Source organism: Pollicipes pollicipes, unplaced genomic scaffold (genome assembly GCF_011947565.3).
Source record: "Pollicipes pollicipes isolate AB1234 unplaced genomic scaffold, Ppol_2.1 Scaffold_2975;HRSCAF=3490_pilon_pilon_pilon, whole genome shotgun sequence".
NCBI classification, from domain to species: Eukaryota; Metazoa; Arthropoda; class Thecostraca; order Pollicipedomorpha; family Pollicipedidae; genus Pollicipes; species Pollicipes pollicipes.
Genome location: NW_023596200.1, coordinates 11,872 through 81,581, shown reverse-complemented (window position 1 = coordinate 81,581; position 69,710 = coordinate 11,872). Strand labels below are relative to the sequence as shown.

Here is a 69,710-nt window from a genome sequence, read left to right as displayed (position 1 = left end):
ACGGCCGGGGCGCCCAGAGCGGCGCGGGCCCGAGCCGGCTGGTCGCGCCGACTCGGGACACGAAGCTTATCACTGGACCCCCGCCTGTAACTTTGTTGATGTGTTCGAGCGTTGAGGTTTCGTTTGTTGTGGATAGGACTGTGTCGGATGGCTAATCGCCGCGTGATCAAAACCAAATGGCGCGTGACTACTAGCATTGGAGAAGCCGCATGGTGCTGCCCGCTTCGCCGAGAGATGGCGCGGCATTGTATTGTTTCGGCGCTCGTTGTTGCTCGCTGTGCATGTAACTGGGCCTGTGATTTTAGTTGCAGTAGAGCTTATGTTGTCGGTGGAATAGTTCAAGAAGCAGATCACGCTGACGGTAATGCTGCATAGACGTCCGAGGTCTCCACTTCCAGATGTATCGCGTCTTCAACACGGCTTGCAAGTTATCCTATGTCTGTTGTAAGCGACGGGCCGGTGTCGGAGCAGTTTATGCATCCTGTCCTCCCTATGCTGTCACGCATTATCATCTGTCGAAACACGTGGTTCTTACGATTAAAGGTGTTCTCATGGTGATGTCATGGCGTTTGGCAACGATGAGACGCGCAGGTCATCAGGCAACAAACAGGCTTCACTACGTGGTCCTTACAGTGCGGACTAGATGCGTGCACAGGCCCGCCAAAGGTTTGCCTAGCTACGGATGGCTTACATCTGGCACGTTTTCAGCGTGTGAACGGAATTCGCAGGCATGAGGACAACGCAACAACGCAGAGGTCTAATGCCTGAGATCCATCCCCGAACCAGTAGAACTTGGCGTCTAAAAACGCTAAATTACGCTCGGCACCGCGATATGACTGCGATCCCACCCTACCTGATGCAACAGTTAGGACCCCGGGCTTTCTGGTTTAACGACTACGATCCCGGACTATCTTATGCAACGACTTAACGAGCCTACTACGGTACCGGACTATCTCATGCAACTACGGTACCAGACCATCTGTTGCAACGCCTACGGCACCCGCGCTATCTGATGCAACGACTACGATCCCGGAGTATCTTATGCAATGACTTAACGAGCTACTACGGCACCGGGCTTTCATGCAACTACGATACCAGACCATCTGTTGCAACGCCTACGACATCGCGCTATCTGATGCAACGACCACAATCCCGGAGTATCTAATAAGCCAATTGATGGATTCTGATGCACTCCCGCTGGCTATGCCAGAAAAAAAAACAGTGGAGAAGCCGCTTTGACTTGCATGAAAAAGTCGCATTGGCTTCTCGAGTTCACAGCAGACTACAGCTAAACCCTGAAACTGACCACTCACCGTTGTGCGAACACGTGATATTTTTCACATGTTTCGCACGTCCAGCCATGTGATATTGTTCGCATTTTCACAAACGTCCAGTCATGTGATCTTGTTCACCGTTCGCACACCCAACCATGGGTGATATCATTCACATGTCTTTGCAACGTCCAGCTACGTGATATTGTTCGCATGGGCTCGCACGTCCAGGCCATATTATATTGTTTACACACGTGCCACACGTCCAACCATGTGATATTGCCGCCATCCTATCCATAAGGCACGAACCTGAAAGGCCGCCTTCCAACAGAAGGTCACGTATCGCACGACCACACCGCGACAGTGCTAAAAAGCGGTCGCTTGCGCGGAGACTGCTGCGAAGGCAATGTCCTACGGTGACCTGTAGTCTCCACACCATGCATCAATATTCCCCTCATGCCGAAACATGTGTTAACCTTCGATGTTATGTTCGTTTGTACAGTTGCGTTCAAAACCCAACAGTTCAGCTTAAAAAATACTTAAATAATCAAACACTACATTGCAGTATAGCATCGCTATACTTTGTTCGTCCCAGCTGTTTTTCAATCACAATTGTACAATTGCATCACATTTCACCATTTGTAGCAAGAAGAACATCACCACTGTGCCAGTGAGCACTGCCCGTCCAGCGCAGTCCACAACCTGTAGTATCCACGGCATGCAAAAACCCCAGCTGCCTACCTGATCTCACAAATGCCCTCCATCCAGTCCGGTGTCACATCTTGCGGGCCCATGCGGACATCCGCACCGGCAGACCCGGTCCCCACAGGCCCGACACCGACTCGTCCGGTGCTGATGGCGCCGCTGCGTCCCCTGGTTTGAAGCACTCGCCGCCGGACGGCGTAAGACAGGAGTCGCCACGCTGATTTGCGCGGAATGGAATAACGTCACCGCCGCATACCAGACCGGTGCGATGGCACAACTGTCCCGCTCGGCGTCAGCTGACAACCGTCTCCTCAGGGTTCGTCCCATCACTGCTCGTCCATCGCGCCTGCTGACGGCCTCAGCCGCGCGGCGGCCGCTCAGAATACAGTCGTTGACGCTGACCGGCCGTCGAACGCGGCGGCCCGGCCAGCAGCAGCGGGCCAGCCGAGGCGGGCCGACAGCTGCGCGCACCTCCTGCAACCAGGGCGCGGTGTCCGACGCGGTACTGCGGGATGCAGCGCTCCTGCAGCTGCACGCAGAGCCGGCTGGGCCGGGCCGTGACGCCGAGCGAGCGTCGCACCTCGTGTAGCGCGGCGTCCAGCAGCCGCTGCCGGCTCGGCCGGACGCCGTAGTACCCGCTCCATCTCGGCTCCGCCCGACATAACCGTCAGCAACGGTCTTGTCGCCCTGCGGGAAGCTGCACGTGTCGAAAATGACGCCCAGCACGCGAACCGTCGGCCGGCTCGCACGACGGGATCAGGTAAGCCAAAGCCGGGCTTCGCCGCAGCAGCTGGCCCTCGTACTCGAGCGTGATCACGGCCACCGTCACTGACTCGATCTGCGCCAGCAGCGCCGCCAGCGACCGTCCGGCACGAGCGGTGCCAGCGCGTGCGCCGGCAGCGCCGAGATGACCTGGGCGGCGTGGTGGCTGCCGGCCGGCGAGTGGACCGTGGCGCCGTCCGGTGACAGCTCCAGCCGCGTGGGCCGGGCGCATCCGGCAGCACGGCGACGCCATCGGCGGCCAGCCGCGCCGCCATGGCCTCCGGCAGCGTCTGCAGACCACCCTCCAGGCTCCAGACGCTCCAGCGCTCGGCTTGCGCGCGGCGCGCCAGCTCGCTGCCGCCGGGGTCGGGCGCGGCGGCACGGCCGCGCTCCTTCCACATGCCCCAGAGCACGCTGCCGTAGCGCTGCTCGTGTTCGAACAGCGTGTCCATCAGGAAACGCACGCTGATTTGGCGTGCGTCGCCGGCGCAAACGCCGCGCACCAGCGGGTCAACGGCGAACTGCGCCACGTCGCTGCCGAACCGGCGCGCCACGAACGCGTACAGGCTGTCGTCGGCCAGGCCGCGACGTGCTGGCGCTGCCAAGTCGCGCAACGCCGCTAGCGCCAGCGGCCGCCGGAACGGCTTCAGCCAGCGCAGCGTGCTCCACAGGCTGGTCGGCAGTTTGTGCAGCTCGCCGTCGGTCATGATCATCCGGTTAAGGGTCGCTGGGTGTCCTTGAGGGATTATCTTCAGCCTGGGGAGGGGCTGGGCATTATTTTTGGGGTTTACAAATTTACTCTTATTTGGTCTTCTCGATACACATGTGCTTAAATTCAATAGACACACAATGCTGGAAGTATTTGTGTGATAATATGTTGCTCGCTTATACTGGATGCAGTTATTTCTACCACATTGCAGGAAGCAAAAAGCTGTGAGCCAATAGTTATCTGTTGTCCGCTAAAATCGGTGATTTATCCATGTTTACGAGTTATTTTGTGTCTGGTAGCACTTGTAAGCCATCAACGGCCTGGTATTGACCTGTGACCTATCACCCAGTCACAGTGGACCAGTACCTCTCAGTCAGCTGCAGCTGCTCCACCAGCTGCAGGGTGTTGACGCCCTGCTGGCCAGCCGGCCGCACCGTGCGCCGGCCCGTGCTCCCAGAGACCGCCGTCCTTGTGGCGCGTGGTGCGGACCCAGCCGCCGACGGCCGGCGACCGCCTCCAGCACGGTGATGGGCAGTGTGGGCCGCAGCTGGCGCAGGTAGTGGGCGGCTGCCAGACGGTCACGCCGCCGCCCAGCACCAGCACAGCCATGCTCGGACTGCTTGCGCCTCACTCCGCCTCAACAGTTCATCTGACCACCCCCACCAGATTGTTGGCTGGGTGCCAACTCCCTTGTGAGAAAGCAGAACAGTGCCAGCCATGGGCAGAAGAGATACTGTGCATAAACCTGCATACCAGTACATTACATGGAAAAGAAACACTGAGCAATAACCATCTTGCAAAAATGTGATAGCATGAACATGGAGAAAACAAATTATGGAGAACAGCTGCTCACACTACAAATGTGGCTACCCATGACATGAAATGTGAAGGGGCATTTATACAGTTATAAGAACTCACATACTCACCTTTAGCATTAAGTGTCAGCATGCAAGAAACTGAATAATTGTAAAGGTTACAATTGTTGTGTGGAAAGTACCAATAGTGATAATTGTTGGGGTCATTTCAAGCAAACAGTGAGGTAAAAATAAACAAATGCAATGTAGGCAAGCCATTTGTTAATAAAGGCATTCATACTTTAGTAACCAGCTCATAAAGATCCTACATTACTTGCCCACTGTGCAGCATGCAACATGCTATTATCCTAGCTTGTGCTATTTTAAATGAAATTCCCATCATGCTCAATGTGTTTTTGCACTTACTAGATTCAAACAATGCAAATCAATGTTGTTTTTTTTTAGTAAAGCCAGCCATGGAAACATACTTCACCACAGAGAAGCCCATTATATAACTTATGATAGCTGCAATTTTTTCTACAGCATGGCACACACTGACAGGTGCTGTGCCAGCAGGGGCACAGGATGATGTGCCTCCCATGACCTTGATTTTGACATTATACAGCTGAAACTCCATGGGAAGAGCAAACCTAACACAACACCTGCCAACCCAATCTCCCAATGGCATGAGCTATGTTACACTTGCAGACCCTTGCCCTTTCAGCAAAATGCAGAATGAGACAAGATTAGGGTGTATGGGTGCAAGCAAGTGTACAAAAAAAACTAGCTATATAAGCATCCACCCTTTAGAAGGCCATGACATGCCCAGGGGGTGCACATTAGATTAGTCTAAAAACCACAATTCCACTTTCTGCACTTTGTTATTCTTGATGGTGTCACATTTTTGTAAGCTGGGAATTTTATACTGTTGGGACTTGAAAGGTAGGTTTATTATAATATTGGTAATGCCAACCTCAACCTACATACCCTGTACATGGTGCACCTAAGGTCATCAAGTACGCTGTTGATAGATACAGAGCTGAGGCACAGATTACACACTGTGAGGTGGATACCTCGCACATTCCCAAAGTTCAGTAAAAACAGTTCAACAGGAGAGTGGAAAGTACTCTCCACAGCTCGCAGAAGTGACATCTGCAATGCCACCCACCCACGCTTTCACAGTTACAAGCCAAGTACATTCATCGGCTCACCGCATCAGCTGTCGCCGCACTCCGTTTGTGGCAAGCAATCAATCGCACACGTAATCATGTGTTGCGGCGGCATTACGTAATGACAACCAAGAACATGCACAGTTTTAAAACACCTCAAATTACCCACGACTTGAAACGCGTGCCCGCCTAGCGCGTACCACACATGAACCACAAACGTACTATAAGCGTCATTTAACATTAGAATAATCAGTAATGTTCCACGTAGCAATGTGAGCAGGATGCGCGTTTTTTTAACGAATCAGTAGCCAAATAATCTGCGCCTGCGATACTTTCTTAGTTTGTATTGGTTTGGGGTGCAAAGCAACAGTGTGCGACCAGAATCTTGAACAGGCTAATGGTTGATTTTGTTTGACTTTTCCAGACAACACGTATCTTCCTCCTTGCATTCAGCAATGTCCGTTTGTGGAGCCGCTTGTGTTGTTTTCGCGATACCTGACCGGAATAGGCTCTCGAACTAGCACAAAAGAATTCAGAGGCTATCTGGCATTTAAAACACAAAAGATTACTAATGTCGCATGTGTTACCAGGGCAAATACTACGGTTGCCAATATTGGCAAGATACGCGAGGGAGACCTATTCCAGAATGGTCGGAGACCTCCGCCATATCAGATGCCTTATGCATTTGCCCAGTACTCCATTGATGTGCACATATTCAGTGTCAAGTGAGAGCTCAAGGCATACAGAAATATTCCCATGCCAGAGCCTGTATGTGCAACGTCGGTTCAAATCAAAGAGGTCCCGCAGGGCAGTGTAAGTGTACGTACCTTTGCAGATTTCCATGGATTACCATGGAATTTTAACCATTTAGGATGACAGCCATGCATGGAGCCACATTCACCAAGATGTGATGCATTATTTTGTTTGTAGATATGGGTAGGGATACTTTGTACTTTTAATATACTGTACTTTGAACAGTTGTTTCTCAGATATTAAACAGGAAACAGTTGGGTGGATCTTGCCCATGCCATGTCTGATACAATGGTCCTTGGTAATGGTTCCAAAGTGTAAGTTACCATGCTTGGGAGTTATTACTATTGGCTATCACATGGATGGCTATCTAGTTGACTTATTGGGTTTCTCTTCAGGCTGGTAGTGAGTCTGAAGAATCTGATGATGAGGAAGAGGAAAAATCCAAGGACTTCCAGGTCTTAAAAGGCCATGCCAACTCTACCAGAATAGATGCTGTGCTTAAATTTGGTCTGGGAATGTCTAGAAAGTAGGGTGCAACTTAAATGTTCTGTCAAATTGCAATGTTGGAGACATTTGCACTGTTACATGTTAACTTGAGTGATATGCATGTGTATGTATATATCCAGCATATGACAATTACTATCTGTCATTCTTAATTACCAATAGCTCAGCTCATTCTGTTTATGCACATATGCTTGAGTCAGTTTTAACTGTACATGTTGATTTCTTTCAGCAAAGTGGACAATGCATTTTATAGCAGCAGCATCTACCTCAATGGAGAGAAGCTGATCAAGAAGAGCCATCCTGTAAGCACTTGGGCCAGACCTAATTTGCAGGGCTGTAATTTGGTATTCAGGAGGCCTTCAGCCTCCCCCCCCCCCCCCCCCCAATTTGGGATTTGGTTCCCCTTCCAACTTAGTGAAGACTGTGAACAAATCTGGTGGATACCTGTTTGTTGGCATATTTTGGGGCAGGTTGGGTAATTTTTCACCATTCAGCCCTGCCCCTTCCCTAAATCATTTTGTGAAACTATGCCTCTGACAGCAGGATATGCCTTTCCTATTCACAAGCTGAGATGAGCTTATGAAATTATATTGCTGAAAAAATGCCAGTTAAATGTTACATAGTAAGTGGGGGCAGTCCTATTATGGACATGATGATATTTGTTTCATGAGATTTGTTTTCACCAACCTTTCAAGTGTTCAATTATGCACTGGCTGTGTGTACTGGCAGACTGAAACAGTCATTTGGACAGGATGTTGTGAATGAACAACCAAGTTGTGTTAAAGTGTTTAACTATATCCAACATGTTTTTGTCAAAAATGCCCATCCATGATTGTGTGTGTGGTTCAGTCATGTGATTTTGTTGGCCTACATCATGGGGATGACAACTGTTCGGCAGCTGACGGTGGATGACGAAGTGGACGTGGTGCGCGGCGAGAACGCGCTGAACACGTCGTTCCTGGACGTCTCGCGGGTGCAGGTCCTCGACATCCACCGTTCGCGGTCCGACCCGGACAAGCTGACTCTGAAGGTGCGGCGCTTTAAACAGCTCACCGTCGAAAACTACTCGTCGCCGTGGAAACCAATTGCGTCGGAGTAAATGATCTGCACGTGCGCTGTAGTCGAATGATCATTGTCCAATGGTGATACAGAGCTTGACGTGGCGACCGCGTATGACACATGCGCGTCCATGATAGCCCATTTACCTCTGCTGATTGAGTACGGCAAGGCGGCGGCCCTGCTGTACTCCATCAGCAGAGATGGTATGCACGCTCTGTTTTGTCATCACTTTCAGCCTGCGCTGTAGTCTGGGTAACAATGTATATAATACACCGGTGTACATGATTTCTGAAAGCGACTGTGATCTCTCAGCGCACCTGGCCGAAAGACCATTGTCCAATGCTTCAGTATTTCCCACTTGACTTTGTCATCCATTTAAGAGCAACTCGCATTCTAAGTACACAGCTGTCTAATGTTACATTAGCACACGTAAGTAATGTCAATGGCTGTTTCCACACGTTAGAGGCTACAAGTGAACTATCTGAATGAAATATTGAACTGAATGAATGAATGAACAAATGCACTATTTGTGTTGACACTGGTCGAAATTGGTCAGCAGGCGGAGGTCGACATAAGACAGAAAGTCTGCTTGCGCTGCGGCGAATACGCTGCTGCATCGCCGTTCAGTTTGGAACGTTACTTCACCCATTAAGCCATTTCCAGAACAATGTTGCTTCTATGATGTTTGCCACCTCGAACAACCTGTTTCTGGACCTAAGTTTTTATGAAAATTTCAATCCTTTCAAAGAAGTAATGAGTATGACCCTCACGCTGGATGCGTGACCGTGGCAATGCCCCGAACAAACTCACCCGCAGCGTGACATCGGTTTATTGCACGTCTTCGGCCCAACCAGATGATGTGATATTAGTTAGCGATACAGTATGACGCGCAACATTACTTATTTTATTACAACATCGTCACTTTGTTAAGCACCAGCTATTCGCAGTCGCCACTCGCGCTTAGTACATAATAGGTGACCTTACTGCCGGTAGGCCACATATTGATATGCTCCAAAACCCATCACCCTTAGACGACTTAACTTGGGTGGACAACGACAAACATCTTCCAGACATAAAAATCTCCCAGACAAGCCATGAGCGCTGACACTGAGGCGTTGCCGTAAGCCTACGGTGAACGCGCAGGTTCGGCTTATTACCGGGAATGCTAGTCGATGTCGCTCTGCCCGCCCGGCCGCGGGCCGGCAGCTTACGGCCAGTGTCTTGAACACCACTCGGGCAAGACGGGCGCGTTGGAGGACAGTCCGTGGGGATGATAATAGGGGTTATGTCACAATATGCAGAGCTCTGCTATAAATGAGTGCGCACTCTAGCGCATGATCAGTGCTCCTTCGGTGGTCAAATAGCAGTAGCCGCCTCGTAATCTCACTCCACTGCTTTTTAAATAAAGCTGACGTGCGCACAAACGGTTGCTGATAAGTGGAAGTACAATCAATGCTAGCGCGCACATGATATGGATCATTACTCATCCCGGTATACGATTTGTGGCTCCGCTAGGACTGTGTGCTTAATAATATTGGGCTGGAGCCAGGCTCCGGCAGTGGCCCCGCTAGGCAGTTCCGGGAGCCAGGCTCCGGCAGCCGATAAGCGCAGTCGGTGGCGCGGCACTGCGGTCTCCGTGTCCTGCCCGGCGACACCAGCTGGCTGGCGCCGCCTCCACAGAACCCGCTGGTCCCACCCCGAGGGCTGGCCACGCCTCAGCCGCCCGAGGCCACCGCCGCCCCAGCGCAACCCACAGCACGGCAGTCAGGCTAGCCCTCTCCCCTGGCAGCGCCGCTGCGGCTAGTCTAGCGGTCATGTCGTGTGAATGGCGACGATGGCGTGTGCATCGTAGGTCGGACGATTGTGCAGCGTAGGTCGGACGATTGTGCAGCGTAGGTCGGACGATTGTGTAGCGTAGGTCGGACGATTGTGCAGCGTAGGTCGGACGATTGTGTAGCGTAGGTCGGACGTCCGCCAGGGGCTGTGGTGAAGTGTCTGTTTTGTTTGTTCCGATATCATGGGTCTTGTCTGGTCCGGTCCCAGGCGCTGGTCTATTCCTCCGCTGCGAAAAGGGGACGCGTGACGTCATAGTGCGGTACCCGGTCTTGGATGCTTCTCGAGTCTGCCTGTTTCATTTGAACCTCTTCCAACGTGAAACAATCCTGCTTTTCTTAAATGCAGCGTTGGGAATTTTGGTGGTGTGCGTCACCCTGTGCTAAGTTAAATGCATATAGGTGGCGCCAGCGAAATGTTTCTGTGATACACGAAAAGAGGCCGACCGTTGACCCGAGTGTTGTGTTCGCTGATCCGCCTATGCTTCCGATCCGGTCTCCTTTTTCCTGCCCCCTCCCCCTGTTGTGCCGGAAAAGGAGCGCCTTTCTTCTCCATGCCAACACCATCCGGCCGTGCTCCACCAGCTGGGTGACATGCTCTACCCACGCGTTCCAATGGCGGGAGGCGTGAAGTGCTTCTTCAGCGTCTGCCAGCACTTGTAGTAGTCTGGATTGGTCTTCATGCAGGTCCGGTGGCCCCAGGACGTCATGGCCAGGCCCAGAGAGCTCTCAAACATGAAAGCCTGCGGAACACCAACGATGGCGTTACAGTCAGATCGCGTGCATATCCCGGCCACCAAGTAGAGCCGTCGGAACGGTTCCCTCGCTATCCCCACGAGCGACTTCCGCCCGGTCCGTCCGGCGGGACGCAGCCACACAGCGTCTCTGCTTGTAGCGTGCGGCCGGAGCGGCCGGGTCTCCCGGCGCGAGCGCACCTGCGTGCCGCCAGCGATGTGGACGGGCTTCAGCTCGCCGTTGCTCGCCGCCTCGAAGCACTTGGCGTCCGGACCGTGCGGTGTCATCATGGAGTGCAGCGTGGCGCCGCCCGGCTGCAGGCCCTCCTCCTTGGCCTCGTAGTTGCCGTAGATGAGCCCCATGAACTCGGACATGCAGTTCCCTGGCGGCGGGAGGTGGACGAAGCGGTGCACGGCTGGCGAGCTCCGCTCCCGTGAGCTTAGCATCGATCGGCGAGTGACGGGCGTGCGGGTAGTAACGGAAGCGGAGTTTTGGTCCATTGCGGATACCAGAGCTGTGTGGCGTATCAACCAGGGGGGGGGGGGGGGCGTCTGACGCCCCCAGCGTTGGGATAATAACTTATCCTAGACGGACATATCGAAGTGAACCATCAGCCACCATGCCTCGGAAACAAGAAGCAAGGACCATGAGGCAGGCAGAACTAAAGAGCATGGTGAGAAAAACGTGCTCGTCGATGGCATACCGCTTGAAGTTGAGCTCAAAGTCACGCCCGAGTGGTGCGTTTTCTGGGCCATATACTCCCGGCACAATCCAGCGCGCTCGCTGGAAGAGCGTGATTGAATGCCGCGAGTTTTAGGCTGCGGCAGCAGGACCTGGGAAATCTGCACAGCGTAGCGCAGTCAGGCGGGAGTTGGGAGCAGTAGCATGTAGCCGGGGGGGGAGAAAAATGCGCTCTTCACGGAGCCCGCGGGAAGTCCCTAGTGTGCGCTGACTGTGGTAGTAGGGCGGCCTGAAGGTGTGCTCCTGGACGGCCCAGCGCGGCGGGAAGATGACGAAGTCCGCGATCGCCACACCAGGCTGCGTCGACTGGCACGTGAGCACCGTGAAGATGGACGGGTCCTGGCGACGGTCACCGGGTCACCGTTCGCTCACGGCAACGTGAAGTCATGACATCGATGCAATCTGCTTAGTTATGACATCACAGAAAAGCAGCACGCCCCACATGAGTGGCGTACTCAAAATGCGGCGAACATCGTACGGTGGTTGCGGTCAGTATTATAATATGATTATGGGCTCTTCGTCCCAAACAAGACATATAACAAGATGGCTTTGATGTCTTACGGCTTTAAGGTTTAGAACTTTTCCCCTCGCAACACCGGGAGCATTGTACACGTACTTAAAAGCGCGGTTAAAGCATTTCACACGCACTAAACAAACCTCCGTGAGGTTAGCGGTTTATTCAGCGATTTTTTTTCAGCGACGAGTTTCGATTTCCCTGAAAGATGTCTCAATGCCTATTGTGGCATGAAAACACCAAAAATGACACTTATTTTGCAATATCATGTGACCTCCAAGGTCAAAAGCTGGGTCAAATGACGGGGAACTCGATATCACCCAAAAACTGCCGTTTTGAAAACCGTAAGCATCAAAATATTCAGAACCGAAAGAGCTAGCGCACAATCGCAAGCTCTGACCTCTCAAGGTCACCTTTCAAGGCCAGACACCGGCTCAAAGGACGGGGAACTCCAAATCACCCAAACATTACCGGCCTATTTTAAACTTCTAATAATCAGAATATTTCCCAAAGAAGGAACTGTCGCCCGTCAAAAATCCTGACCTCTCAAGGTTACCCTTCAAGGTCAAACGCAGGCTTAAACGACGGGGAACAACATATAACCCAAAAATTAACGATCGATTTTAAACTTGCGAACATCAGAATACTCGCCACCGAAAGAACTAGCGTCCGTCAAAACCTCCTGACCTCTCAAGGTCACTCTTCAAGGTCAGACGCGGGCTCAAGGACGGGGACTCCATATTACCCAAAAATTACCGGCCGATTTTTAACTTGCAACCATCAGAATATTCATCACAAAAAGAGCTAGCGTTCGACAAAAAGTCCGAACCTCTCAAGGTCACCCTTAAAGGTGCCGGCTGCAGACGCTTCGATGGCAAATTCCAGGCCGCCTCCCCGCCAAACACAAGCCACCAATCGCACGCGTTCTCCGCCAATCAACAGCCAGAACTAGTGCGGGGCCCGATGCAACCCGCAAATCACATCCCGCAAATTTGAGTCGCCCGCGAACTGGCACCTCCAATCCGCAGTGAGCATCGCTGCCATAGTTTTGCTTTGAATGGTTATCTCGACACCCAAATGCCCTAGGGTGCGTAGTGCAAGCGCGGGCTCAGAGGACGGGGAATTCCACAGAAAGAACTAGCGTCCGTCAAAAAGTCTGGATCTCTAGAAGTCACCATTCAAGGTCAAAGGCGGACTCAAAAGACGGGGAACTTCATGTCACCCAAAAGTTACCGACCGATTTTTAACTTACAAGCATCAGAATGTTCACCGCAGAAAAACTACTATCCGTCAAAAACTTCTGACCTCTCAAGGTCCCCTTCAAGGTCAAACGCGGGCTCAAAGGACGGGGAACTCTAAATCACAAATACTAAAATATTCACCACAGAAAGAACTACCGTCCGTCAAAAAGTACAGACCTCTGAAGGTCACCCTTTAAGGTCAAACGCCGGCTCAAAGAACGGGAAGCCCTGTATCATCCAAAAATTGCTAGCCGATTTTGAACGTGCAAACATCGGAATATTTACCGCAGAAAGAACTACCGCCCGTCAAAAAGTCCTGACCTCTCAAGGTCACCCTTCAGGGTCAAACGTGGGCTCAAAGACGGGGAACTCCATATGACCCTAAAATTACCGGCCGATGTTTGCTTACTAACATCAGAATATTCACCACAGAAATAGCTAGCGTCCGCCAAAAAGTGCTGGCCTCTCAAGGTCACCATTCAAGGTCAAACGCGGCCTTAAAGGACAAAGAACTCTATATTACGCAAAAATTCTGGCCGATTTTGAACTTACGAAGATCAGAACATTCATCACAGAAAGAGTTACCGTCCGTTCAAAAGTCGTGACATTTTAAGGTCACCCTTTTAGGTCAAACGCGGGGTTAAACGACAGAGAACTCCATATCACCCAAAGGCCGATCTCAAACTTACAAGAGTTCCTCATCCTTTCAGCTCGCGTTTGACCTGAAAGGGTGACCTTAAGAGGTCAGAACTTTTTGACGGACGCTAGTTCTTTGTGTGGCAAATATTCTGATCTTTGTAAGTTAAAAATCGGCCGGTAATTTTGGGGTGATATTGGAGTTCACCGTCCTTGAGCCCGCGTTTGACCTTGAATGGTGTCCTTCAGAGGTCAGGACTGTTAACGGACGCCAGTTTTTTATGTGGTGAATATCCTGGTATTTTTAGGTTGAAAGTCGGTCGGTAGTTTTCGGGTGATATAGAGTTTCCCGTCCTGTGAGCCCGCATTTTACCTTGAAAGGTGACCTCGAAAGGTCTGGACTTTCTGACGGACGCCAGCTCTTTCTGTGGTGAATATCCCGATGTTTGTAAGTCTGAAATCGGACGGTAATTTTAGGGTCATATGGAGGTCCCCGTCTTTGAGCCCGCGTTTCACCTTGAAGGGTGACCTTAAGAGGTCAGGACTTTTTCACGGACGCTAGTTTTTCTTTGGGAAATATTCTGATGTTTAGAAGTTTAAAATAGGCCGGTATTTTTTTGGTGATTTGGAGTTCCCCGTTCTTTGAGCCGGCGTTTGACCTTGAAGGGTTACCTTGAAAGGCCAGAACTTTTTGACGCGCGCTAGCTCTTGCGCTTGTGAATATTTTGATGTTCACAGTTTTCAAATCGGCCGGTAGTTTTTTGGTGATACCAAGTTCCCCGACTTTTGACCCAGATTTTGACCCTGAAGGTCACATAATATTGCAAAATAAGGGTCGTTTTAGGTGTTCTCATGCCACAATTGACTTCAAGTCCGCTTGACAGAGGATTCGGAACTCGTCGCTGAAAAAATCGCTGAATAAATCGCTAACTTCACGGACATACTAAACAACCCTGTCGAACCACGGACCGCGCAGCACTGCCGTCCCAACTCACTGCGTGATCGAAGGCGGTGGCGTTGATGACCATGAACTTGGCCAGGTCGTACTTGTACGGCGCCAGGTTGCCGTGCCAGGCGACCACGTCGAACGGCGAGTGGTCCTGGCGGGCCTCGAACCAGCGACCCTGGTACTTGGAGAGGACGCGGTAACCGGCCACGTCGCGGTCCTCGTACCAGGCGCACGGCGACAGAAAGTCGCGCGGGTTCGCCAGCCCGTTAGCGCCTGCGGGCAGCACGTGAGAGGGAGGGGTCTGTTACTCTACTGACGTACGCCAGTCACGTCAGCCGTCAGATGAACAGTGGGCATCGGTACAACTTCCGAGAGCCCGTGTGAGTCGCAGGTTAGGTGCTAATTTCAGCAGTACTTTTACCTCGTGAACCCAGATGGGCTAGTGGAGCGAGGCAGAGACGCGTGTAATATCTTTTTTTCTTTGTGCTTGACTCCGGGTGGATCGCCACTTTCTCCTTCAGATTTCACCTGCGGTTTGTTTGCACTTGTTGCACTGGTTATCGTTGCTACCAAGTACTGTCTTGTAAAACATAACAGCCAGCACGTTGACGATGGTGATTGGATGATTACATGGCGATGGCGACAATGCAAAACACGATCGTGAGACAGTGTCGGCTTCAGTTGATGGCCTCGGTGGATAGCGTACGTACGCTCCAATAAAAGCGGTTGTTGGCGGTTGATTCCACGGATTAGCCTTTTGTCCGCCTATACATTCCACACGATTGTCGTTGCTCTAGCCCACTGTTCTAGAATTTTTCGATTGTTCCTCGCAATCTTGCGACATGCATCTCATTTGCGGCAACCTCATAGTTTCTGTCTCGTGAAGATCTGCATTTTCCGTGCATGGCTTTGACATTGTCTGATTCTGCAATGGTTGGGATCAATGTCGCAAACTTTTGTGGATAACTCTGAGAGACTATCTTGGGGCGTCCGGCTTCAGATGAAAGTTGAATGCACTGGATCTTCGACGCACATGTCATGTCGAATGCACTTGACAAATAGCTTACATGACCAAGTACTGTGTGCGTTAGCAAGACCAAACAACTGATAAAGTGTCCACCCCTCCACATAAGAGTAGAAAGTGGAAGCGCGAGATCTGATCATGTTACGCATGCAACGAAATGTTTGTGTCCGGCACCCTTTTCACAAGCCTTAAGGGAGTTAATGAAGTACGTTTATGAGATACATGTGACAACTTCAGGCATGCTTATATACTAAGCCATGGGGCATGCATTTATATTTGAAACTTCCTGAGTATCCACACAATTGAACATCCGTTTAGTAGGAGACGCATTCTTATTTGAATTTGGTGTCGAGTGCTAATTCCTCGTAAAAGGGAGTTCTCGGTAAACAACCCGCTGGTAATGACACGCGATCCGCTTTGCTCTACCACAAACAGATCATCCAGAGGTCAGTCACGTAAGTCAAGGTCCCATGTGAAAGCCGTGCATACATTCCGGCCAAGGATGACAATCAACTTCCAGGTGAACTTTTAAGGTCACAACCAAGGCCCAAGGATTCAGCAGCGCCGCATAACCACTGTATTTTTCTGATGTCCCTTTAAGAGACATGAAAAATGTGCCTGAGATGTGACAAACATTTTAAATTTGTCCGACGTTTAAAGATATTGAAGCAAGCATCCTATATATGGAATAAGCTCACTTATCCCGATTTGCATACTTTTGGGTGGAAAAAGCTGCCCAAGACAACACAATTTTTCTATTCATGCTTCTCAATACGTTCTTGTTTGCTTATGCCATCGTACCTTGCACAGTATTGATTCAAAGCCAATTGACGGACGTTATATCCGAAAATCGTGCTTACAAGCGTCAAAAAGAACGACACGAACGTTGTATCTTTCTTGGCCTTGATCCCCGCATAACCAATGAAGTGGCAAGATTTAAATGACGTTTTATTGAGTCATGGATGCCTGAGCGATCTTGAAGTAGTGACCCGGTCATTTGCCAAGACCGGGTCACAAATGCCAGACACATTTATTAGGACCAAGAAGTCTTTACGTCTTCACGAGCATGTGACTCAGAAACTACAGTGGTTTAGGTCTTGCAAAGGGCAGGGCTGTGAACTTCGCCGATTGATCTTCAATGACGCCGTTTCAGTTTAAAGCCACATACAAATGTGGACTGCTCTGTTTAATGATGCCTGCAAAGAATATGTCGGTTCTAGAGTTTTGTGCTCAAAATGTTGCAAAAGGCATGCCAAATGTGCCCAATTTGTGTTGACCATATAACATGGCGTCAAAACAGAAATGAACCCAGTCATATTTCAGACGTAATTACGTCGGTCCAAAGTGGGTAAAATGTACAAAGTCGTGTCAGGCTTTTGTAGATACGGCGAGAGACGCTTGCGTTAAACAAAACGTGCGCGCCTTCGATGCATCAAAGTGAGCAACAGGCAATGAGCTGCACTTTAGTATGAAAATGGTGATAAAGTCGGATGGAACTGGCGCTCGTTCAGTCGGGTCAAATTTGCTTAAGAAAATCAGATGATTGTTCCAGCGGTGACAAATACTTGAGTTGAGTCAAAATGTGGCGCACCTTTAGCTCGTTGGTGTCTCATAACACTTCCAATCGCGCTCTGGTCTGCGTGCCAGTTTTTCACCAAAAAAACTCTATTTGTTTGGTTTAAATCGTGGGAAAGTGTCTCTCGAAATAAAATGGCTCAAAACCGATGCATTCCTTTTTTGGGAGAGGGCTTTTATCCCGAACTGGTTCCTAATGGGCTTCTGGCTTCTAGACCTCCCCACTTTCCGAAAGTGATCTCCAGCCCTGGAGTCAAGGGTCGCGGCGACCAATGTCGAAAACCAGTCTAATCATTGTGAACACTGGAGGCCACAGCCTCCAACGAATTCCCCTACGAGTGGTGTGGTATGTGCACCTTTGTACGGGCTAGATACCAGAAAACTTGAAGGAAAACCAAACTCGTCTGGGCCACTGGCCTGAAGGGTTGTATTTCTTACGCCAAATTAGTCACCATGTAGAAAACTGATTACTTGCAAACGTATTGCAAAATGTCACCCGAAGGCTAGATCACACGGTTAAGAAACTGTTACCATTGCTATATGAATATTGCTGGACTTAAACCGTGAACACATACATAGCTTAGCGTGAATTTCTGTCCGTCTTTTTTTGGTCACGCGACAATAGAAGGCTTTGAGTGGGGCGAAAATGTCTCCTCATATCAATGCATGCCCTACAAATTCAGCTGTGGTAATGCGGCAGACTAGACCATAAAGGTGGTCAAAAGTTCAGCTGCATCACATGTGACGATAAAACGATGCGATAAACAAACAACAGTGTACATTATTTCGTGTACAATACACGAATCTGAACACAGCATTCTTATTATTTGTTGAGGACAGATAGAGTGAATGGCATCCACCTGTGTTACACTGCTGGTTATTATGAGGCGCCGTGTTGACGCTTCCCCACTTGCGCGCTAGGCTTCACTCACCAATCGGCCCCAGGTATGGAAGCTGGAAGTGGCCGTCGTACACCTCGAGCACGTAGCCGCGGCTGGGCCCGCTCACGGCCACGTGGAAGCGCACGCCTTGCGGCACCACGCAGATCTCATTGGGCCTGACGCGCAGCCGCCCCATCTCCGTGGTGATCCGCAGCTCGCCCTGCTGCGGCACTGCGGCCGGAACGGCGCACGTCAGGCGTTAGCGACGCAGCGACCGTGTGCGTCGGTCCCCGTGCATCAGCGGCTCTCTTCATGCTGTGTTGGACGAAGGCTGCGGTCGGAATTTCTAGCTGGAGAATTCGTGCCGTTCAGGAGGCTTTAAAGGACTGTTGGTAGCTTCAAGGGCTATTCCATGAGTCAGAATGTTTGCTGCACACAAGGGAGCCAGATTTCCACTTGCATGCAATTTCGCCACGGACGATGCGCGGGTTGTCCCTAATCGTTCAGTATTCAAACCCTGATAAGTGACCACTCTTGAGGCTTCATCCACCCGGCTAGCAACCCACGTAGCACGAAGTCTGCCATCTCTGCACTGGAACCCGATGTCCGCGGAACCTCGCGCATGGCACAGGGGAGACAGACCACTCTCAAGCAGCCGTGCTCACCGATGAGGAAGTCCCCGTCGCTGTTGTAGAGGCAGCTGTCGCCCATGGGGGCGGTGCAAAGGTACACGTGGACAGCCAAGCCGTGCCGCTCGCGCGGGTGGCCGGCGCCACATACCGTGTGCAGGCCGGATACAAAGTCGACCTCGCCGTCCGGCAGGGCGAACGGCCGCCACAGCATCTGACGTGGGGGTGGCGGGCGTGACTGGTGCAGTCCTGGCACGAGGCCCATTTCGCCGCACCACACTGTCACCAGCCATGATGGCTATCATCGCCAGTGACCTGTTTTCGTCAGTCGTCCACCGACATTCTCTCGATGGCTGGACAAGTGCGGCTCGGGAACACAGCGGGTAACCGAAAATGTATGGATTTCGGCCCCCAGAAGCGCGCAGCGTAACAGAGCGCCTGGGCGTGCAAGATCGAGCTGAGCCATTGGCTTAGCTGAAGTGTCGAGAGGTCGGTCCGCCGACGATAGTGACGGCATTGGCTTACTGAGTCAACTGCGACCGATTTCTGAACACTCTTCAGCATTTGGATTCCTTGCGAACGATGCTGATGCGCGGTAATACACAAGTATCAGCGTTACAATTCGTCCGCCCGATACATCCATCGGTGTCTTCCTTTCCGCGCCAAACTGCTCAGTCATATCATGACGAGCACACCCTATCAGCTGGTGCAGACAGCCATACACACTGCATGTTACCTGGTTGGGGTCTGGGGCTTCCTGCTCCCAGTCGATAGTCGTTTTGTTGCACTCCTTAACCGGAGTGAAAGGCTCGTGACACACGGATGGACGAATGCGGTACAGCCATGTACGCTGATTGTGCTCGCGAGGCGCTGCGAAACAATGCGGTAATGGGAGTGAACAGGCTGGGTGATATCTGGAAAAGGCCTGTGTGCTAGCCATTCCCCAAAATTCAGTCCAGGGAGCTGAACAGAAATAGATAATCTTTTGCAACGTGGCTTATAAGCAGCAAACCGTGCAAAAAAGGCGATGCTTGCAAATTCACCATGCACACTCCGCGCCGCTGCAGAAAGATCGCGGTTTGACATAGCTGGTGACCAGCAAGCACAAGAATAACAGGGAGGATTGTGGGAATGGCAGTGCCAGCTTCCCAGCCGGTGCGATGTGGCTGCATCGGTGTTCGAGAGCCCAAAGGCACATCATCGGCTGGAACGGCATTTGGCGAGGCTCGGCCGGCTGCCAGGACGCGGCTAGCCGTCAGACGTTGTGGGGCCGCCTACATGCGTGTTCCTAATCCTCGCACTCAGCTCGGTCTCCTCCGTGTAATGCATTGTAGGTGGCGCGCTGCTCTGTTATAGCCGCCAGTTTTTAGAAAGTGGTCGGGGGCCGAGCTTCGCAAGTATGCCGTCTGTCCTTCAAACGGCTGTGAAGACATCGGTAGCAATCGAGTAATCATTGCGTTGAGTGTTTTGACTGCCCGTCGGCAGAGTGGCTGACTCCGCAGCGCCCCGGTAGCCCTCACAGCGGCTGACTCTCCAGAGCCCCGGTAACCCTCACAGCGGCTGGCTCTCCAGAACCCCGGTAGCCCTCGCAGCGGCTGACTCTCCAGAGCCCCGGTAGCCCTCACAGCGGCTGGCTCTCCAGAACCCCGGTAGCCCTCACAGCGGCCGACTCTCTAGAGCCCCGGTAGCCCTCGCAGCGGCTGGCTCTCCGGAGCCCCGGTAGCCCTCACAGCGGCTGATTCCTCGACTCCCCAGAGCCTCGCTAACCCCAGTGCGGTTAACTCCCCAGAGCTCCGGTAACCCTCACAGTGGCTTACTTCCAGAGCCCCGGCAATCATCAAAGCCTGAGCCAAGTCCTTCGTGAGCCAGTGTAAGCTCATTCCTTACTCATGACGTCACAACCCAAGCCCATTCCGTACTTGGACGAGAGGGAAGCAAGTGCGTTTGTTTACAAATAAGTCGTCGGTGCTGACATAGCAACGCATAGCAACGGGCGATGCGCTGCTGGCGGTCCTGTATGTCCGTTAAACAAGGCAGGTTTCGATTTCATGTGAAAAATGTGATTGGGAATGATGTATTTAACTACAGGTCACATGCCAATAACTGTTATTCGAATAAAATTTCAGTGCGCCATTCCTGCCCGCTACACGTCTGCGTTGGGTTCGATAAGCTGATCCCATTTGTGCCCATATTTGGAACGAGAGGCGCTCCTCATTGGCGTATATCTATGGTGCCGCCTCGGTGAGCTGAACTAGAGCCGTGAGACGGTGAGGAACTGCGCTCCGGTCTCCACGACCCGTGCCACCAACGTATCTCAAATGGTCAAACCGAAAGTTTGGACGACTGCGAAAACGGCCTGTCTCGGGGAATGTCGTACCGATACGTTTTCGGAAGAACTGCCAATTTATTAGCAGCCACCGCCACTGACGCTTCCTGGAAGTTTCGAAATCGTGAGCGCGAAATTTAAAAAAATGAAAAAAGAAGAAAAGAAAAAATATATAAATAACTGTGATATCTAAAAGAACCGTGAGCGCGATCACTGTTGTGGAAAGCGATTAAAGGGTACCGGTCCTGTCTAGCCTCGGGAAATACTACGATAACTTCGCGACCCTGAACGCGCAAGATCCCTTTGACCATTTGAGACACGGACCGCCAGCTGGAGCAGTCGCCTTCCGCCGCCGACCGCCAGTAGATAGGCATCGGCGCCGCCGCGGTGGACCCATTGTCTCTCGCTCCTATTGGCCACTGGCCGTCACGTTGCCCCCCGGCACGGAAAACCGGCCCTGCGAGATGGTAAAGGCGGCGGACACGAGTCCAGCGCAGGCACCTTTGCTCACTTATATGGCACAACATCCTCGCTCTGCTCCTCGCACTGCACGTCAGGCGGGAGTGGGCTCAACAGCTGATGTCAGAAACTGGTTGTTGGCCCGACGGTGAAAGTCACGCCAAAAAGTCACCCAAGCGTCGCGAAATAAACGGCAGGCAAATGACGAACACACTCAGCCACCATCAGACGCCTTGGCTTAGCGCTGCAGCAGTCAACGGCTCTTGCGCATGCTGATGTCTACTTCAGCACTATTCTAAAGAGTGCGAAAACATGTGTAACGGTTTGGGAGCTTCTCAGTGGTTTTCAAATGATGGTCATCTCTTGCTGCAGTCTTTGTCATATCAAAGTTCACATTGTACGGGCATGAGTGATCTTTGTCACCCAACGCGCTTTCACATTCACAAGTTTGTTGACATGGATGGGCAACTTTTACAGAAATTAAGCCCGCGTCCTACACCAGGAATGTCGTTACCACACCCACATCGCATTTTTTCTTATTGCATCTCACATTATCTGACATTAGTTGTCACGAAGGTCGGGAAGTGCGCCAAACCCAAGCACGGGTGTTAATCCGCATCCTATTGGGTGAGCCCCTACCTCCCCTCCCCAAGTCCAATTCGCTCCCTCCCCAACGATGAGTCTGACCTCTAACTTCTGGAGCTTAAGTTTGTACATGCAGAACATTGAAAGTGAGAGCTCAAAATAATATAAATTTGAAGGGTTTCTCATAATCATGACACAGGTAAAAGAAACAAAGAGAGTGCAAACCGTGATGTGGTGTCCGGTGCAGTGCAGCTGATGGAGCTCGTCAAACTTTTGGAGCTCCGCGTTCGTGCCACGTTTACTGGAGCATTTTTTGTTGTTGCTGCATTCTGTGTTCCAATTGCACAGTTCATGTGCCTTTTAACTCTGGTCAAGTTTTGTGCTATCGCCTGAGTGCTTGGGCATTATTCAGAAATGTATCAAGCTCTAAAGACTGCAACAAGCTCCGTTCGCTGCGACATTCTGTCACAACGTGTTAACAGATAGTTGAAAAACCAGTCGGATATTGGCACCAAAACATGTGACAGATTTACCAGCGACTACGCCGGAAAAACCCTTGAAATGTGCCGACACTCACTTGGACGTAAATACTCAATGCAACAGTTACAAAAGCTCGACGATTGACATCACGTGACTCAGCCGATAGCGGTAATCGTCCGACAGTGATCAGTAAAACAACACTGGGCGTTCCGGACACGTCCACCGCGAATGCCGTCATGCAGACCGAGGCCCGCCTTGCGGCTACCTGCCGGAGGTTTCCGTGGCGGCTTTTAATAGTCACGCTCATCAACTTACTCTCTTTCTTCCCGCAGCCAACAACGTCTTAAGCTGCACAACATCGACCCTGCGTCGATTAACAAAAACTGGTATCGATCACCAAGGCCCAACAAAGTGACAATGACGGCCAACAACAGCCTCTCTCGTTGAACTAGAGCGGGGGAATAGGGACAGGAGTGTAGTCTCCTATTCAGCTGGGGGAGACTCTAGCCTCCATACTGTGGGGGAAACGTATGTCACCTTTGAGAGAAATCTGTTTTTTTCGAGCGCACGTCATGGGCATGTTCAGCCATTTTCATCGTTCAGCGCCCCAAACCTGTTTTGCAAAACGACATTCCTGTGGTGGAAGCTTCATGACCGTCACACGCGACGGATTCGCCTCCGCAATACCTCACAGCATAGCCTACTGCATCCCTCCAAAGTGGACAGCGTCCGAGTCAAAAGGCAAGTGAATGAAAATCGCTGTGAGGTGATCGGCAGCCTACACCAACCGCGGGCAATGAGACAAGCTTCAAAGACTTCGAACGTATTGAAAACAATTTGAAAACTGAATCGGGTCCTCGCACTACATGCAGCCTGTAGCGCGCCTGGCGGCTACCTACCGGGGGCTTCCGCGGCAACCTTTAATGGTGGCGCACATCACCTTACTCTTTTTATTCCCGAAGCCGTATACGTCCAACAACGTCTAAATCTGCACAACATTTATTGGGGGAGAGGGCCTTTCACCATCAGGGGACCTTTCTCAACCCTGCACCTCCCCGCCCCCCCCCCCCCTCGTTGCCAAGGCTCTGACTGCGCCCCTGAAGATGGCAGATTTCTTGTGTTATTGGTATAACAAAATCTGAGGATTTTTATAAGTTTTGGAAAACAGCACAAAAGTGCGTGAAAATGACTCCAGTAAAGAAAAATACATTGCGCGCACAAACAACCAAATCGACGATATAACAGCGTTATCCGACGAGACAAATCGATTATTGAGTACTACCATTCGGCGGAAATTCTCGCCCACTACAGCATGGGAGAAATGCCCTGTGAAACAGGCGGAAAGAACAATCGGCCAGCAAAAGCTAGGTTGGATGGATCATGGCTTTTGAAATTGGCAGATACAGGGTTTCGTTTCTTTGCTGTTTGCCGCGGAAGCTGACGGACGAAAATTTTCGATTCATTGGTGTGGAATTAGTGACGAGCTTGGCTCTGAGTGAGCTAACTGATTAAAGCTTAGTTGAACATGCTACCTACATTACTTGGATCTCCATTACTTGGACCTAGTGGAGGTTTTGGATCACCCCAACCTGCCTAGTCTGTACACGCATTTCCATTGCGTTGCAGATATGGGAGGTCCCTGCATATAGTACGCACACCCAAAACATATATCAACTAATTTTTGGATCGTCTGGCCCACCCCGTCTCAATTTAAAGGGTAGCTCATTTCATTTAACCTGTCCATGGTGGGCTTGTTAAAAAATGAGCGTTTTGCATACTGACCTGGTGGTGGATCCAGGATCCTGGCCAGTGACTTATGAAGCACGTGACGATGACTTCCATGGCCCTGAGCAGTGACTTTCGAAACACGGGACGGTGCGCCGCTCTTGTCACAAGCGAGACCGTAGCCGTATACGTGATGCAACAAATGTGTATCCTTGCAGGCGCGCAAACACGCGCTCAGATTCACAGTTATCTGAAATGTGCTGTTTGCGCCTCATTTCATCATGTAAGTAAAAACTTATATGATGATTAAACGCCTCCAGAACTAAGTTTGGAAAACTCTTGTTCATGTATCAGAGGCTTTTATAATACATGCATGTTTTTAATGCATTTTATGAGCGCCAAAGTTCGGGTTCTTATTACATCAAAGACCTGATGGAGTAGACAATGGGGGCCAAGTTCTAAGTACATGTGCGCGCCCCGCTCAACGCTGTCAGGGGAGGGGCGCAGCTCAAATTGAGGCACGATCCTTGCGAAGATATAAAAATTACATTCGCGCGGGAAAACTGCAGAAAAACGTGGAAAAGTCGTTGAACAGCCGAAGGCGAACCCGCATAATGGGGTTTGCAGGTGCGGAGAGCTACCTTTGGACAGAATCGGGTGTAGCGTGTTTGGTTCGCCACGTCTCACGCCAAGCATGTTTAGAGCTCTGTGTGAGATGTTGTCTGTTACTCGATTCACTGGAATGCCTATGCATGCGTGCTACAATTTTGGGTCTCTGAGGTTGTAGGGGACGGTTCCCCTTTTCTGAAAGCTGTGGGGGACGCGTCCCCCACATCCCCCGCGGTGTGGCCAGCCCTGGGCTGAAGGACGGGGGGGGGGGGGGGGGGTGAACGAGCGCTACAGAATGCTCACGCTGCAGGCCACTCTGCATGTTCGCTTCGTCGTGACCAGTGAGTGCCCGTCCGAGCTGACCTGGAGCCGAACGAGGCCGCGGCGGGTACCTGTGAACGCAGTGCCTGACAGCTGCTCGGCATATAGGCCGTACGGACACTTCTGCGGGTTGTTCTGTCCCTCGGGCAGGGCGTCCGGGCAGCGCGGGTCGGTGCTGGCAAACTCGTTGCCGAACCCGCTCTGGTATTGGAGCTCATCCCAGCCCATCCTGACCACTTGAAGGTTCTTCCTCGCCCTGATCCTGAGCACTTGAGGCTCTTTCTGGTCCTGATCCTGATCACCTGGTCTTCAGTGAAGGTTATTCGTACGATATGACCTGGGAAAAGAATGGCTTGACTTAATGCTATCAGGCCGGTGCGTGCGGATTTTTTTGTTTTGTTAATGCTACCCGCGCGGTGCGCAGTGCGGTTCGTACAACGACTTGCCGGTGTTCACCAGTCCAAGGCAGCAGCATTTGGAATTTTGAGACGAAATTTGTAAATGAAATTATTTGCAAGCGAGCAAAAACTATCATTTTAAAATAGCTATCCCCAATGGTCACCGCTAAGCCCCCAAACGCATCATTGGCGATTGTATCCACCTGGTTGGGATTTATATTCCGATAAAGGAAATGCACAATCGCACACAGCCTGTCAATACCGCAACTTTTTCAATTGCAACAGCGTCCACATGATTGTCATTATGTCAACTACACGTTTTCAACAAGTTCAACCCCGAAAAGTCACAATTTTACATCTAGGTATACAGGGGTCAAATGCTCGATCAAGCACAACTCCTTCCATGGTGCGTCTTTTTCAGATCTAAGCATCGATGTAAGATCGTCCTGGCATACATTGTATGCTCTTCTCAAACGCCAGCCCTACATGTCACCTTTTAGGCTCCGGCCATCTATGGGCTAGATACGCGGACACGCATGAGTGAGTGATGAAGTGAGTATATGATATATACACATGCATATGTATATACGAGTATATGATTCATGACATGAGTATATGACACGCGGTCACGCATGAGTATTCACGCGGTCACAACGAAGCAAATGCTTCTTTTTAGCAATGTCGACTCCTAATGTCACTGTCCCTCCAGATATTTATGAAGATATATAAAAGATATGGATAATGGTAAAGATATGGTTAAGATATATAAAAGCCCTCCAGATATTTATGGGTCAAAATCGCGGTCACACACAACTCCTTCGGTAATCCAATGACTTTTAATCAAATCTAAAACGGCTGCATGTTCATCGTGACGTCAGACATTCGTACTATTGGCTACGTGACCCAAAACGTCATAGTGAAACTAACAGGAATCTGCAGGTCAAACGCACCATCCCTGACAGCTTCTTCAATTGTCCATCGTCTCCAATTTGAAAACGCATGCGTCCCACACGTTGCGTCAGGCAAATGCATTTTAACGTCAGGCCCTCAAAATATGAATGATTGGTCTTCAGGCATTTATCGATCAACTACACAGTCACGCAGGACTTGTTTAATAAGGCATCCATTGCAAATGTGAACAGGGCTACGTGATCGTCGCGCCGTCAGGTAAATGCGCTTTCGACAAGCTGACCCACAGAGGTCACCGTATAGTTTGCAGACCTCTGGACGTGAAACACGCCGTGACACACAATTCCTTTAATGATGCATCGATTCAAAACATGAAAAGGCCGTGTGTTTGCCGTGTCATTCAGTACATACACAGCTAACGGTTTGGCCTCATTTAGTCAGAAAAACGGTCCCGTGAAGCGCTCTATCGATTGCTACGCAGTTGACACAGCACACTTTTGCATTTTGACATCCATGGGTCATATATCGAGGCGAGATAGTAGGTATTACGTGTGCAACCGCCTGATGTTTAACCATACCATGCGGCAGTTTTTGTTCATTGTCGCTCTACAATATCCGGAGGGATTGGAACCCTCTATGATATAACAACTATGTATGCTAGAGCTTAGTGGAAAAGGCTATTGAAAAGCTCTCCTCAAAATTCATAAGATGGGTGTGCCTAAGCGATGTGGAACGTGACCTTCGACGGGTCAAACCGAGGCAAGGAATCAAATCAGCACAGCACGCACGCGAAGACGGCATTGAGTATCTTTCGAAAACATTCATCAAATGAGTGTTATTTCACATCGACAGATGTGACTTGTGATATGTCATGTCAGGTCAAAGGGGTGCATACTCACGAAGGGTATTATACCGTATTGTTCACGTAGGGGCTATCATTGCGTTGGTCCGCCCGGCTATGTCCAGAACTAAACTAACCTCACGAATGGGAAAAGCAGCGTTAACCCGCGCCCCGCCGGGGAGGGGAGAAGTTGACTTCCTCCCTACAATGCTACGAGCACAGTCAAGTCTTGATCTGCTGAGGTCAGTGATCTCGGCCAGGCCAAAGAGATCAGCCTCTAAAAGACCTTGACCACATATAACTTTTTGTGCGTTGTTTGTCCTTGCGCAAATTTGTTATAGTAACATAAAATCATAATACCTATCTTTGAGGTTTTCGGAAACAGTCGAGGCCAGTGACCTGGGTGAGGTCAACGTTCGCTGTTTTTTGTGAATAATGCAAATCTAGACGCATGTCTTTGAATTTACGCATTTCTTTGTAGTATTAGTATTTCTATGTGCCGAAAAGAGTACTAAATCACATGCACAGCCTTCTTATGACCACAGGGCGCATGATATTGACCTAGGTCATGGTCTACCTCCATGGGTGCCCTCAGCAAAACAACGTTGAGATTAAAATAGGTAGTTTTACTGGGCTATTTTTAGCGCAGAATTCCAAGCTTCCGCTGCAAACATGTTGTGGCATCATGGTAACATAACGAGGTTAAAATAGGTCACGTGAATACACGACCGGTCAGATGAGGTCATACAATGTCAATGACCTCATAAAACTCAGCCGACCTATCTGTCAGCTTAAAAATATCTGTGCCTGGGATACTTTTGTTCCACAGCTGCACCTAATAACATAAACTTAGCCAGAAGCACATTGTGAAAGAAAACAAAAAAGCATCGGTCTTGCCGACTATTGGTGGACCAGCCGTAAACGGTGACCTAACCTGACCTGACCCTTGCATGGAAACAAAAGTGGTAGCAGTGGTCTTCTCACAGTCTTAACGCTTAATTGTGTGCCCTCAATATCCGTCTTGACGTATTAACATAGGTTTAAAGAACATCTGTCAGAATGATCTTTTTTTCCTTCGTGACCTGTGGCGACCTCACATTTGACTTGATGTCCATTCTTCATCATTTGGAGAAACTTCCCAACGGCATCTTGGCTTTTCTCGTACGGTGTCTGGAAGTTGGGGATCCCAGGGAGGGGAAGTCAACTTCCCCCTGACCGGGCGCTGTTATCTCAGGACCCCGGCAGGGCGCGGGTTAAAGTGCCTTTCGAAGGTGCAAGGTTCAAGTTGAATGACCTTCCAAGGGCCGAGCCTGGCTACAAACGTAAAACTTTAAACTAGCTTGACATTGAAGTACTTGACCTCTTAAAAACCATAAAAACGGTAGTAATGCACTCAGAAAGCTAAAGATAAAAGAAAAGTCTAAAAATCTCTTTGGGGTGCACTTCATGCGTTCATTTAGCGTTGTTCGTCACCTTTTGACACAAGGTCACCAAGATCACCTCGAGGAGGCATCACAGACCATGCGCTGTCCGAGTGAGAAACCCCAAATCTGTTTACAAGATCTATAAAACTACACCAACTCGGGTGTACGAAGTCTCAGAGCCGTACGCACAACCATTCAGAATTTATTACGGGAAAACCTCAGCGGTACCCATAGCTCTCCATCGTAAATGCTGGCTTTTTGTTAGGTCAGCTACATAAAAACATTACGATTTTCCCCTCACATGTCCCACGGTGAGACCGTAGACAGGTTCACAACGTGAACGTCGTTAATTGTTACAAATTATCGAAATTCATTTTTACTACTTCTGCTACTAGTACTACTACTACTACGTCTAATATTGCTGTTATTACTTATGCCGCTTCTACTATTATTACTACTTCTACTACTTGCGCAAAAGACATATTAGTGACAAAGTACGAATGATGTTGTAGGTGTGATGGGTGAACGACACAAGACCGTCACAATCTGACCCCCCGAGGTCACTGACACCGTGAACAGCCCACGACACCAGCGTAATTCACCTGCATTAACTCGCGAATTCTGCCTTCGATGAGCGTGGACGACGCAGAAATAGCTTTTCAGACTTAAATGCTAGGTATCAGCATGTTCCTGCCTTTTCAAGCGGTTTCCACTGTCATGCGTCATGTGGGTGAAATAGCCATGATGTATGTACATGAAGAGACAAAGGCATGCAGCCATTTATAAATGTGGACTAGATGCAGTATTGAATAAATTACACGACACGGGGCATTGACCCCATCATGTTGCAAAAACAACGACACTGGCAGATCAGGTTGTTGCAAGTGCACATACTTTGCATCACAATAGCATCACGACCACGTAGCCGTCTTCAGATTGGGAATAGATGCATTATGGAGGGAACACTGTATGCCCGCATATTTGACTCGTAAATGCCTGGAGGCTGCGCGGAGACGCCTGGATCTCACGTTAGAGGTGCACGTCCTGGTCTGCACGGCGACCATGTAGCCATCCTCCAATTCGAAATCGAAGTTCGAGACTGAATCAACTCATTTTTTGACGGAGTTGCGCTTGTGTGCACGTTTCCTTTATTGGAACCCGAGTCCGATGCGACTATTTTGCTAACTTTATGGATGTCCACAATAGCCTCTCTCAGACATTCTCCATCAAATGCGCCGCAAGCCGGGTGGGCTGGAGCCCTGATGGGACGAACCCACTGAGCACGGACCACACTGCCGTGAGGAACGTGACGTGTGCTCCTTACCCGTCACGTCACCCCCACGGATAACATGCAACCCCCTCCCTCTCCCCGACATAGTCCCCCGCCCCCAGGCCCCGCCGACCCCGGCTCTCACCTGCCCTCTCGCCGGCCGCCGCCGCCGCCGTCTGCCGTCCACCTGACTAGCCGCCAGCCGCCGCTGGCAAGTGACGTCACTACGGCCCGCCGGTATGCGCCCCTCTCAGCAGGGCCGGCGCCTGGCGTCACCTGGCGCGGCACGCTCCAGGCGGGGTCTCCTTACGAGGCGGGAGGCTTCAGGTGCACGTGACCAGCATAACTGCGTCGTTAGAGAACTGCGCACACGGAGGGAGCAGGTGCAGCCGGCTGAATGATGGGATGCTGTGTACCGCCAATAGCATCCGGCGTCACGCTTCTTCCTTACGCGGGATTCGCCGTATACGAGGTAGTGCATTGACGCGTTAGAGATCATCGGAATGGACGCGGCTTCGTTGCAGGTCCGTGATAAGGTGTTTCCATCACACTTTTCTCTGGCGATGTGCCGGCGCGCTTTTGGACGGGCCGTCGCGAACCAACGACCACACTGGTCCACAGTTTGTGTTCGTGTTACGCTTGGGCCCTACGTGACGCAGCCGCGTAGCTTTTTTGGAGAGAGGCAGATAACGAAATTGAAGGCAATGAGCGACATGAGCCACCCTTGATCCACTGCCCACATTCTTCTAGCCCCTTAACTCTACTGGTCCACGCTGCTGGGAAGACCGCGCAGCGCGAAGCGCGGCATTCAAAGGCAGAGAACGTGTGTGCCTGTGAATGTCACACACTTCGGATCCGACACGTCAGCATTGCGACGTTTTTCTGTCCACCAATCCAGCACCAATACAAACAGGGTGCCGGATTCCGACATCGGTGTATTCCGTACACAATGAAGATGACGGCGCAGCCTGCGGCGCTGGCCCTGCGGCCGCTGGTCCCCGTGGCATCAGCAGGTCAGTCCAGCACGCTCTCCGGTCTACATGAGCAGCACAGCCCGTTGCGCAGCGCGCTCCTTTTTCCTCCGCTTCTTGCGCTTGTCGCTGACGCTCTGCGAGGCGTCCACGAAGAGCGCCACGCTCTCGCGCTCCAGCAGATCGCGCTGCAGGAACTCCAGGCCCGCCTTGGAGAAGCCGATCGTGTCCTGCGGCGGCGAACGAGACGTGAGCGGGCGCGGTCAGCACGGACTCGGCAGGGGCCGGGACAGCAGCCCGCCCACAGCACTCCTGCAGGCATTGTCTGGTACAGGATCACAAATGCCGGCACGGTTCTCGTCTCCGGCGAACCAGTCGCAATAATATATTTATAAAACGTTCGAAAAGTCGTGCTGCTTCTAAGAGGAGGCAGATTTTGCAGAACATTTTGCTCATCCGACACATTTTCGTATCATCAAACAAATACCACTTCGGAACATTCTGTGATGAACACGAGGATATGTGACGCAATGTATTGGCTGTCGATTGTACCGGTTGTAACGTCGTACACCCGGAATAGGGGAGGAAAAGTGCCAGACGACGAGACGTTCCAAACGAATAAAAACGTTTCTTTGATCCAACAAAACGCATACTTTTTCAAACACCGGAGGGTCCATGCTATTGCCGAAGTAAAGACACAATGCATGTTTAACAACTGTCCAGTTTAAGTCACACAGTTTTATTTCAGTTTTTAAATTTTTACGCATGCGGTAAAAGTGCAGCAACAAGATAAGGGCGCATTCTGAAAGCAACAGGCATTTTTGCAGCGTTGGTCTCCATACCACGGGACCCGTTCTAATCGTTACCCCGCGAGCACACAGCACGCCATGCAGCGCACTGAACACACCACTTCAGCGCTGGGCCCGTGCCCCCGGCGACGGGCCATCACCGCCCCAGCCAGAGGTCCCGCCCGGCTGCTGACCCGCAGCTGCTGCACCTGGCGGCCGGCGGCGGGCCACCCCCGCCCCAGCCAGAGGTCCCGCCCGGCTACTGACCCGCAGCTGCTGCACCTGGCGGCCGGCGGCAGACCACCCCCGCCCCAGCCAGAGGTCCCGCCCGGCTACTGACCCGCAGCTGCTGCACCTAGCGGCCGGCGGCGGACCACCCCCCGCCCAGCCAGAGGTCCCGCCCGGCTACTGACCCGCAGCTGCTGCACCCGGCGGCCGGCGGCGGGCCACCCCAGCCCAGCCAGAGGTCCCGCCCGGCTACTGACCCGCAGCTGCTGCACCTGGCGGCCGGCGGCGGACCACCCCCGCCCCAGCCAGAGGTCCCGCCCGGCTACTGACCCGCAGCTGCTGCACCTGGCGGCCGGCGGCAGACCACCACCGCCCCAGCCAGAGGTCCCGCCCGGCTACTGACCCGCAGCTGCTGCACCTGGCGGCCGGCGGCAGACCACCACCGCCCTAGCCAGAGGTCCCGCCCGGCTACTGACCCGCAGCTGCTGCACCTGGCGGCCGGCGGCGGGCCACCACCGCCCCAGCCAGAGGTCCCGCCCGGCTACTGACCCGCAGCTGCTGCACCTGGCGGCCGGCGGCGGCGCGCAGCCGCTCTATGACCGGCGCCAGCACGCCGTTGTTGACGATCTGGCCGTGGTGGACGCGCATCAGGAAGCAGAGGCAGCGGCAGACGAGCTCCACCTCGCCGCTGCCGGCCACCAGCCGCTCCAGAATGTACAGCAGGTCGGTGACGTAGCTGAAGGGCAGCACCAGCAGGCTCTCCTCCAGCTCGCTGGCGGGCGGACGGACGGCGGCTGACGTCACACACAGCACCGAGAACAGCAGCCGGCGATGACACGCGAGGTGCCTGAGGTGCAACCGGCGACGACACCGCTGAGGTGCTTGGCAGTGTGAAAACGTCACAGCACGTAGCGCCCTGTTTTACGAACATAAGAGTCTCCTTCCGACCGGGCAGGATGCCAGGGCAACTACTGGCCACACAAAACAAAACAAGGAGGGCGTCCGGACCAAGACCAGCACACTGAAAAGCAGCACAGACGCGGTAAAATCGCACCGCACGCCATTCGCCTCCCCGCAAACACGAACCGGCTCGGGGGGCACAATGCTGACCTGGACTTGACCCGGCGCAGCACCTCGGCCATGAACAGGTCGGGCGTGGCGCAGTTGTAGGCCAGCATCAGCGGGTGCAGCTCGGCCGAGCTCGACTCACGCAGCGCGCGCGACACCTGCTTGTAGATGGTGACAGCCTCCATGATACGCTCCGCCTGCGGGTGCGGCGGAGGAAGGGGGGGGAGTCAGGGGGGGGGGGGAACTGTCGAACCGCAGGCTCCGGTCATCAGAGACGGAACGCGGTGCGAGGCTGGCACGTTCGGCGCGTTTTGATGTGCACCTTACCGGTCGCGTCGATGTTTACACCAAGCCGATCACCGAGACAGCCTCGCCCCGAGTGCACTAACTGATAACGTCACCGAGCAGGCTGCTCGCGGCCAAGTCGGGCACGGTCACGCAGGCGACAGCGCGGCGGAGATGGCGGACATCGGCTTGATAGTGTTGTGACCAAGATAGTTGGGCAGTTTTGGCGCCCGTCACACGCCCCATGGCGCTCCACAAGTCTGATACACTGCGTCACACCGGCGCTTGTCGGAAGCCATGCAGGTCCCAGCGGGACACGCCGAACGCTAATGCACGGCGGCGACAACACGTCACACAATACCGGTGCGTACACATTAACCGGCAGCATCAAGCGCTTTAGTCACAGCAATACTCAACATCGCTGCTCGCTGCATGATGCAACCCAGAAATTCAGATCAGGCCCCATAATCCAAACAACTTCCACTCCATCACGCCCTGCGCCGAACACGGCCTCACCGAGGCAGAACGGAACGCGCCTGCTCGGCAATATTTTGGAATGAAGATCCAAACAGGAGAGGCAGATTCGGATTCAGCTACAAGATTCGAGAAAATTCGCATCTTTGCATCGACATCTCAAACTAATACAACGCAATACAATGAGAACAGACGAATTAGTCTCATGTCAACAGAATTATAACTATTCGTGTTGCACTCAGTTTATCTGGAGGAATGTGTGAATACATGGGTGGGTGGGTGGGGGGGGGGGGGGGGGGGGAGGGGGGGGACTTAATGATCTACTCAGCTGACTCTTACGTTCCGATGAGTTTTATTATTTAACTTCTTATTTTCGAGTTCAAATAACCATCTTTAGAATTCAAGTATTCACAAAGTTTCAATCTATTCGAATCCACTCTGATTCTGCGAATCCGAACGCCCAGGTCTAGCTGCGACGTCACGCACCGCGCGCTCCGTCTCGGCCGTCTTCTGGCCGGGCCGGCCGGCCTCCCGGTCACTCTCGCCCGGCACGGCGGCCGCCTGCCCGCTGGCCAGCCGCTGCTCCTCCTCGCGCGCGCGCTCGTCCTCGCGCTCCTCTTCCAGCACGAGCGGCTCGTCCGTCTTCTGCCAGAGCCGCAGCGAGCGGTCGCGCGACGAGCTCAGCACCCACCGGCCTGCCGACGGCCGGGCGGCGTCAGGGGCGGGGCGGGGCGGCGTCAGAGGCGGCCGGACGGGACGGGGCTGGCGCGAGGGGCGGGGCAGGGCGGCGTCAGAGGCGGGCGGGGCGGCGTCAGGGGCGGGCGGGGCGGCGTCAGAGGCGGCCGGACGGGACGGGGCTGGCGCCAGGGGCGGGGCAGGGCGGCGCCAGGGGCGGGCGGGGCGGCGTCAGGGGCGGGGCAGAGCGGCGTCAGGGGCGGGGCGGGGCGGCGGGCTCGGGCAGGGCACCGGCGCCCGCCCAGCAGCGTCGGGAGACCGCAGCCCCGGCCGCGGACTCAGTGTGGAGCAATGAGTGCACACTTCCACAGACTTGAGATACGTTTCCGAGACATCGGCCGCCCATACACGAGTGGTGTCCCACTTCCCACAGTGCACACTTCCCAGCGGACAGGACACTGTCACTGATGCAAGCATCATCGCCGAGCAAGCATCATCGAGGACACGCACTCGTCAGCGCTGAACGGTCACTGGGTGCCCAGTGTTAGTTCAAGTCTGCGGATCCACAGTAAGAGCCGCGTGACTATCACGCGGCCGCGCCGCTCACTGTGACCAGCCAGCCACCGCTGGGAAAAAGCCCTCATCAACACAGACGCGGTCCCAGCAGAGCCGGGTCCTCACCGTCAGGACTGACTGCCATGGCCAGCACCTCCTTGCAGTGTCCCTCGAGCGTTTGTATGCGCTGGTAGTTGTCGGCATCCCACTGCTTGACGCGGCCATCCTTGCCACACGTGAAGAAGTGGTGCGTCCTCGGCACGAACCGCAGCCCGGTCACGCTGTCGTCGTGCGCGAACAGCGACCTGGCGGCACGGCCGGCGGTCAGGACGCGGGGACGGTCGGCAGCGCGCCGCAGCGCCGCGGCGGCCGGCGCCTGACCCCGCCCGTCAGCACAGCCGTGCAGGACGCTGTGCTGCGGTTTGAGCCGCCGACGGCCAAAAGGCATACTCATGCAATGATCACGGGGTAAATAGGTCGGCCAGAAACGAAATGGTTTTGCCGGGATGAAGGATGCGAGACATGTTCATTGCATTACTCCACTGATGCAAACAGGTCCGAAAACCACGACGTGCCAAGAACCCACCCATTTCAAAAACGTTCAGTGCTACCCGAGTCACACCGACAGCCATAAGCTAATGACAGCCTCGCACCCCCCCCCCCCCCGTCAGCATCTGTACCACGACCATGTCCGTCCCCGCGCGCGCCCGCTGTGCCCCGCCCCCACCCACCCCCCACCCACCCAGCGCGCCGGACGCTCACTTGTGGCAGTCGCCGAAGTCGAGGCCCCAGATCTTGACGTTGCGGTCGCCGCTGCCGGTGGCGATGAGGGTCGAGTCGTGGCTGATGTCCATGCACAGCACGGGCAGCCGGTGGCCATACAGCGACAGGAACAGCTGGCGGCGGCAGCGGCGACGACGGTAGGGGAGCGCCACGCGCGCCGGACAGGCTCGGGGGAGGGGGTGCACGACCCCACCACGGGCCACAGCGACCGATCGGGCCCGTGTCGGGGTCGTGTGACACTGACGGAGCGTGGACCAGTCACCGCGCATGGGCCCACTTCATGGTCAGTGGCACGTCCGAGCGAATAGCATGGAGTAGTTCCGTAGACGGCGTTCACCGCTTTTGAATATATGGTGGCGCCCTCATGTTGTGAGTGTGTACACCGATAGGATAGCACACATTAAGAACAAGGCAACACGTTCCACAAAATGCACTAAATGACTATACTGTGCGTACTCCAGTCCGCGCCCAAACCGCGCCATCATCTGGCCGCCTCGAGCCAGGCGCCCACCTTCATGGTGTCGGTGAAGAAGACGTTGACGGTGCTGTCGAGCAGCGCCACGGCCAGCAGCCGGCCGTCCGGCGAGAAGCGCACGCTCAGGCAGTCCTCGTCCAGCGCGTGCGTGGCCGTGTGCAGGAACGACAGCTGCCTGGCGCCCTGCTCCGTCGACACCAGCTCAAAGCGCCACAGCTTCACCTGTCGGACGGTGGCCGCACGGTCACCGCCGGGCTGTGCTCTGGCCGGGTCGGGTTAGCGCGGAGAGCGTCACGCAGCGTGCCAGGAAGGCCCTGCGGGAGACCAACCAGCTACTGATTCCACCCCCGCCTCCGATCGCTCTGGCCTGTCACCTCCGGTGGCTGCCACATCGGGCCCAGCTGACGTGACCTGACGCCCCGCCCTCACACCACACCAGTCCGTGACCGCGCCGGCGGCTCTCACACGGGGCCACCAGGCCGGCTCCAGGCCAGTCGCCGCCCGCCGGCTGCCTGTCGCCGCCCGCCGGCTGCCTATCGCCGCCCGCCGGCTGCCTGTCACCGATCGCCGGCTGCCTATCACCGCCCGTCGCGACCGGCCGCCGCCGTCCCAGCCGCCGGCGCCGCTGACCTGCTTGTCGGCAGAGGCGGAGGCGAAGCCGCGCTGGTCGGGCGTCAGCGCCAGCGACCAGAGCTCGGCCTCGTGCGCAGCCACGTCCTCCAGACGGCGGCCGGAGGCCAGCTCCAGCAGCTGCAGCCGGCCGCTCTTGGTGCCGACCAGCACATGCCGGTCGCCGGGCACGAACAGCGCGCACAGCGCCGGCTCGCACGGCAGCGTGCGGATACACTGCTGGGTCGACCTGGCCACGGGCAGACGGGCAGTTGATGGACGGACGCGGTTACAGTGATTTAATTTTACAGATTACGAGGATACATACCAAACACACGTTTTAGTCACACCCATGTAGCTGAAGCATATCCCGATTCATGCGGTGTAATTCTTTCTGCGCCCGCCGCTAACCTCAAGCTGCAACAGTTCGAAGCTTTAATTTTGCCTCGAACACCATGGAAGGCTTGCATCCTACAGCAGCAACCACACTAAGGCAGCTCTTTGGACCATCATGCTACGACACCGTCAGAAAAAGACCAAAGTGCCATGGGTGCGAAAATACATGATTCCCATTTTACCCCGCAGACTGGGATTACACGGCAGTTGTTGAATCACAGTTCCCCAGCTCTAGACGATCCCCACACGGTCGGCCTCCACTGACTTGTTCCAGACTTTGAGCTGCTCGGAGGAGGCCGAGAGGAGCGCCGTGCCGTCCGCGGAGAAGTCGAGCGCGCGGACGTCCGACCGGTGTCCGGGCAGCTGCAGGTGGGCGCCCGGCTCGGCCGCGTCACGACCGCCGCTCGTGTCCACCGTCAGCCCGTACGTCAGCAGCGAGTTGTTGGCCAGCAGCACCGTTAGCTGCGACAGAGCGTGTCAGTGGTGAGTGTGCGTCAGCGATGAGTGTGTGTGAGTGGTGAGTGTGCGTCAGCGGTGAGTGTGTGTGAGTGGTGAGTGTGCGTCAGCGGTGAGTGTGTCAGCTGTGAATATGTACCAGCAGTGAGTGTGTGAATGGTGAGTGTGTGTCAGCAGTGAGTGTGTCAACAATGAGTCTGTAAGCTGTGAATGTGCGTCAGCAGTGCGTGTCAGCGGCGAATGTGTGTCAGTACTGTGTGTCAGCAGTGGGTTGTTTAAGCAGGAATGCTGTCAGCTGAGACGGAGCATACATCAGCAGCGAATTGGCGGGAAGTTGTAACAGTACATCATGAAAATGAGCACAGCTCAACATATTGAGTAACGTCATTGTAATCGCAATTTAGCATTACATAGCCGTTTAACGAGTCCCTCCGGGCATATCGCAGGTCTTTAACTCGACATATGAACTTTCAACTTATGTCTCTTTCTTTCTGACATCTCATGGCACTTGTCATACGATCTGTATTGGCGATGGCTCACAACAGTACATTGCTATCCATCAGAGGACACCGTGGACGGCACCCGGACTCCTCAGCGTGTCTCTGATGCGTCACGGGCAGTCCGAGCCTGAGGCCCGATCCCAAGCCTTACCTTGGCCTGTTGTGGCCCGCTGAGCGAGACGTCCACGGCCTTGACCTTGGACGGACAGGTGATGCTAGTGAGCCGGCGCAGCTCGTCCTGCAGCGTCTGGGCCGTCAGCGGCGCTGGCTTGGCGTCCTCGCCGGCCTCCCTGCGGAGGAGCGCCGGTCACGGACGGAGACGGAGGCAGCCGGCCGGGGGCGCGGGCCACGCTGGAGGGAGTGAAGCCGAGCGAGGGGCGACAGGGTGAAACTGCAGAGCTGCTCAGAGCAGTGTTACGCTTATACGAGTGGTGTTTCGCTGTTGAGTGGTGTTACAAGTGGTGTTTCACTGTTCTACGTGGAGTGGTTCTACGCTGTTACGAGAGGTGTTAAGCTGTTACGGGTGGTGTTACGTCATCACGAGTAGTGTTACGCTGTTACGAATGGTTTACGCTGTTACGAAAGGTGTTAAGCTGTTACGGGTGGTGTTACGTTGTCACGAGTAGTGTTACGCTGTCACGAGTGGTTTACGCTGTTACGAGTAGTGTTACGCTGTTACGAGTGGTGTTACGCTGTTACGAGTGGAGGAACAGGCTCGGAGATATCACGGTAAAACAGGCCATCCGTGCAGGGAACATGCAGGTAGCCACGGGTCACGACCAAACGCATGCCACAAAACCCCCGCGACTGATGCATCCGCGAGCCCCGATTAAGCAGACCAACGCGACAAAAGAAAATGTCGCCATTATTTCTCGACGGGATCGGTCCATACGCATCCGCCTTCATACTCCTCTTGCAATCGCCCACACAAAGGACGCATCGTTTGGACGGTACTCCGTATAAGCTGCTTGTTAGAGGAGAGAGAATGATCTGTTTACTATGGAAACAAACATGATTCGCGGCCAAAGGGAGTGATCATTCCACGAAACATAACACCAAACCAGCCCATCACTCGCCGGAAGTCGACATCCGGCGCGGCGTACCTCGCCCGCTTTCGGTCGCGTTTCTGGCGCTTCTGTAGCCTCCTGGCCGTCTCCTCCTCCGTGTTCAGATAGAGCAGCTCCAGCGTCTGGTCGTTGCCGTGGAAACACACCAGCCGACACTGACTGTCGATCACCACGCGCGACACGCGGTCTTTTCCCTGCCGCAGAATGCTGCCGATCCGGGTGCACTCAAAGTTGGACTGAAACAGAGATTAACGGAATAAATAACAATTACAACTGTGACAATTAACATCGTCCACTTCCTGCGCCGATGATCGAGTCGGGACAGCATAACTCACAGCGCACTTGGCCGTTCTCACCAGGCCTCTACATCACGTCGCGTGCGACCCAGCGCATCGTCCAGACTCCCGACTGACGGGAGCCGACAGACACGTCCAGCAAACGCCAGCAACTCCGGCTGAAAGCGCCCCGCGGTGGCGCCAAAACCTCGCCCCCACGTGCGACGTTCGCACCGCACGCGGCGGCGGCATGGTACGCACACTGTCACCCTCCAGCTCGTCACCGTCCGCCTCGCTGAGGCGCGGCGCCTTGGCCGCCGGCGGCTCGGTCGGCTCGAGGAAGCGCAGCGCGTGCACGCGCAGCTCGGCGTCGCCAGAGCCGGTCACCAGCCGCGTGTCGTCCTCGTTCAGCACGAAGTCCCACACCTGACAGAAGCGGAGAGGGGGAAAGGGGACGGTCAACGGAGCAGGGGGGAACAGGCGGCACGGGTGGGCCGCACACAAAACGCGGGAGCGGGCGCAGAGCGCAGGGGAGTCAGTCCCACCACCAACATTTTGAAAAATCATCTGCATCAACCGTGAGGTGCGACCGGCGTACATGAGAATGAACCAAAAAGCAAGGGCGAGGGCGGCCCCGTCCCTCACACCCGAGCGAAGCCCTGTCGGCCGGCCGACCGCTCGCGCCAGAGCGCCCCGCACCTCTGTCAGGTGGCCGACCAGCGTCTTGAAGCAGTGCTGGTTGTCCAGGTCCCAGAACTTGACGTAGGTGTCCTTGGAGGAGGAGACGAGGCAGTTGCGACGGCGCATGAAGCGCACCTGGGTGACGCTGCCCTTGTGGCCGCGCAGCCGGTACAGGCCGGCCTCGCTCACCACGTCCCACACCACGATCTCCGTGTCCTGGCAGGGCAAGAGCGGACCACGTGAAAACGGTCGCAGCCGACACAGGATGACGTGGGTCGCCAGAAACCAAACGCTAGTGAAGCCATGACGGGGGGGGGGGGGGGCAGGACTACATGACGGTGGTAGAGATGGGATATGAGGGAAGTAAGTCCATGTGATGGCATAATTGACGGCGGGAGAAGAAGGCAGAAGAACCATATGATGGAGGAAAACCTAACGGGAGCACGTAACAGACGGACAGACACATGACGGTGGGAAAACGATGGGAGAAGATGGGAACAGGATCAGGTAACGACGGAGAAAGAGCGAAAAATCGTTGCCTTCCCTCCATCTTCAGCAGTCACCACCGATCGGACCACCCCCGCTCGCTCGTGGGACTAAGGCAGACACTGCCTTACAATAACCGAAATTCAGGTACGCCCAGCTGCTCTGACATCACATCTCCTTCGCCTCAATGGGCCTGCCGAGCAGTAACCAGTCTGCAGCCTTTTTACCACGCCACCCCCTAGCGGCGCCGTATCATAACACGACACCAGCCACGCACCTTGGCGCCAGACACCAGGCGCATGCCAGCCTCGTCGAAGCTGACGGCGTTCACCCCGGACCGGTGGCCGGTGAGCGTGACCCGCAGGTCACCCGAGGTCAGCGAGAACAGCCGCACCGAGCCGTCCGCGTAGCCGGCGGCCAGCAGAGCCCGCTTGTCGTGGACGCCCAAGCAGGTGACCTCGCTGGCTGCGCCGTGCAGCACCATGGTCTGGGGGCCGGCCAAGGATGAGCTGGCGGTACCGGCACGGCTCGACGTCCGGGGTCACACACACAGTGGTACGGCCGGCCAAATACGGAGCAGGAAAGGAACAGCTGAAACCCTGGAACACTCCCGCTGCCCCGGCAGGTCGTGTGGGTCAATCATCCCGTGCTGCGAGCGGAGCAACTGAAACCCTGGAACACTCCCGCTGCCCCGGCAGGTCGTGTGGGTCAATCATCACGTGCTGCGAGCGGAGCAACTGAAACCCTGGAACACTCCCGCTGCCCCGGCAGGTCGTGTGGGTCAATTATCACGTGCTGCGAGTGGAACAACTGAAACCCTGGAACACTCCCGCTGCCCCGGCAGGTCGTGTGGGTCAATCATCACGTGCTGCGAGCGGAGCAACTGAAACCCTGGAACACTCCCGCTGCCCCGGAAGGTCGTGTGGGTCAATCATCACGTGCTGCGAGCGGAGCAACTGAAACCCTGGAACACTCCCGCTGCCCCGGCAGGTCGTGTGGGTCAATCATCACGTGCTGCGAGCGGAGCAACTGAAACCCTGGAACACTCCCGCTGCCCCGGCAGGTCGTGTGGGTCAATCATCACGTGCTGCGAGCGTTTCTCGTGATGCTGGCGTGTGCGCGAAGAGCCTGCGCGTCACATCCAAACAGACCATGTACGTAGCATGCACATCGGTAAGTCTGACAAGGCTGGCAGCATGATGACAGACAGTGATGCATATCATGCTAACTGTGCACAGGTTAGTGGTACCTAGCAACTTGACAAAACCTTGCAGCCTGAAGGCTCTGTTTATGGAATACAAAGGACAGTTATGATGTCCTGATATTACATATAGAGCATACATCACAGCTAATGAGAGTGACAGAGCTTCACACAGCACTACATCATTTGGGGGAGGGTAGTGCAGCTCCCCCTGCACTGGCACAGAGTTTGAGGCTGAAGTATGACGTGTCGTGAGACATACCCTTTCGGCGGTGACCGTGTCCCAGACGTGGATCTTCTCGCAGGCGGCAGCGGCCACATAGCGCCGCTGCACGCCGTCAATCTCCAGCCAGCAGACATTGCAGTCGCGGCTGCCGATCACGCCGAACACGGGTCCGGCCTCGAAGCGCAGGTACTGCTTGGTCAGCCCCATCCTGAGCCTATCAAAGCAATGCCAATTAATGCACCACTCATGACCTGGTACCTGACCAGACACTGCAAGCACATTTGTGCTGTTGGTCACACCATCTGGGATGAATATAACACTGGGCTAATGAACACTGCACGCCATCTACATGGCTGTTGGTTCTGGTGATCATCAGAGCACCAATTGTGCCATATCCTCAATGTACTTGTATTTCTGAACAAATAGGATAATGCTCACCACATGTGGTCATGTCATAACACATAGTGTAAGAAAAATCCCCCAGTGCTGTTGCAGCACTGCCTCACAAAAATATATACTGTGTCTTTGCAAACATGTAAGACAATAAGCACTTGCCCATTGTCCATGTGACAGGTTTGATGAAGAGAGCTCCATTCACCAAACTGCAAAAACACAACAAAGCTCTGATTGGCCTTCACCTCTGAGCTTGGTTGTAAAGACATTGTAAATATGAAAACTTGATAACCCTAAAAACTGATTTTTCTATGTGTCTAGGTCACTCTATTTCATACTACTGAAGCCATCATATGCACTGTGATTCAATAAATGTGAATGATGTAACTTACTGACCATAATTCATTGATTTCTGGATAGTTTAATAGTTATTCTCCTAGTTTATTGTCACTTTTCTGCTATCAGAATAATTAACTTGTGCTGATTTATCAGTTTGCTTTTTAAGTTTGTTTTGTTTATTACTGATCTCTGTATTGTATAATCTTATGTATTAGAACTTGTCTATTTTCTTATCAGTTAGCAGTCCAAAATATGCAACTTCTAACTAAACATTCATTGCAACAGCTCAGTGTTACTATTTTATGTTTACTCTGTATCACATTTAGTTGTCTGAACTGATTACCACAATATGTTTACAACTATTCAGTGTTTTACTTTTATTGCCTGCCTAAAGCATATATCCACTGCTTCCACAGTCCTTCTGCATGTGCAAAAGATCCCCAAAGTGGCATGCAGCAGAGCATGCAGTAACATGCACCTAAGATCTTACTTAAGTACCTGACATGTTAGCAATACAATTCTTCAGCATCTCATACCTCCTTTTATTTTAATAATAACATATCTTAAGAGTATCACATGAGCAGGCCACCAATCACAGGAAGAGATAATCAAATAATTTCTCTCACAATGTAGGTGATATAATGAAAACTCTTACATGATATGTACATGAGGTTTATTTAGAACTGATGAAATTTGTCTGGATGAAGCATACACTGCAGCAACCAAAGGATTGCAGGTTTTATTCACCAGCTTCATTACACTTTCCCCATGCTGGAAGGTTGTTCACATCACCTTGCTAAGCATACACCACTGTGCAGTTCAAAGCAGAATGCACATGTCAAACTGACCATACTTTGGACAATACTGGTGCTGAGCATCAGTCACAAAAGAGTCGGGAGCAGTGGATAATTTTCAGACTGTCCTGGGGAGCATCCAGCTCAGATTCCCAAACATACATGTTATGCTGAGCATGTCAGCCTAGCCGCAGCAATACAACAAACATTTCAATGCACATACCTAGTAAACCTGAATGCCCCAAGTTTAGTGCACACTGTATAACCACAGGTCTGCGCTAGCCTCTGCGCAGACAGTTAATGCTCCAAGGATTTCACATAGGAAAAACTGTTAACTTCAGGTAAAAATGCTATGCTATTTTCCATGACAAATTAATGAGTATTGAACACAAGGAACACCAGCACCAGTTCGCCGATGTCACAGGCGTCCGGCGCAGTGGATCCTTTCTACATGGCTTTACCTGTTGGAAATCACAAACTTTCCTGCGTGCACATTACACCAGTATCACGTGCACAGCTTTTAAAATAGATATGTCTATTCAACCGACCACGTGCACCTCTATGCCGACTCCGGGCAAATTCTAGACAATAGCATTTGTGTACAGCGGGGAACTCAATGTCACAAAACCTTCACAACCGTATATGAACAATTTGGAAGTAGTACTGCCATATACACAATATACAGAATCCCGCGCCATCACCAATAAAAAATAGCAGGCGTCGAGGATTGCCAAAATTTCGCAAATACGAGAAATAGGTTATGCCTTACCCTCACACAGGAGCGGATCCAGAGTGAACGGGGAGAGACAGGGGAGGGGGGACACTGGGCAATGCCCTCTTGTGCTTCAAAGAGGCACATAGGCCCCGAATGCCGACCAATGCCGACAGAGCCGACCAAACAGACGCAATTTCTTCTAACATCAGACGTAACAATATGGGACGTGTTAAGCGGTTTCCAGGCGACCAAGAAGAGTCACAAACGGATGTGAAGGGCCCAAGAGAAGACAAGAGTGATTCTTCACTGATTAAATGGGTGGTGACTGGGAAGTTTTAAGGCCCCTTACACTGCTCAGAGGCCATACGCTGTTGCTGGAGGTCCCTTGTGTCCACTTACAGGGCCAATTCGATCGTTAAGGAGCCGTCTAAGTTGTCCTTATTTTTTTGCATTGGCTCGAAGGGCCCCGCGCTGCTGCTGGCATTCTTCCTGCTAGCGAACCGGGCACTCCCGTAAATCAGAGCCTTCCACGGATGTTTCCCATTCGACCTAAAGTCTCTATCCGCCCTACTCCCAACGCATTATACATTATTGTATATTTTATACATTATATATTATATGCAAATACAATACAATAATCTGCCTGCCAAGATGTCTTCGGTTGTTCAGCGGCATTCATGCTGGCCTCAGTTAACGTATCGACACACTCACGATACGCCCATGGCCCTCCATATTGGTCCAGGGCTCCTCCAGTTCTCTGTCACTTGTTTAGGGCCCTACGCTCTTATCGGGGGCCCACCTGTTAATTTGTTTGGGCACGCTCAGTCGTTCGGGGCCCTTCAGGTTGGGACTTGGGTTCTCTCGTTTTGAATGCAGGGCCCCGTATTTCTGTCGGGGGCCATCTGATAGCCTGTTCGGTTACACTCGATCTTTCGGGGCCCCCCACACTAGGTTTTGGGTACTCTTATTTGAATGAAGGGCCCCGCGCTCTCGCCCTGGGCCCTATCTGATTACCTGCCAGGACACACTCGGTCGTTCGGGGCCCCCTACATTGGGTCTTGGGTAATTCTTACTTGAATGGAAGGCCCTATGCTCTAATCGGGGCCCCATCTGTTCGCCTGCTCCGGCGCACTCCGCCGTTCGGGGGCCCTCTACATTTTGCCTTGGGCCCATCCTATTTGAATGGAAGGCCCTACATACTTGTCGGGAGCCCTGTCTGTTCACCTCGGGCACACTGGGTTGTTCGGAGACCCATTGCGTTCTTAATGTAGGGCCCTACGCTCCTCTCGGGAGCCATCTGATAGCCTGCTTGGGTACACTCGATCTCTTGGGGGTTTCCCACATTGGATCTTAGGTACTTCATATTTGAATGGAGGGCTAAACGCTCTCATGGGGGCCGCTTCTAATAGCCTGCCCAGATACGTTCGATCGTTCTGGGGCCATCTTCATCGCGTCGTCTCACTCCCTTTTACGGAGCACCAGCGACTGCAGAGGCTTAAATAACGCACAGGGACCATGGCGCAACTGGGGAGGGGTTAAACCTAGGCCCCTCACGTGGGAGCCAAAGGAGATAACTACCCGTCCATTGCGTACCCTTACATCGCCTTGCCTTGCGTTCCCTTAGCTATCCTCTTTTAGCTAATTCGAGGTGGATGGTAGGAATAGTTCTATACAACGAAGACAACGCAAATTTCTCAGTCATCCTGGATTTTTGTATTCCGACAAGCCGCGTGTCCAGCACGTGGTGTAGGAATGTATGCCAGGAGGGGGGGGGGGGGGGGGGGGAGGGATAGTTCGCCCGAGCAGTTGGAGAGTTCAGTATTATTGACATGGTATTACAGACAAATGAACCGAAATCCGTTTCTTTCCTTGCCTAACGTCTTGAAAGCTGCGTAGGCCCTACATGCTGTGTAAAACGCAATCAAGTTTTGTTCTAACACGCGCCATCTCTGTAGAATCGACATGCTTCGGAATTACTGCAGTACATGGTTTGCTAAGCGGTGCCGTGTTTCCCAACAGCTTGCTGCACTGCGTGTCAGACGTAGGCGGCAAAAAACACATGTTCGTGTGTTGCTGCACCACGATTTAACGTAAGCTGATCCATTCGGTAATCCGAAACGCGATCTTTCTTGATAATTTATTGGCGGCTCTTGCAAGCGATTACCAACCAGCATTCCAAACATCATCCTGACGAGACCACTTCGTTCAAAGGACATGCCCAAAACAGGGACCAAATAACATGATCAAGACATATTAGTCATGGAGCGGTTTGGTAGAAGGGCCTGCGGAACTTGTCATGGATCACAATCTCATCAGTATGACATAATTACGCGTCAAGATATTCAACAAATTTGCTCCAAGTGTTCCAAAAGTTTTATTAACTCAGAGTCTGCGCTAACAGGGTGCGTCTTTTCGACTTGGCGAAAACAACAACAAACTATTATAGTCTGCCGTCCTTTCCGTAAAGTATACACGAATTGTCGCACACTTCACAATATAGTCCATTCTCCGCTCACGTTCACTGGGCCTTGAAAGACTACCACGGTCCAAGACCAGAGGTCTTGACAGCCATCCGTCAACGTTTCAGAAAATTGCCATACATAATCAACGCACATTGCCCACCAGCACTCGGCCTTCTCGATTGCAAACAAATGCAAACTACATCCGCGAGGCCGAATTCCCCGCGAGCGAACCTCGCCCCCGACAGCGGGTGGTCACAGTCGCACCAGCACCAGAGCTGTGGCTGACACGGACCACGCTCCACTACAGACCGGACCGCGGTGACCCGCGCCGGCGGCGCAGCTGTGGCGAACACGGCGCGCCACGCTCGACCGTCAGCTACAATAAATACTGGAGAGAGCGCCGAGGCGGGCGCAGGCCGACTCAGGTGCTGCCAGCCGTCTGCGGATCGAAAACAACGCGACGGTCAGGCAAGAACACCACAGTTACAGCGTACTCGTGGACTATGACGCAGGCATTCGCATTCGTACGCAGACGGGGCTACGCATGTGACAATCGCAAGCATGTGACGCTACGGTCCAGAGAACTGAGTATCATGTGTGACAAACTGACCTTACCACTATTCCCATGTAATACGCTTAATCCTTTGGGAGAATCCAAAAACCCACACGAAAGAACACTGACAATCATTCAGGAAGTGTTTTGGTGTACCTTCAAAACTACAGCACACACATATCTCCACCTGGCGGTCACGGCCCCGTGCCGGCCATCAGCAAGGTAAACATCGCCGTCACTGCAGTGCAAAGTCGGGAAGCGATGAGGTAAAGCTAACCACGGAAATGGTCGGAGGTGGGCGCACTGGGGATTCACGAGTCACAGTACAAATATGATCAGCGGGAACACAAAAAACGAGCCAAGGAGAAACGTCGGAAACGGAACAGAGAACGCGTTGTGGGAAACAAGCGGTAAACGGCAGTCTGAACAATGCCGGCATGTATGAACCCAGCTCAAACCCCAGCGGCGACCTTACTGACGGTGCGTGGGTGGCTGACCCGTGTCATCTGGATGACCTGTCTGAAAACACCCCGTACTACGCAGCACAGAGCAGGAAAAAGCACTACCGCTAACCTGGACACGGGCGGTCTTAGCCCCGGGCTACGCGCCACTGGGCAGCGTAAACATGACCCCCACAATCACAGAGCAGTGTGTGTGATAACAAACGTGAGCCGTGTATGACACTGGCCTGGAGTTACATGACACCAAGTGGCTCGGCCAATGTCGATTTAGCGCCTGAGTTCCGTGTCTGTGACCCTGGTCATGCACAGGGCGGCGCTGAGCGGCCGGACGGTGTCGATCTGGCACCCAAGCCGTGTACATATGCCCCTGACCTTGTAAAGAGAGGCGCTGAGCGGCAGGGCGGTGTCGATCTGGCGTTCCAGCCGCTCCAGGCGGGCGGCCAGCGCCAGCAGCTGGCCCAGCTCGGCGCCGGCCGTGGCTCCCGGCAGCAGGCCGTACACGAGCGCGGCCAGGCCACCCAGCGCCGGCTTGGAGTCCAGCTCGCGGCTCCAGTCCGGCATCACCTGCGGCACGCCGGGCCACCGGCCGTGAGAGAGGCAGCACGGCAGCTGGAGGGCCCGCTGCGGCTGGTCACCGCGTGCGCGCACACCAGCTGATGACACGCAGCGGGCTCACGAGTGTTCACACAAAGGTGAATGTGCGCCAAAAATGAGCGTATTTTGCCCACACCGGTCCCGCAAACTAGGCGGACTGGCCCACACCCTCGAACTAACCAGCTTGTTGGCATACCTTGTCGGCAATGTGCGTGTGGATCTTCCCATCGCCACCCACTTGGAATATGGAGTAGCCGTCATACCAACTGAAAGTAAAAACAGAACGATTAGCGGGCCTGGAACTGGCATTTTTTATTCAGCACTTCGGTACGGCTTTCCTGCGGGGAGCTTCCAGAACTTGGACTACATCAAATTTCAAACATTTTCGATGGACGAAAAACTCACTCCACGCCGTGCTCGTCAATGCTGTTCTGGAGCTTAAAGATGTTGAATTTCCAGAACATCAACATGGACTTGAGGGCGCTGACTCCGCGGATCCTCCAGCGGATGCGGATAGAGTCGTCCTCAGGATGCGCCGAGCTCTGCAGCACTTGCAGCGTCACGTAGCTGAACTTGATGTGGCCCCACTATCCGCAGCAAGGGCGCACTGCTTGATGTACGGCACTATTCCCCTGCAACGAGAGTGGCACGTCACACGGCGACCGGCCGCCCACCACGCGAGATCTCCAGCCACGGCGAACGGGGAATTACACATCTACTACTCGTTTTCGAAACATGCTTGCATCCCCGATAATGAACGCCAGCGCTGCTGAAAGGACGCATAACAGGTTCTATCGTGCTGCAATGAGGAGGAACATGAGCGTCACGAGATTTAACAGCTTTTATGGATTTGATCCCTCGCTTTCATCTTTTTAAACATCTGATTTGATCTGGCAGGATGCGTAACCATGCGCACCACAGGCATGTCACCACTTACACCGATTTCGTTCCACGTATTCTGTTGTCGAAGACAAGGTCCTTGTGGTAGATTGAGAAGTCTTGCGTCATGACAAAAATGCGCGGGAGCTGGAACAGCAGGAAGCTGATTGAATGGATCTAACCGTGGTCGAGGCCAGTCCTGCCAACGTTTCAAACAGCGCGTGGCAAAACAATAATGCTGAGCAGTGACGATCAACGAGGCCGTGCAACCGGTGTGCTCAAGACCACATTGGATCATGGCCAGGCATAAAACGCGCAGGCCACGAAACCCTCTTGTCATAAGGCCACGAAACCCTCTTGTCATAAGGTCACAGCTCATCGGGGAAGTGACGTAACTTTAGGTCCAGAACAGACGCATGAAAACCATGGCATTATTACCTAAAATGCTATACTGAACAAACGTTAAAAAATTCGATTAAAAAACACAAGCTTAACAGGAAACAACACAACGCGCAGAGGCCCTGGGCAAGAGCCGCGTCGGTCGCCGCTCCGGGCAGGAGCGGACAGTAGTCCGTCAGCAGGCGTACGCCTGGCCGCCCAGACGGCTTGACAGCCACCCCCGACTCACGTTCTGCAGCAGGTTGGCCTCGACGGCGCGCAACTGGTCGGGGTTGGGCCGGTCAGGGAGGCGCTCGGCCGGCGGCGGCCGCTCCGCCGGCCTGTCGGCGCCGCTGAGAGTGTGGCCGTCGGCCGGCGGCAGCGGCAGGCTGAAGGCCCGCCGCTCGCAGGCGCTGAGCGAGCCGGCGCGCAGCTGCCGCCAGTCGCCGGTGGTCTGCAGCGCGTGCGCCGCTTCCAGCGCCGCCAGCTGCAGCTGCAGCCGCGCCACGTGCTGCACCACGTGCTGCGGCGGCGCTGGCGCCGGCAGCCGCGCCTCGGCCGCCGCCAGCGCCGGCGTGCTCAAGCAGAGCGAGCCGTATGGTCGCACACGCCCTGCCAGCGCGGCCACGGCCGCAGGCGGCGGCGGCCCCTGCCGGCAACCGCCCGCAGTCACGCGACGAACAGAACGTAACAACGATCGACGCTGTTCGCGTGCCTTTGGAAGAAAAGCTGAATATGGGCATGGGGAGGGTGACCATGACGCAACTTAAACACATGAGAAAAATGAAACATAGAACGCAACTATGGGGCTCACCTGTTTTAAACGGAAAGCAACAGGGAATGTTCCACATTTGAAGATATTGAGGCAAGCATCACATGTGATGCAACAAGCTCACTTATAACTATAGCCATACTCAAACGAAGAAAAGACTGCCCAAGACAACACGATTGCTCTGTTTAGTAAATATGCTATTCGAAACGTCATTGTTTGATTCCGCTATCGCACCTTGCACAACATTGATTGCGAGCCAGTTGACGGCCATCATATCTGGAAATCGTGCTCACGACCGCCAGATGTAAAGGACTCGACCATATCTTTCTCGGCCCTCATCATGGCATGGCTTATGAAATGGCGGGATTCAAATAGCGTAATTATGCCGTCGTGAATGCCAAGGTGGCCTTGAAAGCTCTCCCCTATTTTGGGGGCGAGTGAACGGCTCAGGAGCTAGAGGAGTTGAGGTCTTAGGAAGGGCAGGACCGTGGACTGCACCGAAAGGTCTTCAAGACGCCTATTTCAGTTCAAAACCCCATAAAAATATAGAACATTCCATTTAAGGAAGCTGCCCAAAAGAGGGGAGCAGGATGACTTGAGGTGGGGGAGACTGCAGCTCCTGCGAAGAGATAGTCCTGCTCCAGGTCTATACTATATGAGGTACTACGTCTTGCACACTTTCTTCCACCCGCAATCACGGCGCCATCTTACCATGCAGTTGAGGCCCCCCAAATCCCTAAGAACTACCTAGCCAAGCTATCTGGCACGTAAGATTTACAAATGGTGATTTTTTGCAAGAAACATGTCTTATAGACACATAACTTCATCACTTGTTGGTGAACTATTCGTAGCTTAACACAATGAAAGCTGGTAGAGATAAGCAGAGCAAATGTTACCATCTGGTACATTGGCTGGTGCCCCGACCTCTCAGACAATCAAATTCAGCCATCATTTTTCTGACCCATTAGATTTGAGCTCACAGCCTAAAAGCTTGTTTCTGGTGGGTTCTCTGCTCGTGCTGAATACAAAACAGCAAAAACAAACTAAAAGAACACAATTTGCATCAGGAAGGTACACTAGTGCAATGAAAGTCACCAATGCAACTCGTACAAATTAGGTTTTTCTGTGCAGCATTCAACCATTACGACTCCTTTCGGACTCTGTCTATCTGATTTTCAGACCATCCAGAACAATCCAGCAGAGGAAACTCTCTAAAACACCCAAAGCCACATACTGATCACTCATGCTGTGATCATGCCAGATAATGCAAAAATAAATGGAACGCACCTCATATTATCATACAAATGAATTTAGAATACTTTCCATAACTTGGTTTTACGAAACTGCGGCCCAGGACATCGCTGTCCTTGCTCTTGAGTTTGCACGAGAGCATATTCAAACCTTTTGATGTAATTTGTTTCACTAATAGATTATGCACAGGACTAAATGCGGCAAAGGCAAACATGGGATGACCTTGTTCGTGTTTGAAATAATTTCTACCCACTCTATTAACAATAATGACATCTCTCATTTTCCTCCGGCCAAGTGACTGCTTTACTAGACCACTAGGGGCACATTTCTGTTTCTGGTCAAGAGCTGAAGGGTCCTTCCGTCTCCTCGCGGGGTGTACTCGGGCTGCCATGCTAGCGACACTGGGCGGAATCCCCTGGCCGATCCGAATGCCCTTAGAGGGATGCATCCATCACATTGTTCCCCTCCTTGACACGGAAGGCCGTCTGAGCCGCGCCGTTGGCTCCAGATCAGCACAGGAACCCTCATGGACGCAACAACGTCCCTGATCGCCGTTGGTGGTCAGGTGGTCAGGTGGTCAGATGGTCCAGGGGGTCAGATAATCCAGGTGGTCAGGTGGTAAGATGGTCCAGATGGTCCAATAATTGTCACCCAGACTCCAGTTCCTGATTTTTACTGTGTTCTTCAGAGATATTGACGATGCCCTGAACATCGACTGTAGATGGAAATGGGGTTCTGAATTTATATTGACCTGGCTAGCCCATGTTCATCTTAAAATGTTCAACATTCAGTCATACTTGATTATGACATAAAATTATGTGACACTGTTTTAAACATGCATGGTTGCACATCTTAGCGACAGCCTCCATGTCCAGTGTTGCAAACTCCATAGTATACGCGGCGTTGGCCCCGCGGATGTGACATCAGGTGATGACCAATGCTTAAATAAAAAAGATGACACATCTGGAGGAAAATGGTTGGTGAACTAGGTAAACCAGCATGCATGTTTAGGAGGTACAAACATAAGCTGAACACAACTTAAGTCTGAAAAAGTGGGAGGGCGAGTTAACAATGCTGGCCCCCCCACCTTGAAAAGTGTGTGTGTGGGGGGGGGGGGGGGGGGGGGGGGTAAATCCCTGCCCCACTTTTCCTACACCCATGCAAAGTGTGTGTGTGTCATTGGGGCTTTACAACACATTCAGCCACTGAGGCTTGATGGCATCACCTGCCTCTCACCCTGGAAGGAAGAGCAGGCACCACAGGGAATCAAACCTGGTACCACTGGTGTCCCAGACAAGCACGCCACCACACCCACCACACACCACTACACCCACGCAAGGCATCATTTCAAAACCATGTTGGTAAAACACTTGATCCACACACTCACACCACATTTCATACCTGGCTGTTTCTATGGATGAAATTCCACTCCAGTGTACCACATCTTGAGGCAAGTCCCAAAGGAAATTTGATGAGCTGTGATGTTTTGAAGCAATGTGACATCTCTGTAATTTCTCCTGGATAAGGGGAAGGGTTATATCAGTATTTGTAGTCAGCAGCATGCTACAACACACACTGCATCACTTGAATGCATGCATATTTCAGGGTATAATACTTTCAATTCAAACAGAAGATTGTGCAAAATTATGAGAAGTACAGCAGTTATCAGTTTTTTCAAAACCCAGTTTTCTACAAAACAAGCGACTCATAGCAGTCTGTCGCTTTATCAGATACTTCCTGTCCCTGGCATGCCATGTGCATGCATGATATTCATGCTAATATATTGAGTTCTCTATTGTAGCCTGTATAGCCAGATAAATGCTGGCCATTTTTCCATTTAAATGAAAAAGGATAAATCATTACTGGGAAACCTCAAAATTCCGCAACATTACTATTTGGCTAACACTTTGCTTCAGTAGCCTTGAGGGTTACAGGATGTATGAAATGTACAATCAAGTGGCCAGGTTGTCATTGCTCTGTGAATACATCTACCAAAATATTAACTTTCATAAGTTACCTAACTTGGCTTACAGCCCGTATGAATAAAACTTGGAACAAGCAGCAGTAGTCCCTGCCTTCACACAAATTTTAGGAGCTTTAAACTTGTCACTGTTGTACATTACCAATACTCCCAAAGTATTTCTAGCCATCAAGAAGGGTAGAAATATCAAGTATTATGCCAAAATTGAAAACAAAATCATGATCTGTTTTTATTAAATTTTGTGGATGCACTATGGCAATACTAACATGTTTCAACTTAAAAGGACAAAGCCCATTACAAAATTGGTTTGTGTGTTGAATGCAGAGTTGCATAAGATATATTTATTGATTTTGTTTCTCCCAGTATGGTTTTTTGATATTACCACTTTGGAAGGTTTTGGTCTCAATTAAGGCCTTACCAGATTTAAGCTGTACAAATAATACTTCATGATGGCAGTAAGGTCATATCTAAGGGAGAACAGCCACAGGGGCAAGTTCCCCCCCCCCCCATATCAAATTTTGGGCATGCAATTAGATGCACATGAATGGATAATGATACCATCAAACTGAGGTTAACATAAAAAAATAGCTAGCATGACATGTTTATCTGTACATACAAACCAACTGTGGACCTAGACATACAATGTGATTCTCAGAGCAAACATTTGAGATGTGCCCTGCTCTAAATTCTAAAATCCTTTCAGTGCTACAGCCCCTCCAGCTCAGATCTAAAATATAAAGCTTACAACAAAGTTGTCCCACCCAGCAAGAACATCCTAGTCAAAATTTCTGGGCATGCATGGCATGACTCCAAGGGCTAAGTTGTGATCATTGTCACCGATTTCAGCATATATACAGTCAATGTTTTAAGGGATGCTGTTAAGACACTTTTAAGCAAGGACAGCACAAACCAACTTGAATAACTACAAAAATATTATCACATATATTTTGACCCTAGAGAAGAAAATGGCTCTCATAGCATAAATTCTTCACTTTGTCTACAGAAAAATAAAACTTACAGATTCTTACGAGTTTAATCTCTCCGTACAGGATAAGCCCATTGACTACAGGCAGTTAGCACGGGATTCTTCAAGTACTTCACTCAAGTATACCGCAGCGTACGCAGAAACACGACCGCGGCACACAAAATATAACCACCGAGATGCACGCCGGCTCACGTCGGAGTTCTGAGGCCTGTGCAAGTATCTACAATTATTTCCTATGCAATACTGGAAATGTGCCCACCGCCTAAAATGCTGCAATCCCTTTCCACCACCTCCACACATCAACGGGCCCAACTGTAGCAACCCTCCCGGCTCTTAGCACTTGGCAGTCAAATTTCTTGAGCGTGCTGTGAAATGCAATGCAGCGACAGGGTCTAAAAGACAGGCATATAAAGCAGACACGCTTGTTCTCCGAAAAGGCTCGTTTGATGGCCTTGAAACCGTCACCAACCAATTTCGTGTAATAAGATAAGTCATAAAGATACAATAATATAACCTGACTTGAGATCAAACGTATAAAAAACGCGAATGGAAATTTTGCATACAGAAGCATGCAACTCAGATCTCGGAGCCTGCTGCACCGATCACTGTGAAACCTTCACCATTGGACGTGCCATATTTGATTCCCTGTCGCATTAGACAATTCAGTGACTCTGGGTCAGGTCAAAAGTCGTCAAATCCGAAAAATTCCATAATTATCGCATGCACACAACCCAGTTCTCAGCACATTTTTAACTGATCGCTGCGAGACCTTCAACGTTGGATGCGCCATACCTGATTTCCTATAGGAGTTTAAAATCCGGCGACCATAGGTCCGGTCAAAGACGTCGGTTACACAAATTCCAAAGCTCTTACCTGCGACATTTAGAACTTAAAGTCCCGACTGTCTCCGAATCTTCGCCTTTCGATTGGACATACATGGCAGTGCAATGCATGTCATGAAGCCATACACCCTTTTCATTGTGCCGGAGCGCGCGGGTATTTTCTTTGCGGTCGTGCACATTATAGCAATAACGGTTGTACATATTTTGCGCGCAAATGCAGGGCGTCGTCTCCCCTTTTAATGGGCAAAGACACACAAAGTGAAAAAAGAGATATTCAATTCGGCACATTTTGGACAGCTGCGCTCGTCGAACCACGCGTTAACACGACCACGCACAACACGCAGTGAAGCCCAAGGCTCCCGCTGACCAAGCAGTGACGTCTATCCCGTCATTTTCGCCGATTTGCTTCTGGGACTTGTGCTTCGGTGACAAACTATACAAAGAGTGTAGAAAGTATGTCTCCAGGAAGGATGCCAGGGTCACGGATCTGTCACAGCAGGACACTGACCGAAACAGTCCGTTTCGATGAGGCCCATCCAGCTTGCTCTCACAGCCGGGCACGTCAGACCTACAGCATCCGTCACAGCTGTGACCCAGTCTCAGTGCAATTGGGCGGACTGCTGAACGACTTGGAGTCATCAACCAACAAAAGAATGCTGGGGGGGGGGGGGGGGGGGTATGTACATAATCACGACAAAACAGCAGTCGCACACCATACACATTGACCATCCACGCACCACCACGTGGACCATGACCGCAGTTCTGATAATTGCGGCAACGGCATTCAGGACGTGACTTTCAGGACAGCACTTCCGCTAAGGAAAACTCAAGCGACAAATGACATCGCTAACCTTAAAAGACCAACCCAACCAATCTGCACGTTTTCTTGGGATTAAACATAAATGGAAAAGGCATAGCTGTAAATGGCACCAGTGCAGCTTCAACAGTAAATCGGGGGAAATGGCGTACTGAATGATAAGGTTTCGCAGGAACCGGCGTGGCACGTTCTGATAACTCAGTTATCTGAAAGTTGTCTGAAAGCAAAACTTTTGGACTTCGTTAAGTTCGGCGACTTCTGACCTGACCTACGGTAAACGAATTCTTAGCAAGGAATATGTCGCAATGTACGCGATAAATGTCATGTTTGAAAAAAGTAGTTTTTTCTTGTGTGCTTCATGAAAACCTTGTTTACGTCCCAGAATCGAATGGTTTCGAAAACGAACAGCATTGAATAAGTTGAGATGCATGCCAATTTCAGACGCTACAAATGATATACGCCGTCCAAAAAATCCTCAACTTTGTTTATCCCTCTCCATTTAATTTTCAAATTTATCCTTGAAACTATCTGGAATTCCAGCAATTTGAAATCCAATCGGCACCTCTGACTTCATCTGCAATTGAATGACATAGCGGAATGGGTGAAAAAGACAATCGGCACCCTGATCCGTCGCAATGTGCAGTAGGCGGAATGCGAGTGGGGCAAAGGTAGTAGTGTTGTTAGATAAAAAATGCCAACTTAGCACAATCCACTGAGAGTTCTTTTTTTTCTCCAGTTTGGCCTCGAGACGCCATACACACCTGAGATAGCTCGAACAGAAGAAAGTTAAAAGCGTCGTTTCGGCACAGCAATCCTGGACCAGAAACCTGGCAAAAACGTTGGTGAGAGTTCACGAGGATATAATCAGACGGGAGCAGAAAAAGGCAGAAAAAAACGAGATGAGTAGATTCTAGGAAAAAAGGCAGACATGGTCCTTCAACTTCTGGGAAAACGTGTGTCCATGAAGATTTCACAAAAAACGTCAGGAGAAGATCATCCCCATTGGAACGGGCCACTTGTAGCGACCAGTCGCCGACAAGGGAGCACATGTCGTGCCAGGAAAGAGTACAACTTAAATTATGGCTTCATACGTCATTTCCATCACTTGAAACCCGTGGAAACAAGGCAGCCGCATCTGACGGACCATGGTGACAAGACCCGGGGACAAAGGCAAATATGATGGCGACAAATGGCACAACAGACAGCCAGCGTTCACGTGGAATTCAGAGGCTTGGACCTCAGAAAAACGGCTCAGGGTCTGAAAATAACATTTCTGAAAATGCTAAGACGTTGAACACATTGATGTAATGACGAATCGTTTCACAGAAGCGCGCGTGACCCAACCCCGCCGCAGCAGTGAGAGGCGTGGCCGTCCTCCTGAGCGATACGGCAAATGGACCGTGTAGTCCGCTCGGTGTTGGAGGAGGGGGGGGGGGGGGGGGGGGGGGGGGAGGGGCTGCCAATGAACTCGCATTCTGGGGAGGGGATTGCGTGATGCAGTGCGTTACTAGTGCGCGCGCCAGGATGCTCCTGTGCGGCAGAGCGCCGGAGGCGACGGACCGATCAGCCGCAGAGGTCAGCGGTCACCGAGACGCCAGTCCAGTGATGCCGGTGAGAGCGCGCGTGCATCACTGCGCCATGCTGTCCGTATCTGGCACGCAGAACCGCCAGAGGCGGCGGACCGATGAGCCGCAGCGGTCAGCAGTCACCGAGACGTCAGTCCGCTGATGCCGGTGAGAGCGCGCGTGCATCACTGCGCCATGCTGTCCGTATCAGGCACGCAGAGCCGCCCGGAGCCTTTGCGTCCAGGCTAACCGACACTCCCACGACGCATTCGGGAAGGCGTCACTTGTCGTCTACACACCAAAGCTAGGCGTCCGAGAAGCTTCAGGAAGCGTGCCGAGGCCTGGAGCCTGATGAATACAACATTGTAGATGCGTGTACATCTCATATAGATATAGCTGTATTATATTCCCCGGCGGGTGTGTACCATTATGCTACTTTAGAGGCGTTTTACTTCGATTTACCCCATCAGGAGCACAACCTTGCCACGCCCCAAAACCTTGGGCACTATGGCATACTCGGCCCTGTCTAAACCAAGGTTTAAGATGTCTGTCAAGCTAAGAGCATTTTTATCAAGAGTGCAAAAGCGTTTTTTTCTGTCACCGACGAAATTTGGAAAGGTCTTACTTGCCATCTAGAGTGAAATCTATCAGAAGCCGTTGCAATACAATTGTAAATGCAATAAACAAGATACAAATATCGATGAAATACAATGCGTCATAAACGTCAAACATTTTTTTTCGGGAGCTTCACTTGAACTAAATGTCATTTCCTGGTCATGCCAAAAGTCTCGGTGGCTAGGATTAAAATGTTAGTGTACGAATGGCCGAAACAGCGAGCTTAAGGCCGATTAGCGCGTCGGTTTTGCAGGGTTTAATCCGTCCATGAGGATCACTTCATCGCTTTGCTTTCACCTTGAACACTCCTTTCATGTAATTAGCTATGTCAACTGGGTTTGAGAACTGCTCTACCTTATTGAAATATAAAAAACCTGACATCAACACCATGGCATTCATGGGTAAAAAGTTTTGGCTACAGTGTTTCCCAAGAAAGACGGAGTCGCGTGGAGGCAATGGCGCACAGAATGCCATGTTTTCATTATTGTATTATTTGACAGCATAGTGAGTTTGTGATAGGGTTGGATCTTACGTAATGTTAAAACTGCATTATTGCACTTGCTAAATTTTTGACCGCAAAACCCCGCCATATTTGGCCCACTTCCTGGGCAGAAGTCGTCGTATTGCTACGGGTCAGATGAGGCGGAATGGCAGGAAGACAATTTTCGTCTCTAGTTCCTGCCCTGCCCCAGTCTATGGGGATGGCTCGCTATTAAGAGTTAGAGGCGGATCTGGAGGGAGAAGGCAGCGACGGTACTTCGCACCCCTCTCCTTTAACAGATCTGACGTCCCTGTGCCGAAGATGCAGAAATATCTGTCAGGGAATGCGATGTGAGGGTAATAATAGACAATGTGTGCTGTAATGCCCCCTAAATGACATTGAAAGGGCGCCGCAAAACATTACAAATTGCTCCCAACATAACAGGGTACCCCAGCAGCTCCGCAAGGACCTTGGAAACAAACTATTTGATTTGTCCTCGATCTGACCTGCTTACATGGCAAAGACAATGGTTATAGACGCAACTACAAGGTCACTTGCATTGTTGTCAAAAGAACCATCTCCATGACGTGTGGCTCCGTGTAACACTCAGTTGTCGCATCAAATTGAACGGATCCTTTGGAACTGGCTTCAGTGACAGCCATGGCTTGGTTGTAACCTGCCATAGGTCAACGAATTTTCGAGGTACATCTATTCTTGTGTCAAAAGATTCGCTACCTAATTGGCTACAGCTATGAAAGGTTTGGTGCGACTAAGCCCAGCGGTTCGGGAGCTATTTTGGAATATGCTTTGAATGGTTGCCGCGTTGTTTGCTCTGTATGATGGGACTATCATTTGTAAAGGCAATCAGACTTCCGTCGTGAGTAACGCCCATACCACAGGGCACTACTGTCATGAAATAAGGCGTCCGGTTGTTTCTTCAGTATTACAATAGACCTAAAAAAAGGAAAATCTGAAAAAACACAGTCTAAATTGAAACAAAATCTAGGTAGTAAGCATCATTTTCGAAACAAAGAAAACACAAAGTAAGATGATTTTTTCACTTAGACAGCTGTTCGTGCGACACAAAGTTTGCCATAGAATAGCATCGTCAATTTGGAGAAGACAGATTGAATATGCCACGAGCAATGAGAAAATATAGCTGGCAAAAAATCAAGTCTAACATCTAGAAAGCTATTGGATATCTGTTTTAGATATCTGCCGCGCCGGTTTTTGTGGCGTACGTCTACTTTGTAGTTCAAATGTCACGGAATGTTTGGCGAATTCTGTAATACCTGTCGGGTGAATGTATTATGAATCTTTCCCATACCATGTGGATGTAATTAAGCATTGCCAACATGAAGCATGTGTAAAAGTGTTAAAACCACTCCAACATCATTTCCGTAACCGTTCTTATGTGTCAAGTATCCAGGTCATGAGGCAGCGGACGTCTAATAAGTAGCCGAAAGGAAATATGGCTGGAAGTAAGTGACATGGAAAGGAATGGATTTCTTCAGCACCTTCTTTGACCGTTCGTGCAATTATCTAATCAAATAACTTGGTCTCATTATTTGCACGCACCAACCACCTCGTGCTAACATACAATTATTTGTTTACAGAAAGATCGCAATTTCGAAATGGATGTTGCTCGGAATTTGTTTATCACATCTGCCGTCTGCTCTTTGTGGGATTTTGCTTAGGTGTAGTGCTATTGGCAACTAATCGGTCTGCCAAAGAATACGCACGAAGTCAAGATTTAGACGTAAGTATACAATCAACAAGACAATACCGTGTTGTTCACTCGCCAACGCTTCAAATTTCGGTGAGGTCAGGCTCTATTAAAATAATGTTGCTAACGTTACCATTGTCCAATTCTCCCTGTAGATGCAGTATGTGAGCGCGGTTGTCACAGTTTCACTGGCGGCTCTTGTGCTACATTTGAAAATATTTAGAACACGATTTTCTACAGCTTCTGAAGTCGAAGTATGCAAATGAGAAAATCCCGTGTCTGTGATTCAGGTCCTCGTCCCATCCGGCCTATGGAGCTTCGGAGACCTTGACGTAACACTATGTCCCTTGCCGACACTGAACGCCATAGCGGGCCTCCACATAGGGAACAGCTACCGGAAGTTTTCGAGATTCAAGGAGGCACAACTGTTTGAAGGATCAGCCAAGTACAGTCAGTTCAACGCAGTGTTTCAGGAAATGAATGCATGTCTACATCGGAGCAAGTTCGCGAGGGTGTCGGATGATCTTCTATACAAAATAGACCGAGCACAAAGTGTGGGATGTATTCCGAACATGACAACGGCTTTAGCCAAAGCGCACAACCAAACTGAAAAAGAATATCTCAAGCATGCTGTCTTGTCACACTCATATGAGTTATTTACCAAGCACTTTGGAACCAAATACGGAACATTTCTTGACTACTCCCCGGACACTTTTCAAGGCATTGGTTACTTAAAATCAGACAACATAACGTTGGAGAACTTCTTAGACATGATGGCCATCAATGCTGTAGATTATGTGAAGATAAGGCCACCCTTCAGCAGCGGCAGCAATCAGAAGGATGGCGAAACTACACGCCGGAATGATGACGCTGCTACCGTATCCAATCGATTTGCTCCGAAGTGTGCAAGGTATCAGTTAAACTTCAGCAGGGGAGCTGCACCCCAACGACGTCAAATTATGTTCGATTTGAACAGGTGAGTGCTGGCTCAACACGGCTGTCGTGGGTGATTGTTCTCGTTTCCATCTTCATTTGCACGTGCCACAATTTGCGAACAAATTACTGCCGTCAGGATCAAGGGTGTTGTTCATTGTAATGGGCTTGGGGAAGGGGAGAGGACTGAGCAGTGTAAAATGACGAAATTTTTTCTCTCAATTGCACCCACAACCGAGTTTCTACCGATTTTGGCCTATATTCTTCTCAAAGTTTGGGGGTTGGAGATGGGGGTGGGGGGGGTGGGGGGGGGGGGGGGGGGGGGGGGCGGGGAGCGGGGTCTGGAGCCCAAGTTGAGTCGGCTGAACATTTCACTCACTGAATAGGAACGCATGAACTACACCCTTGGTCAAGATAATCATCTTACAGCGGGCCATGTGACCCGGAAAACGCAAGTGATGAAACTCATGGGGCTAAGCTTGCCCTTGTTACGGCCAATACAGGCCCAGGATCCATCCCGCTATCTCACCAAGTTTAGAGGCGTTTTCAGATTTTCATGATCGGAGACGTCATCAGTCCCATCACACATCAACCTGATATTTTATAGATGACAATAACCATGGTTTTTGGTTGCGATTTAGATTAACCTGGCCCAAGAACTTGATTCTGATAGATCAGGATGTCTTTTTTTGCACCAATCCGCTGCAGCTGAAACATTCACCAGGCTTATCGTGGTACACCAGGCTACTCGTGGTACTCCTCTCCCTATAGGGGAACCTCAGAGGTCCCCTGAGGATATTCTAGAATAATTTCCGATATCTTGGACGCGATGCTGAAACTTTGGTTACTTTAGTTTACATCATGTTTGCGCATGCTGTCAAAATTTGAGGTTTATTGCATGAATGGTGCAGGATCTGTCGCCCATTTCTCGAGGATGTGTAGTTAATATTTTATTCAGAAATGACAAGGAACGCTTAATTCTTGCAGAAAATGCACTTCCAAAGGGTCTTGATGAGCTAGTTTTATTGAACGTATCACTCTGAAGTACGTTGTTGTATGTCTGGTTGCTTCAGTCAGGTCGCACCAGATCAAGACTGTTAAAACGCCACGTTTTGGCCCCACATATGACCTTTACATCGCGCCATTTAATCTGTAACAGCAGACATCTTACAGCTTTGAAGGCTTTTATAGCGCTGTGTTTTGCATTGACGTGACTTGTTGGTTTTTTACAGGCTGGCGGGCCGCTGCAAAAACACCTTTACCTATTTAACATGGTATGACATTTGACTGATTAGATCTATCGATATGCACTGGTGACCACCCGGCACACACACACACACACACACACCACCACACACCACCCACACACACACACACACACACACACACAACACACACACCCACACACACACACCACACACACACACACACACACACACACACACACACACCACACACACACACACACACCACACTCACGCACACACATACACACACATACATACATATATATATATATATATATATATATATATATATATATATATACATAGGAAGGCCTTGCGCTCCCGGGTTTAAGGCATTTATTTTTGAGTTCTTATGCTGCAGTCATTGACGCTCAGGAAACGCAGAGATGACGGTTCAATGGCGTTATCAAAGTAACAATGTTTGCTCCACTAAGAATGGACATTATGAGTAGTGCTTGCTTGGTGAATCCTTTAATCAGCACCTCTTGGCATGCTGAAGGAGATGTCAGCTGTCAGCACAAGAGCGACCGCACAACAACTTTTATGTGGGGTGGTCCGCATTCAAAAGATAGATAGGATGACATAAACTCACTTATAACTATTTAGTATACGTTTAAGTGGAAGGGCAGCCCAAGTCAACACAATTTTATTATTTAGTTATTGTGCTCCTAAATTTGTCGTTGATTGATTGTATCATGGAACGTTTGTATGAAATTATGGTGCTGCCAAACTCGCCGTGCAAAATTGCCACCTTAGCACTCAATTGAAGGACTTCAAACTCTTCGTACAGTACGGTGCTGGAAGTTTTCGCCGAGCCAAACGTCATGGGATTGTGTTCTTGCCCTTAATCTTGGTGTTCTTGCATATTTATCCGATGGCTAGCCCCATTGACGTAGTAACTAACAATCAACAATCACGTCCAACATCGTACATCATATAGAACAAAACGTGATTCGTGATTGACACACATGGTCGACGCATTCACTGGCTTCGCCTGACTGGCAAGACTGTCCTGACACAGAGCGGTTGCTCCTGTTGCGGCTGTCTGTGAAGGAGTCTTCTTTTCTCTTCGTCGTTCTCGTCACTTCTTCCGTTCGCACTCGCTCAAAACACACACCTGTCCGCTTAGTTTCTGTCGCTCTCTTTGCGCTCTTGCACTATGGGGAAGCGTGGCAAGCGGAAGGAGGATGGCACTGACACGGATTCGAACTCGGCCTCAGACATTGACTCTCCCTTGGACATAGATCACGGAGGTGCCGTTGGCCTCGCTTTGACCGCCGCTTTACCTGATGGCTATCACGAGCCCCTGCCCATTAATTCACGTGCTTCCCGTCAAGGAATACGGACGGCACCTGTCTCCGTCCAACGCCCCTGGTTCCGACCCCCGCTTGACTTCGACCAATCCAACGCCTGTTCGCCTTGATGCTGACACTGGCTCGACAACGACCAGTGTTCGCCTGCCCTCTGAGCCAATTCTGGATCCTCTCGGCTCTTACGTTGTTGTTCGACCTTGTGCTGAGAATGCATCATTTTGGGAAATTAACGCTTTCTGGCCATCAAAACAAATTTGAATTTGTTTTGATGGCCAGAAAAAAACCAAAAAAACCAAAAAAAAAACACGAAAAAGGTTATTTGTGACCGATGCGAATTAAAAATTGAACCACCAGTAAACGTATCACAAAAACAACCCCTACATCATCCTGCATAGAACATTTTTAAAAACAATAGATTTGTTCCGAATGGTTTGCGTGGGTGACTGGGTTCACAGTACCTGCTAAACATAGCTGGTTGCGTGTACCCTGAACCCACCACCCAAGTCTTACCACTCAGTTCAACGGAAAATTTTGCCTCCGCCCTTGCGCCAGACAGGAACGCGGAGGGTTTTACGTGCCGCACAATGCTGCGACACGGCCGCCCAGGCACGGTTGACCCTCGTTGGCCAGTTGCCAGCTGATCTTTCCATTTCAGGCGGGCCAAACAATGCACCCGCTCTGGGACTTGTACCCAGTGTCACTGGACTGCGAGTCCATCATCTTTCCCCTAGATCACGGGGGCGACATCATGCAACATGTAACATGCAACACCATGCAACATACATCATACAACATACATCATAAAGATAACCATTTGCGCGCAGATCAAGGCTCTGCTCAAAACAACTGAGTTTTGTGGCCAACAAGTAAAAGTTTCCATGCACTACGAACGAAACATCACTAACTGCACTATCTTTGCGCCTGAGCTCCCTTTCATGACGGAGGACGATATCGTGGCGGAGCTTAGAGACGAGCAAGTTTGCCATGTCCGACGGATGACTACGTTCAGAGATAGCCAGCGTCGGGACTCTTCCTACTTGCTCTGATCTCCTCTACCACCCGACCTCCTGAGAAACTCACTGCTGATTACCTGCGCTATGAAATTAAGGCGTCAAGTCACCTAGCTCTGCATCTGTTTCGGAATGCCCTTTTATTTACGGCTTAGGCACCCAACCCCCGGGGTCGAGCCGGCGCCGCCTGACTCGCTGGCCAACGTGACTGCGCACGCAGCCGACAGCGCGCACCGTCAAACTGACCAGCATATTGGTCGAGTAAGCCGAGTCTCAAGACAAGAGCCAGTTGAATGGATGAACGCACTACGTTGCAATAAATGACCGACTTACGATTCAGCTGATACAGTTTACAAAAAATCATCTTCGGCTCATCGCTCATAAGCGACATTTTTTAATAACGAGCCAACTCAGCTCGCGGCTCACCCCAAAACGACTGGTCCGTAAGCCCATTCACGATTTAGGTCGAATCGAGCATAAGTCTAGCGCGGCGGAGCCGTCTGACGATTCGCCTACACTGCACCATGGGGCCGTCCAAGGTGATGAATTCGGCGATGGGGTCCTGCAGATCGCCCATCCTTACCCTGATCCGCCCCGAGCGTGACTGTTATCCGCTCGGCACCCCCAGGGCGCTCTGCAACGCGACAAAGTGGGGCCGAGCGGGCGATCGGCAGCGGCTGAGCCCCTGCACGGACCCGAGCACCAACAAACTGCAGGTGTTCGTGACTCCGCGGGGCGTGTTCAGCCAGATGCGCCGGGAGGGCGAGTACACGCCGATCTGGATATCGCTCGGCCGCTCCACGGTCATCGAGGTAGAGCGTGAGTATTGATTGCACGGCCGCGTTTTGATCGGTCACGTGGGGTTAGGTGCATGGTGGGAAGCTGTAACATCGTTGTTAGTCGACAGACGAGTCTTGACTAGTGCTGGTAGTCCTGGGTGAGTCGGAGGTGAGGTGTCCCAAAGGCGAGTCGGAGTCCCGCGCGTTACATGCTTTGTGGTACCATTTCTGAGTCCCGGGTCACTAAATCCAATCCCAAGTCACTTTAGTGTCACTGCTGTTGAGCCCGTGTCCGAATCAAATGGCCCGAGAGGTCCGAGTCCTATTCGAAGGTGATCAGGCGCGAGTCCGAGTCGGAGTCCATGTCCCCAAGTCCAAGCTCATTTAGTGTCCTGTCCCAAAAGGTCAGTAGTCGGCAATCGACTCCGAGTCCGGTCTGACTCAGATCTGTGATCGTGCGTTGTCTCACCTTGTTGTAGCCTGTGCCGCGGTTTCAAGCCCGGGTGGTGGGAAATGTCATTGATTCATTGATATCAAATCTTTTATATTTTATTATATACAGATTTATTATATACAGAGAGATGTGATTTGAGGTCGGGTGGCGAATGGCATCGTGTTGTTTATCGCGTTATCTCGATAGAACGAACATCATGTGGTTAATGATTTCATACGTCAAGCAATCATCTTGGATATATTTTGTGCAATTGTGCCAAATCAGAGGCACATGAAAGGGAACGGCAGATTGCCGTAACCTTGTCACTTTTTTGGAAGTTCACAAGTACTCGGAATACACCTGACGTATCTTCAGAATGTAGGAAAATCGTACCAACCGCATCTCCCGCTTTATTCAATGTATAATGTCGGCCTGGCCTAGCGCTAAGTAAAACCACCAGCACAGACACTAAAGGATTCACGACAAATAATTCCTTCTTCAGCTCTCAAAAGCTCTAGTAATTGACGTCCACTAATGCGGTATCAGCACGCGGGACAAGCACAGGTAGGACCGGTTTACCGGGGCGTCGTCACACGTGAAAAATCCTGCGCTGCGCGACGTCCTACCACAGATCCACAGACGACGTTCAAGACAAGGTCTCACCAAGCCCGATACTGCATGTTAATACGCGTTGGCCAATACTGCACACTTGCGACAACTGAGAGCAAGAGCACTTCGTTCCAGAAATCCAGTCCTCGCACGTCATGGTTTCTTTGCAGCGATTCCACGTGTTGGGAAACTACTCCGATCTTTTGCTAGCAATGCTCAGCAACCGGTTACAAACTCATATGTCCGTTAATCACAGAAATAAGCCCTTGAATGCAGACGACGTGAGATGGCGATAGCGTAACGTTAATCGTCATGTCTGTTGAGTGTCTGGATGGGGTACTACTAGTCACATTTCCGCAAGAGGTTTGCGTGACATATTTGGAAACGTCACAGAGGTTTTTAAAACTGCACAGTAATTTGTAAATTTACAGACAGTTGCTTTCAACAAATACCAACAATCAGCAGCACATCGGAGCCAACATGTTCAGGCTAACTATTTGAAATAAACAGCTACGAATTGAAGTCACTTGAAAAGTAAATATTGACGCATTCTTTTCGGAGGCACTTTAGCTGCATTCCAGTAATCCAACCCCGGGGCCCTGTGTAAGAAAGAATAATCTTTCAAGCCGTATGCTGACATTTCAATAAAGATCAAACTGGTCGTCTGCAAAGTGTTAGCGACAAATTCGCGTGCGATCGATTTTTACCAATTTGCGATCTAAGTGAGAAAAATCCGCAACTGCATCGTTGGCCTACTACAACTGATTGATAGTTATTGCAGCCGCCAGGGTTCAATTCTTAAGAACAAAACTGCGAATATAATAGAGCGATTATAACACAAGTGACGCTAAAATCATCACCATAACCTGGCCGATCGTTCGGGCTTGTTTCACGGAAGTTACCGAAAAAAGCGGCTTGCAGAAAACCTAATTCAAAACCTTATATCCTGGATAAACAATTATGATCTTATCCACATCTATAGCATCACCGCTTAAGTTTAACATTTTCGTCAAATGCATTCGATCGATCAAAATTATAACATGATGCGGAGCATGGTTGTCATTTTGCGTCCCCTGCTTTGCGGTGATTGCTTGAATTTGACGGGGTAGTATTTTTTTTCCCACTGGATGTTAAGATCTACTTCGTCTATTTTGTGAATTTAGAGTTCCAAACTCCCATGTCAAATGCTCTCTCGGAAGGAGAACCGCTGGGATAAAACACAAACGATAACATCGTGTGATTGCCGGATTCAAACGACATGTCGTTCGAAGGTGGTTTCGGGAAGCCAGATGAAGTGTTGTGCAATGACATGACAGCATCTATTCATATGGTTGCACATGAGCACCACACACACACACCACCCACACACACACACACACACACACACACACACACACACACACACACACACACCACACACACACACACACACACACACACACACACACACACCACACACACACACACACACACACACACACACCACACACACACACAAACCCACACCACACCCCACACCCACACCCACACCCACACCCACACCCACACCCACACCCACCACCCACACACACCCACACACAACACACACACACCCACACACCACCCACCCACACACCCACACACCCACACCCACACCCACACCCACCCACACCCCCCCCCCCCCACCACACCCCACCCCCCCCCCACACACACCACCACACACACACACACACACACACACACACACACACACACACACACACACACACACACATATATATATATATATATATATATATATATATATATATATATATACTATACACACACACACATATATATATGTACATACACACACACACATATATATATATATATATATATATATATATATATATATATATATATATGTACCTACATATTCAATATACGCTGCATATCTTTGATGCCCATAATAAATAATGTCCATATTGTAAAGATGTGGGTTAACACATGACAGGCAGTAAGAGATGAATGTGTTAAAGGGAATGTTTCACATTTGAAAAAAAATATCACGTTCACATCCCCCACATATGTTCTAGACCACGAAATTTCTCTGTCTAATAAGTTTGCCCTCAATACGTCAGTGTTTGGTTGCGTCACACAACATGTGAATGACATTAAGGTGCTACAAGACTGGCCGTGCAAAATTGCCACTCTAGCGCTTACTTGTTACTCTTCAAACTCGTCGAGAGATGACATTAGCTGTGTTGGAAGCGTTTGTGTGCTTACAAACCATGCCCATTTGAAAAAGTTCATGTTCACATGTCCCACACATGCTCTAGACCACGAAATTTCTCTGTCTGTTCACTTAAAATGCTTGTCTTGCTTGTGGTCTCCGTATACATGATGTTCATGAGTTAAAGATATATGCTTGTGCTCACATACTCAGCTATGGCGTTGTTATGAAGTTGTTCAAGTACACGTCTCATCCTCGCAATAACTACCACATAAAGGAACCATGTAGAATTTCTTATATTATGCAGCACAAAGCGTGACTCTCGATGTACGCTCGCAAAGCCTGCTCAACATTGTCTGAGAACCAATTAACGCCTACTATGTGTGAAAATCGTGCTCACGGACGCCAGATCTGAACGGCTGTACGACAATATTCTTCCTGGCCTCGAACGCCGCCAGGCCTTTAGTAGTAGGTAGTATAGAAGTGGGTAGTAGGATTTGAATGACGTTGCTGTGGCGTCATACCTGCCTGAATAGCCTTGCAATGGCTTGCACAAA

At 51.3% G+C, this 69,710-nt stretch overlaps 6 protein-coding genes and 2 long non-coding RNA genes across 8 annotated transcripts in view; 3 read left to right on the top strand and 5 right to left on the bottom strand.

The window, feature by feature from the left end:
- The window catches only part of LOC119114705 (calcipressin-2-like), a 6,395-nt gene extending 5,837 nt beyond the window's left edge, over positions 1–558 (top strand). Inside the window, exon 5 of the mRNA XM_037238720.1 lies at positions 1–558. This exon is cut by the window's left edge and continues 170 nt beyond it. The gene's annotated coding sequence lies outside the window, so the exon portion shown is untranslated.
- A 1,488-nt stretch (positions 559–2,046) lies between these two features.
- LOC119114691 (protoporphyrinogen oxidase-like) lies at positions 2,047–3,445 on the bottom strand. The gene is made up of 4 exons (XM_037238708.1): positions 3,129–3,445; positions 2,967–3,092; positions 2,448–2,620; positions 2,047–2,123 (listed from the first exon to the last, which is right to left on the bottom strand). Exons 1-4 carry the CDS (start codon positions 3,443–3,445, stop codon positions 2,047–2,049), a joined length of 693 nt encoding a protein of 230 aa, XP_037094603.1.
- A 3,113-nt stretch (positions 3,446–6,558) lies between these two features.
- LOC119114694 (mitochondrial transcription rescue factor 1) lies at positions 6,559–8,254 on the top strand. Its single transcript, XM_037238710.1, has 3 exons — positions 6,559–6,689; positions 6,897–6,969; positions 7,566–8,254. Exons 1-3 carry the CDS (start codon positions 6,679–6,681, stop codon positions 7,764–7,766), a joined length of 285 nt encoding a protein of 94 aa, XP_037094605.1. The 5' UTR covers positions 6,559–6,678; the 3' UTR covers positions 7,767–8,254.
- A 285-nt stretch (positions 8,255–8,539) lies between these two features.
- On the bottom strand, positions 8,540–25,294 carry LOC119114693 (homogentisate 1,2-dioxygenase). Its single transcript, XM_037238709.1, has 9 exons — positions 25,060–25,294; positions 19,220–19,353; positions 18,520–18,697; positions 17,906–18,085; positions 14,421–14,647; positions 11,247–11,373; positions 10,494–10,675; positions 10,166–10,301; positions 8,540–9,788 (listed from the first exon to the last, which is right to left on the bottom strand). Exons 1-9 carry the CDS (start codon positions 25,214–25,216, stop codon positions 9,778–9,780), a joined length of 1,332 nt encoding a protein of 443 aa, XP_037094604.1. The 5' UTR covers positions 25,217–25,294; the 3' UTR covers positions 8,540–9,777.
- Positions 25,295–30,766: 5,472 nt separating this feature from the next.
- On the bottom strand, positions 30,767–44,116 carry LOC119114698 (WD repeat-containing protein 3). Its single transcript, XM_037238716.1, has 16 exons — positions 44,017–44,116; positions 42,066–42,243; positions 40,880–41,089; positions 40,135–40,332; positions 39,697–39,861; positions 39,197–39,396; positions 38,245–38,383; positions 37,403–37,599; positions 36,763–36,991; positions 36,169–36,354; positions 35,637–35,770; positions 35,001–35,179; positions 34,131–34,339; positions 32,928–33,082; positions 32,367–32,589; positions 30,767–31,031 (listed from the first exon to the last, which is right to left on the bottom strand). The coding sequence occupies exons 2-16, from the start codon at positions 42,234–42,236 to the stop codon at positions 30,867–30,869; spliced, it is 2,760 nt and encodes a 919-aa protein (XP_037094611.1). The 5' UTR covers positions 42,237–42,243; positions 44,017–44,116; the 3' UTR covers positions 30,767–30,866.
- Positions 44,117–47,153: 3,037 nt separating this feature from the next.
- Positions 47,154–49,265, bottom strand: LOC119114700 (uncharacterized protein C6orf136 homolog). The gene is made up of 5 exons (XM_037238718.1): positions 49,257–49,265; positions 48,746–48,927; positions 48,537–48,606; positions 48,257–48,310; positions 47,154–47,171 (listed from the first exon to the last, which is right to left on the bottom strand). Exons 1-5 carry the CDS (start codon positions 49,263–49,265, stop codon positions 47,154–47,156), a joined length of 333 nt encoding a protein of 110 aa, XP_037094613.1.
- Positions 49,266–50,150: 885 nt separating this feature from the next.
- LOC119114701 (uncharacterized) lies at positions 50,151–54,923 on the bottom strand. Its single transcript, XR_005096053.1, has 3 exons — positions 54,846–54,923; positions 53,022–53,137; positions 50,151–50,246 (listed from the first exon to the last, which is right to left on the bottom strand). It is a non-coding gene; the product is annotated as an uncharacterized LOC119114701 (long non-coding RNA).
- Positions 54,924–60,296: 5,373 nt separating this feature from the next.
- On the top strand, positions 60,297–61,224 carry LOC119114690 (uncharacterized). Its single transcript, XR_005096051.1, has 3 exons — positions 60,297–60,387; positions 60,523–60,665; positions 60,923–61,224. It is a non-coding gene; the product is annotated as an uncharacterized LOC119114690 (long non-coding RNA).
- Positions 61,225–69,710: the final 8,486 nt, after the last annotated feature.

What these genes read in the sequence shown, in the direction of transcription:
- LOC119114691 (XM_037238708.1), bottom strand. Translation starts at nt 3,445, where the DNA reads ATGACCGACGGCGAGCTGCACAAACTGCCGACCAGCCTGTGGAGCACG. An exon ending in CTCTGGGGCATGTGGAAGGA is followed by an intron (nt 3,093 to 3,128) that starts GCGCGGCCGTGC and finishes CCCCGGCGGCAG; the next exon opens with CGAGCTGGCGCGCCGCGCGC. An exon ending in CCGCGCCCTGGTTGCAGGAG is followed by an intron (nt 2,124 to 2,447) that starts GTGCGCGCAGCT and finishes CGGCGCCATCAG; the next exon opens with CACCGGACGAGTCGGTGTCG.
- LOC119114694 (XM_037238710.1), top strand. An exon ending in TGATCAAGAAGAGCCATCCT is followed by an intron (nt 6,970 to 7,565) that starts GTAAGCACTTGG and finishes ACTGTTCGGCAG; the next exon opens with CTGACGGTGGATGACGAAGT.
- LOC119114693 (XM_037238709.1), bottom strand. Translation starts at nt 25,216, where the DNA reads ATGGGCTGGGATGAGCTCCAATACCAGAGCGGGTTCGGCAACGAGTTT. An exon ending in TCCATACCTGGGGCCGATTG is followed by an intron (nt 14,648 to 17,905) that starts GTGAGTGAAGCC and finishes TGCTGCCCGCAG; the next exon opens with GCGCTAACGGGCTGGCGAAC. An exon ending in CAGGCCGCCCTACTACCACA is followed by an intron (nt 10,676 to 11,246) that starts GTCAGCGCACAC and finishes TCCCGCCGCCAG; the next exon opens with GGAACTGCATGTCCGAGTTC.
- LOC119114698 (XM_037238716.1), bottom strand. Translation starts at nt 42,236, where the DNA reads ATGGGGCTGACCAAGCAGTACCTGCGCTTCGAGGCCGGACCCGTGTTC. An exon ending in TGGTCGGCCACCTGACAGAG is followed by an intron (nt 39,862 to 40,134) that starts GTGCGGGGCGCT and finishes CGCTTCTGTCAG; the next exon opens with GTGTGGGACTTCGTGCTGAA. An exon ending in GCCAGGTGCAGCAGCTGCGG is followed by an intron (nt 31,032 to 32,366) that starts GTCAGTAGCCGG and finishes TCGCCGCCGCAG; the next exon opens with GACACGATCGGCTTCTCCAA.
- LOC119114700 (XM_037238718.1), bottom strand. An exon ending in ATTGACGAGCACGGCGTGGA is followed by an intron (nt 48,607 to 48,745) that starts GTGAGTTTTTCG and finishes TTTTACTTTCAG; the next exon opens with TTGGTATGACGGCTACTCCA. An exon ending in ACACGCACATTGCCGACAAG is followed by an intron (nt 48,311 to 48,536) that starts GTATGCCAACAA and finishes GGCGTGCCGCAG; the next exon opens with GTGATGCCGGACTGGAGCCG.